Source organism: Pollicipes pollicipes, unplaced genomic scaffold (assembly GCF_011947565.3).
Source record: "Pollicipes pollicipes isolate AB1234 unplaced genomic scaffold, Ppol_2.1 Scaffold_1781;HRSCAF=2082_pilon_pilon_pilon, whole genome shotgun sequence".
Lineage (NCBI taxonomy): Eukaryota > Metazoa > Arthropoda > Thecostraca > Pollicipedomorpha > Pollicipedidae > Pollicipes > Pollicipes pollicipes.
In genome coordinates this window covers 8,625-78,663 of record NW_023595995.1, presented here as the reverse complement: position 1 = coordinate 78,663, position 70,039 = coordinate 8,625, and the positions used below count along the sequence as shown (strand labels likewise).

The window sequence follows — 70,039 nt, the reverse complement described above, 5'->3', positions numbered from 1 at the left end:
CGTAGTGTGGCGGTCCGAGCTCTGCCCACCGCAGTGTGGCGGTCCGAGCTCTGCCCGCCGTAGTGTGGCGGTCCCAGCTCTGCCCGCCGTAGTGTGGCGGTCCGAGCTCTGCCCGCGGCAGTGTGGCGGTCCGAGCTCTGCCCGCCGTAGTGTGGCGGTCCGAGCTCTGCCCACCGCAGTGTGGCGGTCCGAGCTCTGCCCGCCGTAGTGTGGCGGTCCGAGCTCTGCCCGCCGTAGTGTGGTGCAGAATCTGTTAATGCTGAACAAAGCCGGGCCAGTGCCGGTCTGTCCACCTGGTGCGTATGCGCTCGCTTCCGTTGCATCTACAAGTGAGCATGTATTTGCTGCTGACCGTGATCACAATGGGTCCTGTCTCTCCTGACCGTGATCACAATGGGTCCTGTCTCTCCTGACCGTGATCACAATGGGTCCTGTCTCTCCTGATCGTGCTCACAATGGGCCCTGTCTCTGCTGATCGTGATCGTGATGGGTCCTGTCTCTGCTGATCGTAATCGTGATGGGTCCTGTCTCTGCCGATCATGATCACAATGGGCCCTGTCTCTGCTGATCGTCATCGTGATGGACCCTATCTCTGCCGATCATTATCGTGATGGACCCTGTCTCTGCTGATCGTAATCGTGATGGGTCCTGTCTCTGCCGATCATGATCGCAATGGGCCCTGTCTCTGCTGATCGTGATCACAATGGGCCCTGTCTCTGCTGATCGTGATCACAATGGGCCCTGTCTCTGCTGATCGTGATCGTGATGGGCCGTGTTGTTTTTATCGTGATCACAATGGGCCCTGTCTCTGCTGATCGTGATCACAATGGGCCCTGTCTCTGCTGATCGTGATCGTGATGGGCCCTGTTGTTTTTATCGTGATCACAATGGGCCCTGTCTCTGCTGATCGTCATCGTGATGGACCCTATCTCTGCCGATCATTATCGTGATGGACCCTGTCTCTGCCGATCATTATCGCGATGGGCCCTGTCTCTGCTGATCGTGATCGTGATGGGTCTTGTCTCCGTGCGCTGAGTGGCGTGCGTGGCCGCCCGGCAGGTGGTGCACTGTCGGCGGCAGAGGGCGCTGTTCCCGCCGCTGCGTTACCTGCTGCTGGGCCTGCTGCCGGGCGCCACCATCGCTGGCGCCGGCCTCGTCTGCTACACACTGCTGGAGACCGAGGAGAACTACAAGTACACGCACTCGGCCTGGCACTGCTGCGTCGCGCTCTCAGTTCTGTTCCTGCTGCCGGCACGCCGGCGCCCTGATGGCTTGTTCAGCCTGGAGGGCGCCTCGCCTGCCGGCAAGGTGCTGCGCGTCGGCATTGGCGGCGGCGGCGGCGGCGATGGCAATGGGCGAGAGCTCAGCCAGCAGACGGTCAACACCAGCGCCGACTGCGAGTCGCGCCGCTAGGGGCGCTGCAGTGGCGTGAGGCCGCTGCCACTCCGCTGACCTGGGCTGGGGCTGATCTCCCGGCGGCCAGCCATCCGCTCGCGCCGCCACCTTCCAGTGCCCTACAGCGCAGAGAAAGACAGCCGGTCACATGTGGCCGCCTGTGCGGCGGAGCCACTCACCAGGGCATCGATCGGACTTAGGCGCAGGCTAGGCTAGTCTCGACGAGGCTTCAGTGGATAATCGGTATCAGTTGTGCCACTGATCTCTAGCTGAGGAGCTCTGACTCACGTGCCGTCGCGTCCAGCTCGGAGCGGCCACGCTGCCAGGTGCCATGATGTTCAGGTATGAACGGCGGCTGCCGTTCTTTGAATCACCTATGCTTCGTTGTGACAATCGGTCGTTCGTAGGGTAGGCTTCGTTCACGTACCATTCAGTCCACTTGGGCTCGGTAGCGGCGGCTCGCTTGCCATCCCGTTTTGTGTGATTGTGACCCGCAGTGGGTCGTAATCTGTAGTGCATGATACGGCGCGAGTGCTAGGATCGGCATGATACCGGCGCGGCGCGCTCCTCAATCAGGTGAGCGGCGATCGGGACGGCCGCATACAGGCCGTGGAGGCCGGCGCCCGGCTCCGTACTGTCCAAAGCCACGTCACACGCAGGCCACGGTCCAGGAAGGCCCTGGTTATTGGAGGCCGGGAAAGGCCTCTCGTGCCTGGTTATTGGGGGCGGGGAAGGCCTCTCGTGCCTGGTTATTGGGGTCTGGGTGTCTTTTAGTGTCACTCCCTGAGCTTCATTCCATTTGATACCAGGTCGATGATGGAATCAAGTATTTTCCGTAAGTCGCACTGTTGTGGGCTGTATTGTCGTCGCCATTATGTTTTTCCCCTGATCTTGGACTACAATCCTATTGTATAGCTGTTCAGTCTGAGGTGAGGCAGAGGGACTGTTTTAATAGATGTTACTTGTTTTGGTGCCCGTTAATGTACCGCTTTTTGCTCATTCTTGAAAGCAGGCATCTGCACACGGCTTCTTTTCGTCCCTGTATCTCGCATAGCGGGTCGTGTTTTCAGTCCTTGTACCGTCATGGCTTCTTTTCGTCCCTGTATCTCGTATAGCGGGTCGTGTTTTCAGTCCTCGTACCGTGCAGGGCGTCCTCTGGTGACGGCAAGGGTGGATGGGCTAGTCCCGAGCAAGGCGTCGAGTCGCCTGTGGTCGGCCCGACGCGCCAGTGGCGCCGCCTGTCGCTGAGCCTGTCGTGGTAGGCGGGCCGACACGCGCTCGGGCAGCCCCTGGCCAGTCGTGCCGGCCGATCCCGCCCGGTCGGTCGCCCTCCCGCCGCGCCTGTCTCCGCCATGTTGGCGACCCTGGGTCGTCGGGTCCGCCCCGGAGCCGGCCAGCGCCGGCTGTGTTGTCATTATTGTGCGGTACGCCACGGACTGCCAGTCAGATGATACCACTTGTTTTTCAGGGCACCGTAGAGGTGGAGGTCGTTTATGGCATGTGTAACCGTCCTGTTTTTGTTTTTTTATCGGACTGTTTGGCAGCCCGTCGTAGGGGGTTCGCCGCCCGCCGTCCGTCTGCACGGCGGCATCAACGCCAGAGCGATCCGTGCGAGCTTCCACGGTAACTATGGACATTTGTCGACGCGCTTCATGCCGCCGTTCCCTGGAAGAAAAGTAAACGTGACGTCTTGGGCAAACAAAGATAGCCAGGCGGTATTAAATTCGCACGGTGAAGCGTTTTCATGCCAAATTCTCAACCGCAGTGACCGGTACCCGTGAACGACTCGAAACGACAGACGCGACATGTGCTTGTCTTCTGTGCGGCGACACAGTTGTGGGCGCATTTTGAGGTCATCCTTTGTCCCCACTTCTGAAATTCTCAGCCGAACGTTCCAGCTGCCTGTAATAGGGCCGGTTGTTGGTCCGTACCGCCGGCGTGCCGCATGTCTGAGTAGGCCGGCTGGAGCCTTCCGGCGGGCCGGCGCCGCCGGCCAGGGCGGCGGCGACTGCCGGCCGGAGCGGCGTCCGAGCTGGTGAGGCTGTGCTGCTGGGCCGACCTCGCCAGCCCAGCCGGTCCGTGTCCAGGGGACTCGCCCACTCTGTGAATAGTCGTGCTCCTCGGCAGTGCTGTCCTCTAACGGGCTTATCATTGTGTGGTGTGGCTGGTGAGCAGCTGGGCTCTTCGCCTGGTTCACTCTGTTGATTGCTGTTAGATTGGCCTCGTCGCCTGAATGTGTGCGGTGGGCGGCTGCAGCGACAGCGGCGGTGTGTGGCTGCAGCCCGCCGCCAGCGCGCCCTCGCGTGACCTAGTCAGAACAGAGCCGCGCGTGGCGTGGACGTCCGAAACACTAGTCTTTCGGCCTCTCATTAGCGGCGTCCGGCCGTCGGCGGCGTGTGTAGCACATCGAGTGGTGGTCCGTGCCCGGGCCCGGGTCCCTGCTGCCGTCCTAATCTCGCCCGCTCGCGCCGGCGGCGCGCTGCCACGGCTGGCGGCCAGCCCGGCCGGTGTGGTCTGCGACGGAGGTCGGGTCACGGCCAGGTGCGGGGTGCGTGCCCGACCCTCGGAGGAGACGGAGGTCGGGCCACGGCCAGGTGCGGGGTGCGTGGCCCGACCCTCGGAGGAGACGGAGGTCGGGCCGCGGCCAGGTGCGGGGTGCGTGCCCGACCCTCGGAGGAGACGGAGGTCGGGTCACGGCCAGGTGCGGGGTGCGTGCCCGACCCTCGGAGGAGACGGAGGTCGGGCCACGGCCAGGTGCGGGGTGCGTGCCCGACCCTCGGAGGAGACGGAGGTCGGGCCACGGCCAGGTGCGGGGGTGCGTGCCCGACCCTCGGAAGAGAACCCACCACTCCGTCGCGACATCGGCCGACTTCGAAGCCGTCGCCTGGGCGGTTGCAGTCTGGGTCTCCGTGGTCGGAGGCACGCGTTGGCGGGGAGTCATCTGATGGTGACAGTCGGCGGCACACCGCCCATCTGAGACGTCATCAGCCACCACCTCGTGACTCTTTGGCCACGCTCGTGCTTCAGCTAACTGGCCAGATCATCCGGAACTAGCGGGAACGTTCGACCTTTTACGGAGCCTCGGACGGGCACGGCTGGCAGACATCTGTGAAGACGTTGTTGTCACGGAGCTCCCGCCGCCACCACTGTGTTACCGTTTGGTCGCTTGTCTTCAGACACGCGCGTCTCTAAGTGTTCAGGGGGCCCGGCGTGACGGCGGTCAATCGAGCCGTCCTCCCGGTCGGTCAGCCTGTTCCGTGCGAAAACACCAACGCTGTACTCGTGTTCGTAATGTACGATTTTTGTGTGCCATGAATCAAGCTCTGGCGTGGCCATTGTCCATAGCAGGTATTTTGATAATATTTTACTCGATTCGTCGCGTGGCATTTGCGATAATTAGTTTTGATCATCAGCCGCTAACAGGCACGAATGCTATTCCGACCTTTGCCATCATTGTTCTTTGACGTTGCGCGGTTTGCCATGGTGCGTGTTGAGGAAGGTGCGATGGCCGGTCGGGCGGTGTTCGGTGGCCGGTGTTTGTGTCGCGCGGTCAGACGCGCCGCCGGACCTCGTTGTCAGGTTAGCCGACACTGACGTCACTCCACGTCACGTGACCCGGTGGGTGTGTCCTGTGCGGGCGGACGCGGCGCCGGCGTGCCGAAGCTCAAGTGGCGCGCTCGTCCATTAGGCGTAGATCTCCTCGTGCCGCCAGGGCGGAATACACACTAACCAGGCCGGCCGGTGTTGAGCACCGCTGACGACGTATGCGCCGTACAGCGCGGCGCCGAGTGCCCCCCGCACACAGCGGTCCGCTGGCCGGCTTTCGTGGTGTTACGTCGTTACTGACGCCAGATCGTATCAAAATGTAGAAAAACTCGGGACGAAGAACAGCCGGCCAGCGTGCTGATGGTCCAGCTTCGGCCAATGCCTTGCTTCCCAAACGATCTTTTGTTGCTTAGTGGTGTTTTCGGGCACGCCGACTGCAGACCATTTGGCGCCTATAACGAGCCATCATACATTAATAATGAACCGTGTGAATAGCCCCGAAGTTGAAATACTTCAAGAACAAAGAAGGTCTGGTTATATTCAAGAAAGTGCGAGTTGTCCTCTAGTATGTCACTAATGTATGTCACTAGTATGAGCGGCAGGGGCAGGACACGCTGTCCAAAGTGACGCAGACGTTCTTTTACGATGCGCAGACACGATCTAATCGCATAGCAAGCGGTGAGAACAACAACACAGGCAGAGAGGCCTACCCGCTCCCTCAACAGAAAGCCGTGGGTTGCATAAGTGTGAGCAATACGTAGTCTGCAGAGGATCACCTCATCTCGCGTCACCTTGCGAGAACAAGGCAACCGCTGACCCAGCTGGGGTTTATCACTCTGAGCCAATTGTCATCGGTACCATGCCAACAGGTGCCAGGCGATCTAGGGAGCAGCTCGGGTGGTGCGCACGCCCTTTGATGGCCGTCCTTAACCGCCCTTGCTGGTGCGCGTCAGCGTTGCTTAGCAACGGTACGCGACGCGTTGCCAATGGGTTGGGCCGGGTGGGCCGAGTCAATGGGACAAATGAGTGTAGACGCAGTGTAGCTACAACTGGTGTAAATGAACAACAACGGGGAGCATGTCGCGTTTAACTTTGACATTTTATGTCAGGATGTGCCCAATGCTGCTCGTTTTATTAAATTTTCGTTTTAGCCAGCGTTAAGTGTGCCAGTACAGAACAGTGGCGCGGGTGGGGAGGTACAGGACGCGTGCTCCCACCCAGGCCCCGAGGGCTGAAGAGCCGTTCGGGGCCTATGATTAAGGGCTCGGTTGGAGTGTGCGGAGGGCTGGTCGGTGTCATATTAAGGGCCGGGCTCTCACATGCCAGAGGGCCTTTTGCGCCAACTGGGGGGTCCCCGTGTCGATAAGGGCTTCTATCGGTCATGCACCATCAGTACCGGACAATCTGTGCCGTATCGGCCTTGGCCCGAGGGTCTATTTCCCAAGCAGGGACAAGGGGCCGGGCCTGTGCTTTATATTGGCAGGGGCGCTTGAGTCAATGAGAGGCCCTCTGTGTTGGTCGTAGGCCCACAGCGCTTAACGGGGCCAAGGTATTGGCAAGGGGCCCGAGTAGGCGAGAAGAACATTTGCTTATCACGGACAGGGACGGGACCCCGAATGGCAGGAGATCTCTTGCGTTGGTCGGGGCCCTTTGACAGTGCAAGGATATGTGAAAACTCATGCTGAGAGCCCACAAGGAGGCAACAAAGGGGCCTTGTGTCAGTCAGGGCCCCTAATACCGAACGAGGAGCCCTGTGCGCCATTTCAGCCAAGGGCCGAACTGGAACCTGCGCTACCGCCTTCGGCGATAAGAAATTATGTTGTGTCAATGAGTTCTGCGTCGATTCGGGGCCAACTGCCTGGCTCAGAGGGCTCCGTGTCAGGGAGGAGGCCAACATTTCACGCATCTCTCTAAGGGTCTCCGGACCGACCAAGCGGCATCGCCTCCGTGTCGCCAGAATGGCGGTAGGCACCCGCGTAAGAACGGAATGACAGCCTTTGACCGGGAACGTTGATGTGCCCCCAGTGTTCTACCCGGGGACCCCTTGCGCGGTAAAGGTGTGGGATCTCATTGGTCTTCGCAGTTCAATCTGATGGACCGAAATAAGCTCAGTAATGAAAGAGCTTAACCCATGCTGGCCTGAGAACGTCCATCTGGTTTTACAGAACGGAGTGGTGGAAGATTGCACGAAGAGTTTTCAGCCTGCGCACTTCCAATCATAGCAACAAAAACGGCGATGGCCGGAGTTGCAAATCCCTGGAAAAACCCGCCGGTATCGGCCCGCTGTGGAGAATGCCAGGCGGCTTCCGAAAGTCTCTGAAAATCAATTTGTACCGTTCAAAGACAGCACTGGGCGTGAATTTCGCGTAGTTTCGAGGATGTCCTCTGGACAGATTAATAGCCGCAGCGACACGAAAAATATATATTTTTCTTGCGCTCTCCCAGTTCCGCCACCAGATTCCAGTACCAGTTCGCAGTGACAGGCGCAGGAACGTTTCAAAAAGTGTGGGGGACCAAGCTCAGGGTGCACTTCAGGAACTCTTTCTGGAAAGCAAGCCAGATGACGGGGAGGGGGGGGGGAGTAAGAGATGGAGGTTGTTATCACTCTTCATTCAAATGTCACGGCTGCTATGGTAGATATGAATCTAGGGCTATTTCTCATTGGTGCGCAATGTTGCCTATTCGACACATCTATGTCATGCGGCAAATAAGGCTATCCACCTTCCCAGGATTATTCGTCCATTTCAACATAGCCCTTCCTGGAGACGCGAAATTCCATGGACGGGTGGGCATTTTGGGTCATTAAGGAGGCATCTGCCCTCACAGGGTAGATGGCAAAATAGGCCTGGACATAGGCTGGTGATGATTTTTAATGTGAATCGAAGGCTCACAGTGCGACAGACTTTTGATGCGCCCTTATTTCGCCGGCTGCTTTTCAAGACATAAGGCTTGCCGCAGCATTTTAGGTGGAAACGGATTCAGAAGCTTGAAACCGCCAAAAACAACATAACAAAGGCCATAACACGAAATTCTCCTACAACAACCAAGCCAAAGAATGAAGGCCTTTCTGACCTATATTCCTGATCTGAGCCCTGCTCCCGTCTGCCGTCGGCGGCCACTGTGCAGGCCCGGCTGCCTCCTGCATGACTGATTGCGGATCAATCGTATGGCTGCTTTGTCGTATATTTCTTGATCAGTATTACTACTAACTGGTGTGTGAAACACATGTTGGTCGCCTGCAACAGTATCGTGTTCCAAATTATCTTCCCTTACACCACACCACCGCAGAAAAAAACTCCAGCAGGCTGCCTGCCTTAGGTATGAATTGGCCCAACGGACATTTAGTTGCCCATGACTCAACGAGTCCGTATCGGGTCCATATCATATTGTCCAAGGTACAGAATGTCCAAAGTACAGAATGTCCAATGTACGTAGTGTCCAAGGTACAGAATGTCCAAAGACCAAAGCTTCCAAACTAGTTCCTACAGCGGCCGCCAGGGTATGAATAATCACCCTTATTGGCAGGCAGCGTTGCCGCGTCGAGCGCCGGCCGCGCGCATACAGTCGACACCATTACGAAGACCACGCGTGTGAGGCTGGCCGGCCGGATTACTAGCTAAGTAACAGATCCATGTTCGTTCCACGACGCAATGGAGCCGGCTGGTGGCGCCTGACCGAGCATTAGTCGCTGATTGTCAAAGTTGAGGCCCGGTAAGCTTTGCCTGCATTTTGGGCTGCTAAAGAATATTGAAAGCAGGCGTAATATGAAATGGAATTATAGCCGCGCTGTGCCCGAAAATCTAATTGTCGAAATCGACAGCAGCAGTGTACAATTCAGGGATGCCCATCTTGACTGCTCAACTGTCAGCATAATGCAGACATCATAAGTTCAGTTTACTAAATTCAAACAAGTTCAAATAACAAATATCTTCAAGTTAACAACCATTTCCGGCATCATACACCAGCATCGTGGTTACTATGGGATGGGTTTTCAGCAATAGCAAGCTATCATCAAAAAATTTTCGTGGTCAGCAGTGAATATCGTTGAATGAGAGTGAATATTATTTAATATAGTGCTATAGAAACACCCCATATCCAGCACGTGCGGAAAGCTTATCGAAACACAAGGTTGAATTGGAAGCAATAAATGACCAGTACCAATAATTAGGTCAAGGTGTTCAATTGCAATGACTAAGGCGTCATTTCTAGATGCACTTGACATGAAAAACGCTGCTCATGTGACGTCCCAAGATGATGCATGCTTACTTGCCTCGAACAAAGTTGACGATTGCGCGCAACAATTTCAATATATTGATACTTGGCGTCTCTTGGCGTTAAAATGTCTTCGTTACAGCTAGTGTTTCTTGTGCACTGCTGCATCTATGAAGCTACCCGCGCGATGCGATTACTTAATTCGACATAAGGTATACTTGACGTGTCTACGTGTCATGTTTTTCCTCGCAACGATGTGCGCACCTTCTGTATACGTGCGCCACTGAGGTGTCCAATGAACCGGCCTGAAATCTTACGCTTCCATTATCCCACCTGAACCGTCTCTGTACTTAAGTTCCTGGAGATTTGATTGTCTTACCCATTTTTCGTTTCATTTTCAATCCTTTGGCGCAATACATGAGGAATTTTTACCCCCAACGGGACACTAGGGTTTCCTGGAGCGGTCAGCCAAATGAAATTAGGATGAGGACTGCTAGTCATGCTACCCTACAGTCGTGCATATTGTTTGCGTGGGGTCCCGTATTTACTATTACGTATATACATAGAAAATGTATGTGTGTATATAGATGCATATACATGCACATTTATGCATAAAATAAAGGAGTTAAGTATTGGAACCCATGTCATGCTGCGCAGCCCTTAGAAAACGAGGGCAAAAAAGAGCAAAAAAAATGAAGGTTAAAAGCTAGCACTACTTTGGCTAAAAAGCTGGGGATGTAATGTACATGTCATTTTTATCTTGAAATTTAATGACAGAATTTGCTTGGAGGGGACCCCAAACTCTAGGGGGGCACCACAATGTTGCGTGCTCCCCCCCCCCCTTCACGACATGCTGGGCCCGTCCCCCTTTGCAATCATTTCGCTGTGCAGTGGTAGCGCGGTATGTCCCTGTTGTCACATTACGTCATCTATGAAGACGTGCTCCACATAAGAAGAATGCGTTTATTTCCCTTTTTGCGGCTTCTTTTTGGACGTGATGAGGGATTACATCGAGGGGCCGCAATACAAGCGGCGCCGGGCACTCGTTTTTACGGGTATACGTGGTCATGGAAAACGAGGAGCACTTACCATTTAACTTACACGAACACACCAGTCACGTTAAACACGTTATGCTCAACAACTGAAGGCCAGAAGAGGCGCGCAACGCTCTTAATATTTGAGATTTCATGCCTGCTTGTTGTTTAGTCATGGACGGGCCGACGCGAAGCGTAGTATAATCGGGGCACCATGGGCTTGAAGCGTATTACTGTGGTTTAGGTCCCGTCTAGCGGTACTGCAAATAAGGTGTCGGGGAAGCAATCAACTTTATTGAGTGCTCTGTGCCGGTATGACAGACATGTTGGGGTAGCTAGCCAGTCAGTCTCGTAGGCTCCAATGTAACAAATTTCGTCAATATATCCGATGTACAACCTTGATTTAAGCCCCATTTCGAAAGACAGATGAATGAAAACAAATACTAGAGCTAGGGGTGGTGCACGGCTATTACCTATAGTTATACGTTCAAGTTGTGCACTGAGTTTGCGAAGAGCACCAGGCTACTGTCAAATCTGTGAGATGGTTCTTGGAAACAGTCAGGAAATAGTCAGTGCGATACCGAAGAATGATATGCTATCAAGTTTTCCTCGATTATGCTCACTATACCGACCCTATTCATTCGGTAAACGGAATATTCCCACAAGTTGTTGCATTCTTTGTCGCGTTCAGTGTTTTCACGTGCAGTGAGAGTATCTGAACTATCATCCTGGTAAACTTTATTACCTATGCTATGTCTGGATTCATCCTTTCTTCCAGCTATATGATATATAAGGCTATGGTCGCACATGCAACACGCCGATGACACTTGCACGTTTTGGTTCATGGAACTAGCTCATGCCAGGCTTCTTTGCCGAAATCGAAATAAAAAGGGCTGTCACAAAAGCGTCATTAAACTTGTCATACATGTCTCAATCAAAGGCGTAGGAACGTTTCACAAGGTGGACGGCCAAGCTCAGGGTGTACTTCAGGAACTTTTTTCTGGAAAACGAGCCCGATGACCGGCGGGAGGGGTTAGAGATGGAGGTTGTTATCGCCCTCTATTCAAATGTGATGGCTGCTATGCTAGATATGCATCTAGAGTAATTTTGAGCATGCGCACTAAAAAATCATAGAAACACAAGCCCCGACACCAAGCGTTGAAGGCTCCATGGGCTGCGCAACGTCGGCCTAGCAGCTGATACTAAGCTGTGGCCAACGGGTGGACGAAAATGACGGCGCTCCTGAAAGGTATTCTAAAATATTGTAAAGCATAGTAAAAGTATTGAGCGCAAATTTCACGTGTGCAATTTTTGACTGATGAAAGTAACGGATTTGCCCCTAAAGCACCGTGAAGTGGGGCTGGAATCTGGTGATTGAACTGGAAGAGTGAAGGTAGGATCTCTGTTTTTCGTGTTTTTTGCCAGTAGTTATCTATCCAGAAGACGGATTAACGCGGCACCCGCCGTCTGGTGGCACTTGAAGTGACCGAGACTTTTTGGTTTTACGGAAGCTGCAACCCAGACCATCCTTGTCCTTGCTCTCGAGGTTGTGGGCGGGTATGCTCAAGCCTTTTGATGTAATTTGCTTCACTGGTGCATTCTGAAAAAATAACGTTCTCAGGCGAACATGGCATAGACTTGCTCGTTTTCAAGCTGATTTCGACCCATCCTATTCAACAATAATGAAATCCCACTCTACTCAACAACAATGAGACTCCTTTTCGTTCCGCGTGAGAGCCTCTTGAGTAGAACATCAGGGGTACATTACCATTTCCGGTCAAGGGCTGAAGGTCCATTCCGTTCCATCACAAAGTGTCTTCTGGCTATAATTCTGGCGACACGGGGTGGGATCGCCTGGTCGATCCGGAGGCCATTAGAAGGATATCTCATACCGCATTGTTCCCATTCCTGACACGGGAGGCCTTCTGACCCGCACAGTTAGCCCCGGGTCAGCACAGGAACCCTCATTGGCGCAACAACATCCCTGATCACCGCAGATAGTCCAATAATTGTCACACAGACCCTAGTTCCGTGTTTTTCTGTGTTCTTCAGAGATATGAGTTCTCCCTGATGGTAGATTGTAGATGAAATGGGGTTTCTAATTTCCATTAACATGGCTAACCCATGTTCGTCTTAATATGCTCAAGATGTTGTCATAACTGAAAACTGATAAGAAAACTACGTAATATGATCTTAAACATGCACGCTCCCAAGTCATAGCAACAACAGCCTCCACGCCCGGCGTTTCAGTCTCCATCCCGTGCGGCGTCGGCCTTGCGGCTGTAACACTAAGCGATGGCCAATGAGCAAACGAAAAAGATGCCGCATCTTAAGGGCAATGTCTGGTGATCTAGGTAAATCTGCATGCATGTTATATGTAGTGCAAAAGTAAGCCAAATGCAACCTTAAGCTGAAAAGTTGAGGGGGGGGGGCAGTTAACATTGCAAGCCCCCCACCTTGAAAAGTGGGGGTCCATGGAACCCTGGCCCCCTGTTCCTATACCGATGGTCTCAATGAACCGAAAGTAAAATGTGCAGAATGGAGCAGAATACACAATATATGGTATATGGTTCTGTACGCACAGGATGCACACAAAATGTCTTGTAATCTTTTTCCAGTAAAATTGTATGTGAGAAGAATAATGCATGGCGCTCAGGCTTGTTTGATGAACACCTGGGGACACATATCTGCGGAGTGCGCACGCTCACATTTAGGGGAGGAAGTAGTCGACATACGTACACCAATGGCACACATCATAACATACTTAAACTTTAGGTGCACATTTCAGCAACGGCATAAGACAATGCGGACCAAAGATATAAGAATCGCTGCGTGTAGGTAAACGTTGGCAGAGGATAAACTCGCAAACACCATCGCGAAATACTGATTGCTAGCGCCGTTGTTCAGGTAAGGTACGTTCAGCAGTACTTGTCTGCTGATTGATTTTGACACTGATTTCCTGTAGCGAATTGCCTTCTGATCTGCGATACAGTCCATCGAAACCTTCCGGCCTAGACATTGATGTCTGTGCAAGCCTTATCATAGTGCCGTGCGTCTTACATTATGATATAGAAGCTTGCATGCTTGATTATTGTAATACTTTTTCTTGTCAGGATCTGCACAGATTTGCAACAATTACGATCATTCACAGGCCTTTTGAATTGCGCGTTATGTTCTTGTTAACTTGCTCACAGGTGACCACGTGTACTACCTGGAATCGTTGATTTGTCATAATATTTTGGACATATTGGCATGGAGTCTTGGCGTTTCCACGGGTCTCCCGGTATACTGACGTACCTACGTTTTGGCATGGATTTCATAATTGTGAGAAAGCATCGCGCGTTCGTGCGTGCATGTGTGTGTGCGCGCGTGTGCGTGTTACGGCACTGTTTTAAACATTAACGGCTAGCACCACGTGTAAGCGTTGCCTTTTTCTTTCAACGAGTGATAGATTTCTGAGTTTGCTCTCATGCGATAAACAGAGGCAGTGTCACCGACTTGCCTTGTAGGGAGATCATATCTAAAAAACCGAAGTTGTCCTCAGATTTCGCCCATTTTACAGACTAACTTCCAAGATACATGAAACTAAGCACGGCCACCTCTCAGGCCAGCGGGATCTCATGGCTTGTTAATCAGTGCCTCCTATTGGACTGGTGGGACTTTCAGTGGCAGAAAACGCCGCCATAGCTCAATCAGTTAGTGCGTGCTACCCAGCCCACGTGTGACGGTGTGGGTAGGTTTGAGTCCCCCTGTTATTCGCCCTCAGCGCTCCACATTCGCTGTTTGCCCCATTTCCTCTTAGAGTTTCATCTGGGGGAGTAGATGGTTCTTCCGAAGTCTCCTGAGCGTGAGCAATCCGAGTGTGGGTATTCCACGCATAGATTTCCCGGGCATTGAGCCTTCCGAACATAGTTTTTTTGACCCTCATCTTTCCCAGCTCGGGAGATAAGCTCACCGTTGCTGCTTCGTCAACGGCGACATTGTTTCGTTGCTTTATGAGTTACTGGCTCGGGGGAGTGAATAGACAGCCGTAGAGGACAACAGCCATGTTTTGACAATTTGCACGTATTTTTATGCGTTTGGGCCCCCATTCAGGGTTACTAGTTCACGACTTGTTCGGTGTCACGTCTCTGCACTGAAACCAGACTTCGACACAGCTTGACATTTACGCACTCCCCTATTCTGTTCTTCTTCTTGCCGACATTGATTTACATGAATATTAATGCATGATCCAGTTCAATGGGGACTCACATGTCACTTGCCTCGGTGCCCGCTTCAAAAGGACCAGGCCTGGAAGCCCCCCCCCCCCCCCCCCTCTGAAAGGAGACCTCATGTTGTTCAGGAAGTCCTCTGGAAAAGCCTTTCCTCAACCTATATCTCCTGGCACGGCCCCTGACAGACCCAATAAATTGATGTGGGGAATCCACATCAATGAAAAGTCTCCACCAATCTGTTGATGCACCAGCTAATTGTTCTAAATGGTACCATGTCCAGTATCTTGACCATAAATGGCTATTCATTGAACCATATCTTATGGTTTGTAATGCAGCGTACTTTGTAATATGTTACATCTTTGACCTAATCCTAGTGATAAATGATCAGAAACAGGCTATTAACCCGATAGCAAGCATAAATTATTGATACCCATACTTTTCCATTTTTTGCAAGGCTTACTCCTCCGGACGCTGTAGGCTAATTGTGGTGAAAACGTGACAGCGATCGCTAAAAAATAAAAAGCAGTTGCAGCAAGAGGTTCTAGTTGCATAAAGCTATGGCCAAACAGCGAACACGCCCCCGGTCAACCACAGAACAAGTTCCATGCACAATAAGGGCAATGCTGCGACACTTTCACAGCAGCTCCGCGCGTGTCCAACGCCCCACTCCACAGTACTTGTCTCGTACTCAACGATCACTTGCAAGTCGAGCGCGGCCTCGCCGACCAACAGCATCCGACACCATCTCTGCACCGGCGTGGGAAATGAATCCGTTGCTATGCGACCCCCCCGACCGCATGCTTGTGGTGTTCGCACTGGCATCGACTGTATGCGCTCGGCCGACGCTGGGCGGAGCAACACTGCCTACCAATAATGGCGATTATTCACACCCTGGTGGCCGCTCCAAGAACTATTTTGGGAGTTCTGGTTCTTGGACATTCTGTTCCTTGGACAATACGTACATTGGACATTCTGTACTTTGGACATTCTGTACCTTGGACATTCTGTACATTGGGCATTATGAAACGGACCCCTTCCACCCTGCGCCATTCTGGAAGTTTTTTCTCATCTCGGACATTGTGTACTTTGGACATTCTGTGCCTTGGACATTCTGCAATTTGGACATTGTGTACTTCGGACATTCTGTACGTTTGGACATTCTTGTACCTTGGCCAATATGAACGCTTCACACACAAGAACATAGTGTCATCCATTAAAATAAGAAATACTAAGGACGAAATATGTAGGCCTCCCAACGATCGAGTGTGCCCGAGCAGGTCGAAACAAAGGGTCCCAGTCAAGAGCGTAGGGCCCTCCATTTAAACAGGAAGCACCCAAGATCCGACGAAGAGAGCCCCCGAATAATCGGATGTGCCAGAGCAGGTTAACAGATAGGGCTCCCAACAAGAGCGGAAGGCCCTCCATTCAAACGGAAAGCACCCAAGACCCTGTATAAATGGTCCATCGAACGATGGAATGTGCCCGAGCAGGTTATTAGAAGGGGCCCAACAAAAGCGCGGGGCCTCTCATTCAAATACGAAGTACCCAAAACCTAGCGCGGAGGTCCCCCGAAAGATGGAGGGTACCCGAGTAGGTTATCAGATGACCCGAAAGGGAGTGTAGTGCCTTAAATTCAAACGCCAATACCCAATAAACAGGGGCCCCGGACAATCCAGTGTAGCCGAGGAATCAAACAGATGGGCCCCCAGACAAGTGCGTAGGGCCCTCCATTCAGATAAGTACCCAAGACACAATGTGGAGGGCCCCCGGATATTCAAGCGTGCCCGAGCAGGTTTACAGATGGGGGTCCCGGCAAGAGCGTAGGGCCTTCCGCTCAAATATGGAATACCCACGACACGAGGCAGAGGGCAGCGAATAATTGAGTGCGCCAGAGGGCCCTCGAACGATCGAATGTGCCCGAGCAGTTTATCAGATAGACCTCCCCACAAAAGTGTAGGGCCCACCATTCAGAAAGAAGTGTCCAATACCCAGTGTGGAGGGTCCTCGAACGGACTGAGTGCGCCCAAGCAGGCCATCAGATGGGCCCTCGACAAAAGTGCAGGGCCCTAAGCATGTGACGGAAAACTGGAAACGCCTTAGACCAATGTATGGGCAATCGCGCATGTCGGTAGGTTAACCGGGATCCACGTAAAGGGGCCCCCGAGCAACTGAGAATACCCCGGCTGTAGCTCACAGAGCCTTTCTGGCGAATGGAAAGAATCCGTGGAAGGGCCCGTGATCGACAAGAGTGCCCCGTCACGCTAACAGAAAGGGCCCCAACAACAGCGCAGGGTCCTCCTAGCAAATGCAAAGAAATTAAGGGCAACATAGAATGCTCCTTAACGATCGAAATGATCCTGCAAGTGGGCATATAGGTCCCCGGAAACAGCATGGGGCCCCTAGATGGTGTAATGGGGCCTCAAGTTTCAATTTCACAGCTTTTCCAATCATTAAATGATTTTTTCTATTTATCATAGGCCCTTTGCTCTCGTTCACAACTGTTTCGGTCACCTGAAAGTCCAGGTGGTCCAATAACTGTCACATATACTCCAGTTCCATGTTTTTTTTTTTGCGTTCTTCAGAGATATTGAAGACCCCCTGAACGTAGATTGTAGATGAAATTGGGCCCCAAATTTGTCCTAACATTGCTAATTCCTGTTCGTCTTAAAATGTTTAAGTTTCAGTCGGAAACCGATTGCTGATAAAAAACAACTATGCAATATGGTTTTGACCATGCGCGCTCGCATGTCATAGCAACAACAGCCTTGACGCCCGGCGTTGCAGTCCCCATAGGCCGCGGGGCGTAAGCCCGTGGTTGTGACGCTAAGCGACGGTCAATAAACAGACGAAAAGATAACGCATCTTGAAGAAGACGGCTGGTGAGCGAAGCAAATCGGCATGTATGTTAATGTGGTGCAAAATTAAGCTATTCGCAATCTTAATCTGAAAGTGCGGGGGAGGCAGTAAACACTGCTCGCCCCCACCCTAAAGTGTGTGTGTGTGGGGGGGGGGGGGGGGGGTCAGCCACCAAGCGCTGTCGTCGGGTCGAGACCGCGCGACCAACGAAGACTGTAGTCTACCTACGCCAGACGCTAAGGTTTTGTTTTGAACTTATGAGCGCGCACGTTTAAACCTTCGCTGTGACTTTTCGCTAATTGATTATGGATGAAGGTTCAACACTCGCGGACAACCATGCGCTGGTTAGCCACCTTAAAACACGTTGCTTATCCCATATTGGCCTACAATCACGATGTCGATTTTTTTTCACGATTCACGATGTCCCCAATATCTGCAGAATCCATAAAATCATGTCGAAGTCAGGAACGTGCGAACTATGCTCAGTTTGGGAGTGGGGGGGGGGGGAGGGAGCAAATCCGAAATGCCAGAAAAACCCCGAAGACTAGATAGTGAGATCTCTATAAACCAGAATGGGCCCAATACAGGTTAGAATGGGCCGTAAACAGGCCGGAACTTGTCCTCTACACCTTTAGAACAGACCGTTTAGGTCAATATTGGATCCTCTAAAGGTCAGAATGGTACTCGAATGGGCCCTGCAAATGCCAAAATGAACGCTTCGCAGTCGGTAATAGGCCTTCTGCAGGTCAAAATGGGCTATCTGCAAGCTAGATTGGGTCCTGCATAGGTCAAAATTGGTCCTCCTCAGTCAATTCTGGATCTCCGACGGGTTGTAATGGGCCCTCTTTAGGTCATACGTAAACAGGCCCTCTACAGACCATACGTCATCCGCAGCGAATCCATCCGTCCACATCCACAGGCTCCCCTACAGGCCATAATGGCTCCCCTTCAGGTCAGTATGGGCTCTCTGGGTCAATAATGGACCGTCTATAGATCAGAATGGGCCTCCACAGGCCGGAACGGACTCTCCGCGGTCAGTAACTGGCCTTCTGCAGGTGAAAATGGTTCCTCTGTTGGTCAGAATGGAGCCTCAACGGGCCAGAAGGAGCCCTCGACAAGTGACAATGCACCCTTACAGGCTTGCATAATCCCTTTACCGTTCGGAATGGGACCTGAACATACCAGGACCGATCCTCCACAGGCCCTCAAGTTGGGGGAAGGGCGAGCTGCTCCAACTGCCCCCCCCCCCCCCTTCTCACATCCTTAAGCAAGGCCTCCGGGTTCTACCGGTTTAATAAAAATCCACTGAACCATTGCTACATGAATAGCACCGCCAGCTTATTCCACATAGTGACTTAACACCTGGCGTCTTCAGTTTCTAGACTTCAAAATACAGCCACATTTTCCGTACCTTCAGCGAAATAATATACGAACAGCACCGTACCCTGGAAATCAAGTGGCCCCTACGCGGTGTTTTCACGGGGAAGGTTGATCATCAGAGAGCATTTATCAACCCTGTATTCCCCTTATCAAGGCTCTGGCTGCGCCCCTGGCAAGGGGAGATTTCTGCAACACATATCAACGAAATGCAGAGCGCCAGCTGTGAAGTTGCCGTCCGCGCCGCTCCGCCTGCCGATTACTGCGGCTGTTCGGGAGTCACTGAGCGCTCCGGACGGCCTCTGAAACCCGGCTTCAACAGATGCTGGCTGCGCATCGCCGGCGCCGGGCTGCCTGCTGACCCACAGCAGGCGGCGGCCCGCCCCCAGCATCCCGTCCCCCAGGCGACGGCGGTACCCAGCCCCAGGGCGCCGGGCTGCCGGCTAGCCTGCGGCAGGCGGCGGCCCGTCACCAGCATCCCGTTCCCCCAGGCGACGGCGGGTACCAGCCCCAGGGCGCCGGGCTGCCGGCTGATCTGCGGCAGGGCGGCGGCGGTACCAAGCCCCAGGGCGCCGGGCTGTCGGCTGATCTGCGGCAGGCGGCGGCGGTTACCAGCCCCAGGGCGCGGGCTGTCGGCTGATTCTGCGGCAGGCGACGGCGGTACCAGCCCCAGGGCGCCGGGCTGTCGGCTGATCTGCGGCAGGCGGCGGCGGTACCAGCCCCAGGACGCCGGGCTGTCGGCTGATCTGCGGCAGGCGGCGGCGGTACCAGCCCCAGGGCGCCGGGCTGCCGGCTGATCTGCGGCAGGCGGCGGCCCGTCACCAGCATCCGTCCCCCCAGGCGACGGCGGTACCAGCCCCAGGGCGCCGGGCTGCCGGCTGATCTGCGGCAGGCGGCGGCCCGTCACCAGCATCCCGTCCCCCAGGCGACGGCGGTACCAGCCCCAGGGCGCCGGGCTGCCGGCTGATCTGCGGCAGGCGGCGGCCCGTCACCAGCATCCCGTCCCCCCAGGCGACGGCGGTACCAGCCCCAGGGCGCCGGGCTGCCGGCTGATCTGCGGCAGGCGGCGGCCCGTCACCAGCATCCCGTCCCCCAGGCGACGGCGGTACCAGCCCCAGGGCGCCGGGCTGCCGGCTGATCTGCGGGCAGGCGGCGGCCCGTCACCAGCATCCCGTCCCCCAGGCGACGGCGGTACCAGCCCCAGGGCGCCGGGCTGCCGGCTGATCTGCGGCAGGCGGCGGCCCGTCACCAGCATCCCGTCCCCCAGGCGACGGCGGTACCAGCCCCAGGGCGCCGGGCTGCCGGCTGATCTGCGGCAAGCGGCGGCCAGTCCCCCAGCATCCCGTCCCCCAGGCGACGGCGGTACCAGCCCCAGGGCGCCGGGCTGCCGGCTGACCCGCGGCAGGCGGCGGCGGTACCAGCCCCAGCCACCAGGCGAACTCTGCTCTCAAGCGGACTGAAGGCGACGCTGTACACCCCGGTGATGTCTCACGATCGTTTTGCAGCATGATCGAGTTTGAAGGCGGGGCGCAGTTGGTCAGCCAAGGCAGAGGCCGTCGGCGGCACCGGCTAATGTTGGTCCGCCTGGTAGGGCGGCGGGGCACAGGCGACGCCGGATGATGTTGGTCCGCCTGGTAGGGCGGGCGGAGCGCAGGCGACAAACTACATACACTTGACGGTCGGTCATTCGAACATTTATTGCAACGACAACCGAACCGAATCGAGGGAATCGAGCCAGCAGTAGCAGGCGCGCCAGCTCTCGGAGTCCGAGGCGGCCCGCGTCATCGCCTCCCGCAAGCCAGCATGGCGACGGCACGCACTAATTATGAGCCAGTACCAGTGCTGACAGCGACAGTTCTAGCCATTACACTCCGAACCGTCCATATCTGTACACAGTCGCACATCATCGCGGGTGGCAATCACCAAAGCAGCCGCGTTGACCCTGGTCGAGCAAGATTCTTTAATATGCTATAAGACCACCAAATTTGCACTTTCCAGCCTGTGATGCAGCCTGAGTGAGCGGGGGACAGGAAATGATCAAGAGAAGGCGACACGGCGTCAGAGTCGGACGCTGCCGTTATACCGCGTGGGATATATGCAACAGAGTCCTAAGACGGGAAGGCAGGAGAGCGGGCGGGCTCCAAGCGCCGTTCACATCAGCAGATTCGTCGCACGCTGACAAGGCCGCGGGCGCCGAGGTCTCATCACACATTTATCTGCATCCACGAGCGGTACAAACAGTCGTCAGCGCGCGCGCGCGTGCGCCGCTGTGTGCCGGCAGAGCGGCCCGGTCTCCGGCCCGGCCGCGCCGGGGCGGCAGGTCACACGCGGCGGCGCCGGTCTGAAACGGCCACAAGCGACCCGTCCCGCTCCGCCAGCGGCCGGGCAGCTCCAACCAGCCACGAGATCGCACGCCAGCGCTGGCCGGTCGGCCGGCGGGGAACGCTCGGGCTCGGGCTGGTCCCCTGGTTAGTCGGGCCCGCCGCCTGGCTTCACCGACACGCCGGCCAGCCGGCGTCACGCCGTCACCCGCCGACGCACAGGTCAGTCCGACTGACAGCGAGACCAGACTATCTCGCCAGTCCCGGGCTTCCCGCGGGACGCCGCCGGCCCGCCGGCCCGACAGCGGGATAGGACTTACTCGGCTGTGGACCCGGCCGCTGATGGGACTAGACTGACTGACCGGCCGGCCGGGGCCGACAGCCCCACACAGCCACCCAGCAGCCTCGCCGTAGTACGCTAAACCGTATCACAAAGGACTGGATCATCAAAGCGCGCGCGCTTTTGCAAAACAAGTGGTACACAATGTGGGGCGTGGCGTCCCGGCCCGACCGGCAGACGGCGCCTACGAGCTGGACGGCGCCGCCGGCTCGTCGGACGTCGACGAGGGCTCGTCCGGGGCGGACGAGGGTCCGGCGCCGCCCTCCTCTTCCGCCGCCTCCTCCTCCTCCTCCTCGTCCTTCTCCATCAGCTGACGCGCCAACTTCACCGCGTAGAACTCGTTGTAGTGCGACTTACGCTTGGCCTCGAACTTCCGTCGTGTTTCTGCCAGCAGTGCGGCGACAGTCAGCGGCCGGGCCCAGTGAGCGACACACAGCCGGCGGGGCGCACATCGTCACAGACGGTAGTCGGCCTCCCCGGCAGCAGTGCGGCGACAGTCAGCGGCCGGGCCCAGTGAGCGACACACAGCCGGCGAAGCGCACATCGTCACAGACGGCAGCCGGCCTCCTCGGCAGCAGTGCGGCGACAGTCAGCGGCCGGGCCCAGTGAGCGACACACAGCCGGCGGGACGCACATCGTCACAGACGGTAGTCGGCCTCCCCGGCAGCAGTGCGGCGACAGTCAGCGGCCGGGCCCAGTGAGCGACACACAGCCGGCGGGACGCACATCGTCACAGGACGATAGTCGGCCTCCCCGGCAGCCACTCCGTCCACAGCCTCAGGGATTGAACGGCCACCCAGCGGTGGCTGCGGACGCGCAGCTTCGATTTCCGATAACGGCTCATTCGCAGACCTTAGGAAATTTAGCCAATCACTAAACTTCAGTCCACCGCCACCGACGTCGTCGTCGTCGTCACTGGGGCTCTACGACACACTCAGCTGCTGAGGCGTCTGCTGTGTCGTCCACCTCTCACCTTGGAAAGTATGGGGAGGGGGAGAGGGGGGGGGGGGGCACGGCGGGGAATCGAATCTCCGATTTTCCAGACGCGAAGCATAACCGCAACACTATCGGTACCCGCAGTGGGTCCACTCTGAGTAAAAGGCACCAAACACGCTGGGGCGCGCGGTCACCACGGAGCCGCTCCAGCCACGCAAGCACCACACGGCAGTGACGACGGACGAATCCGTTCATACAACACCGCGCCGACCACTGGCAGCCTGTCACGGCCGGTGGGACATAACGCGTCCACTAAATACTCGCCAGCGCGAGGAGCCGGGAGCGACGCTGGCAGCCGGCGGCTCGCACCAGCCGGCCGGACCAGACCGTGCCGCCGCTCGACGCCGCAGGGCGGCGGCGAGGTGGGCCGTCGTCATGGCCGGCCTCGGCGACAGGCAGCCAGACCCAGCTAATCCGGCCGGCCGATACGGAGCTGGCAGCGTCGATAATGCAGACGGAGATAAGATAGTCGTGTCACCAGCTCACCACGGGCGGTAACCCGAGCCGTCCTGTCTATTAGCCCGAACTCCTTCCGCGGCGACGAGGAGCGCTTAGCAGGCAAGCCGTAGTCACCGTCCCCACACTAAGCTCAGCTGCCTTCCCGTACAAAAGGCGTCTTAAAACTACTCAGTGCGTTCGCTTGACTAAGCAACGCATCAGCAATACGCAGGGCGGTCGGCTTGATGCCTGTCCGATAAAGTGAAGGCTTCCGCGCCGCCAGCCTCGTATCATGGTGCTGACGTGCAGCGAATGGGCCGGGGCATGCGCCATGTGCGGCGTGCGTGTCGGCATCGCCCAGAGACGGATGCTACCGCCCTGCGACGGGCCCACCTGCCGGGCCCCGCACAGCCGCTCGCACCCGGCCGGCGACGGGCCCACCTCACGAGCCCGGCACGGCCGCCCACACCCGCCCTGCGACGGGCCCACCTGCCGGGCCCCGCACAGCCGCTCGCACCCGCCCGGCGACGGGCCTACCTCACGAGCCCGGCACGGCCGCTCACACCCGGCCGGCGACGGGCCCACCTGCCGGGCCCCGCACAGCCGCTCGCACCCGGCCGGCGACGGGCCCACCTCACGAGCCCGGCACGGCCGCCCGCATCCGCCCTGCGACGGGCCCACCTGCCGGGCCCCGCACAGCCGCTCGCACCCGGCCTGCAGCGTCGAGGCGCACCAGCAGCTCGATGCGCCCTCCCGTTTTTAAGCGCCAACAGCACGAGATGGACGGGCCAGAGATGGCTCGGATCCCCCGGGTGAGATGAAGCTGGGGGCGTGCCCGGGCCGAGACGGCCCAACGTCACACCAACACGCCCATTAACAGCCACAGCGACAGTGAAGGAGCTTCCGAATGACTCCACAAGTCTGGGACCCAGCACTCCCCCGGCTCTAGAGGGAAGTCGTTTGATCCTGTACGCCGGCCACTGTCGACTCCCAGAGCCGGGGGAGAACCACAATTCTGAGACCCAGCGCTGCCCCGGCTCTAGAGGGAAGTCGTCTGATCCTGTACGCCGGCCACTGTCGACTCCCAGAGCCGGGGAGAGCCACAAGTCTGGGACCCAGCACTACCCCGGCTCTAGAGGGAAGTCGTCTGATCCTGCACGCCGGCCACTGTCGACTCCCAGAGCCGGGGAGAGCCTGCCGCACCGTTCCGCACAGCGAGGCAGGGCCGGGACAGCCTGAGTCCGCCATTGCATCTCACCAAGCGGCCCAGCAGCCGTCTGGAGCTCGCTAATGATGTGACTGCGTGGAAACCTGCACTGGTCATGATCTATCCCAGAACTGACTGGACAAAGAGCGCAGATTCCAGATGTGCGGAGACCTGTGCAGCAACCGGGGAGTGATGAGAACAACAACAAGGTCGGTCGGTCGGTCGCCCCTGTTTTACTCTGCCCTGGTGCGCACACACAATGTGGCATTGGTTTGCGCTGGCTCATGCTCGGGCGCCGCGCGGGTAACAGACTGTCAAAGCATCGGTGCACAGGCCGCTCCCGGCCACCCGCGCGACAACTGTCTGACGTGAGCTGGCGCGCGCCGCGCGTGCTGTTGGGTGTGGTGTTGCGTGTATGCGTGTCGTATTCCATATGTTCTCTGCATCCATCTGCAACATCTACGGCTCGGTGGAGCGTGAATGGAGGCCGACAATACCACCTAACACGTGGGGGCGACAGTGCTGTCCGAAATGACGGCGATAAAATCCTGCAGCATACGCCGCTGCTGCAATGGCATGCCCCGCCATGATCCGCGCCATGCATGTCTTTTCAATAATAACGGCTCCTCCCACCAATGCTGTCTCACTCTACACTTATCACCGCCACACACCATGAAACAGATCAGTGTAGCAACACAACAGCAGGACGCCGCTCCGCCGGATCAGGTCAAAAGAGACGCCGCTCCGCCGGATCAGGTCAAAAGCAGACGCCGCTCCGACGGATCAAGTCGTCCGCACACACCGGATAACATCCAATAAGACATAACCAGCATGCGCTTCAAGACCACAAGCACACCGATCAAACGCCCCAAAAAGCCTGTCAATTGTAAGCTGGGCGTTTCGTGCCTTCTCAGAATTTGTCCTGCAGTCCGACAGGCCACGTTTTGCGCGGTGCGAGCACGTTACAGGCCGTGCGGTGGCTGCGAGGCCTTCAAAGGCCCTTCAGTCGATGACATCTTCGATTTAGCCCAGCTGCAGATAAGCGAGAGACGCAGGCAGCTCGTCCAAACCCATACCCACAGCTGTTGCATGCCGTTCCGTCTTCTGGCACGCTTCGGGCCCCTCCAGACAGCCCTCGGACGGCGCCACCCTTAGCAGGGCCGTGCCGCCGGCGCCAGCGGTGCAGCACGCTGCGGCCAATATCGCCTGGCCACATCTGCCGGCGCCGCCACGGAGCGGAGGGGGGGGAGGGGGAGCGGCGGTCCGCCAGCCGGCGGCCACCGGCGCCACTTTGGACCTTACGGCGGGCGGCGGCGGCGGCCAGGATCGATTTCGACGGCCGGTCTCTAGCTCCGGAGAGGCCGGCGCGGCGGGGCCGTAACCGCCGGCTCACGGACGCCACCCACAGGCCGCTCCGATCGAGCCAGACACGCTCGCGTGACAGACCCGGCCGGCCGTGCACAGTGGCCTGCCGTCGACAGGCGCAGCTTGTAATTACGTCGGCTTGGAAGGGGCGCAGAAGCGCCAGCAGACCGTCCCGGCTACGACAGGTGTGGCAGCGAAATAAGCCGGCGGTGCGCAGATGAAAACCAGCGGGAGATAATAAGAATCTGTCCAAAGGAAGAAGCCACGTATCTGAATCATACACGGCATCATGAGAGCACATGCTCTATACAACACCCAGCACGGCTGGAGCGGCACTTCTGCCGCACGAGTGGCTGCTTACCTCTCTCCTCTTCCGTGAGCGACTCCAGATCTTCGTCACTCTCCTCCTCCACCTGCTCCATGGCCTTGGGTAGCTGGTCAGCGCCCAGTCGTATCCTGCAGCCAGAGCCAGCGGCAGTCAAAGGCCAAGCCAGCGGCAGTCGACGAGGCCCAAATATCCGGCCAGTGTCAACAATGGATCAGTGACTGAACAATGCCGCCGGCCGGCAGCAGGCGTCCGTTGATCGAGCCCGGCCGCCCCCGTCAACAGACGCCGGCCGGCCATGGCTGGCGCGCCGGGCTCGGCTCGGCAGAGCGGCCGCTTGCACCAACGGCGGCACGTGACCTCTGCACGGTGATGAGGCCCGGTGCCGCGCCACCTTGTCACAAGCCCGGCGCTCGTGCACGGCACGTCAGCACGAGCCGGCGGCGGGCGGCGGCCTGACGCCCCCTCACCGGCGACACGCGGCCGCCGCTCGTTGTTGTGTTTGGACCCCGGCCGGCCGCGCGGCATGTGGCGGCCAGCGCGGCGCGACACGGCCAGCTTCGGGCTGGGTCGGACGCGTCAGTGCGCCCGCTGGACACGGAGCCGCGCGGCGCCTGCCCCTCCCGCGTCCCCACGCGAGCCCCGCCAGCGCCGGCGGCGGTGCGGCGTCCCACCACGGAGTGGGGGCTAGCGCGGCCGCGATCAGTGACGCGACGCCGGCACATCGTCAGCCAAACGTGCCATAACATGGCCACAAGCGGCCAGTACCGTCGGCGCTCACGCAGCCCACGACACGGCGCAGCTTAGGCAATGGTAGCACCACTTCCCAACATTGCAGCAGTCCGCGATCAGCGAAAGCGTGGCGCATGCACTGCAGTGCAGACAAGCGACGGCACTGTCTCTAGTCAGCCGGTCGAATCTCAGGCTGTAATTCACGCATAAAAGCGTCTGCCTAATCGGTATAAAGTCGGCCCAATTTTGCCCGATCGGCAACAAGAAAAGGTGCGGCTGCCCAATCGGCATGAGTTAATGGTGCTGCCACGTTAACGCTCCCGCATTTGGTAGTCCTGCTGCTGCTGCCTTGCTAAGGGACATAGTCTGGATAACGTGCACACAGACGATTAGTTTAGAATGATACCTGCATACGTGGTCATGCCGCTCAGGTACAACTCTGCTTCTGGCTGCCGATCCGCATGTCGTTCAGAATCGCCAACTATGGTGGATGGGGCCCGTCAAATGTGTGTACGAAACGATCAGCCAAAGCCACGCCTTCTAACGTTATGGCTGATTGCACCAGCCCAGGCACTTAGACGAGGGACTTTATTATGGACCACGTGGCATGCCCATAAAATAGTCAGCTCAACGTGGCGTTGCCTCATTGACGATGCCTTGTAAGCCGTCTGGCAATATTTGCCATGCGCCTAAACAGCCGAGCAGAGCTTGGACGGTCGGCGGAGCGACCCTTGAAAGCTGCTGCTGCTGCCGCTGTTAGCGGGGCTGCGTAGGTGTTGCGGCGTCGCTGCTCCGCGCCGGCAGCACAGGAGGGCGCCAGGTCCTGCGGTGAACTTGCACGTACATTGACACGAACCACGGTGCCAATTGGTAATGAGCAATCAGACACTATATCCCAGAGTTCAATTTGATATGACACGTGCGAGGGGATCATGCCGAATAAGCCCGATCCATTGAAACCGGTCGGTGAGAGGGGAGGCACGCCGACCCGCGCTGCTGGTACGCTGCCCGGTAACCCGTCTCCCATACGATCCAGCCTAAAAATAACAATGCACAGAATCGCTACATCGCTAGGATCGCTCTCCATATATATTATGATATATATGACATTATATGGAGATATTTCGTGGTATTCGTGTGAAAACGCAATGTTCCACCGATGGACTAGACGGCATGAGCTTCGCTTACGGCATATATTTGAGTATGTTACCTTGCTGCAGTACTCATTGTCAGAGGCGGCGAAAAAATAGCCAATTTCCTGCACCGACATTCAACAATGCCGTTTCTCCTTCACCCGGTATTCTGGCGATGCGGAGCACAATGCGACCATTGCGTACATTCCATCCCCATGCATTCGCCTGAACGCATGTTTGACATTTTATGTGACACTTTGATGTTGAAACGCAGCATTCAAGCGTGCTTTTTAAATATCCGGAGACGAAACGGAATGCTCAGTCTTAGTTTCGAAAAAATAATGACCCACCCCTGTACTGGAACGGCAAAACCCCACCACGGACAAGTACAAAATAACCTCGGCTACGCCCTCATCTATTTGTGACCTATTCTCATTGCGTTCAGAATGCCTGCCTTTGCCGCAGAGACAATGGAGACATGAATCTTCATCAGCGCAGACATGACCAGGGCAGTGCACAGGGAACGAACAGGCCTTTGGGGCCGCCTGCCAAGCATACTGAGCTCCCGCCGAACGCCTGCCCCGCCGGGCGTGCCAGGCGGGGTGGCGGCGCCGCCAATGTGGCGTCCGATGAGCCGAGGGCGCTGCCCGCCTCACCAGCACCCACTGTCGCCTGCGGGCTGGCGGCCGGCGCTCTGAATGCCCCCGCTAGCAGCTGTGCACTCCCAGGCTCCCCGAACCGTACCGACGCAGCGGTCACCGCCAGCCGGCTCCGGGCCGACGGTCGGCGCCCCGCCTGGCCGTCGCTGACTCACTTCTGCGCGAGCACGTCCGAGTCAACGCCGCCGTCCAACGCGTCCTCCTGGGCACAGACGTAGTTGAACGGCGTCTTGGGCTCCTCGATCTTCATGTGGCCATAGTCCTTGTCGGCCGGGTGGAAGGTGGCGATGATGTTCATCTCGTCCCACTTGGTCTCCTTGAGTGACCTGGCGGCGGCGCCGGGCGAGGGGCGTCACAAGAGGCCGGCGCTCACTGCCCGTCACCCACAGCTTACCGTCACAAGAGGCCGGCGCTCACTGCCCGTCCCCCACAGCTTACCGTCACAAGAGGCCGGCGCTCACTGCCCGTCACCCACAGCATACCGTCACAAGAGGCCGGTGCTCACTGCCCGTCACCCACAGCTTACCGTCACAAGAGGCCGGCGCTCAGCGCTCACTGCCCGTCACCCACAGCTTACCGTCACAAGAGGCCGGCGCTCCCTGCCCGTCACCCACAGCTTACCGTCACAAGAGGCCGGCGCTCACCGCCCGTCACCCACAACGTACCGTCCAGCCAGACGCCACTTCAGATCCACAGTCTCAAGTATGGACGCCAGGCAGACGACGAGAGGAGTAAACACGCCACAAACGTGAACAAAACGATATCTCAAGCACAAGAGAACGGATTATATGTGTCAGCCTTCCTGAATACGTCACGGGCATGACTATGATCAACGTCTCAGTAAGTTGGCCAAAACGTTATCTCCCGACAGGCCAGGCTGCTGTGATCTGGAAGAAGTAGTGGTATCCCATTGCTGAACCACTTGCCGTATTCATCGATGCGTGCTAATGTGTCGGTCCCAACCGCAATGATGTCGCACGATGCGGCAGTTACGTCATCCCCCCACACCCTGTACCCACTGTCGCGCTAACCGGTGACGCACAGACGCCGTGTCAGCCCGGTGACAGAGGGGAGAAGGCGAGGAGGGGGAGGAAAGGGGGTGACGGCTCACCACCAGATAGTCTGTCCGGCGGTATTTATTGGCCCGATTCGCCGAACGCACGCTCTCGAGCGTCCGGCGGGGCGCGACGTCGGGGCGCCGAGGCCGGCCGCGGTCCGTCGACACGGATGTAGGGCGCGCCGCGTCCGATCAACCGGTCGATCGCAAGTCTGGGCGGAGAGGCCCACGGCGCCGGGGAGGTCCACGGCGCCGGGAAAGGTCTACGGCACCGGGGGAGGTCCACGGCGTCGGGAGAGGTCCACGGCGCCGGGAGAGGTCCGTGGCGCCGGGGGAGGTCCACGGCGCCGGGGGAGGTCCACGGCGCCGGGGGAGGTCCACGGCGCCGGGAGAGGTCCATGGCGCCGGGAAAGGTCTACAAACACCGGGAGAGGTCCATGGCGCCGGGGGAGGTCCACGGCGCCGGGAGACCAGAAGATAGAGAGCACCGAGCGGCAGCACGCCGTCACTGACGCGGGATAAATACTGGGGAGGGCCAGCGCCTGCTCCGAGGGGGAAGGCCACCAAATTACCGCCACTCGTACATGCCTTAGGGTGACTTACTGACAGTCGTCGTCGGGTAGTAAGGCCAGGTGCGCTGTGCGATCGACATGACCGATCAAAACGTGTACTGTGTGATGGAAACATGTGCGGTCAAAAGGTGCGCTGTGTGATCAACAGATGACGATCAAATGTGTCCTGTGTGATGGACGGATGACCGATCAGAAGGTGTGCTGTGTGATGGACGGATGACCGATCAGAAGGTGTGCTGTGTGATGGACGGATGGCCGATCAGAAGGTGTGCTGTGTGATGGACGGATGGCCGATCAGAAGGTGTGCTGTGTGATGGACGGATGGCCCGATCAGAAGGTGTGCTGTGTGATGGACGGATGACCGATCAGAAGGTGTGCTGTGTGATGGACGGATGGCCGATCAGAAGGTGTGCTGTGTGATGGACGGATGACCGATCAGAAGGTGTGCTGTGTGATGGACGGATGGCCGATCAGAAGGTGTGCTGTGTGATGGACGGATGACCGATCAGAAGGTGTGCTGTGTGATGGACGGATGACCGATCAGAAGGTGTGCTGTGTGATGGACGGATGACCGATCAGAAGGTGTGCTGTGTGATGGACGGATGACCGATCAGAAGGCGTGCTGTGTGATGGACGGATGACCGATCAGAAGGTGTGCTGTGTGATCGAGAGATGGCTGATTAAAAGCACTCAACCCGTGCATCAAGATCAGTGGGATCAAACTTCTCCAACTAGCCCAGTAGAATAGTCATCGGTTGGTTGCTGAAAGGCAAACCTCCCAAGGAAAGACTTAACGCATTGTGTGTGTCATGTCATTGGGGCTTTGCGACGCACTCAGCTGCTGAGACTATGTGGCGTCGCCTGCCTCTCACCCTGGCAGGAAGGGCGGGCACCGCGGGAAATCGAACCCCGTACCTCTGGTTTCCCAGACGTAGACTTAACGTATTAATCAAAGATCTGATGCTGCAGTTGACTTCAAGGCTCAAGCCCTATTCCCAGTTTGGAGCGGGCCATACCCTCCGCCGCTGTACCCGACATCGCCGCTTCCGCGGTCTGCTGCGGCAGACCAAGCGCGGCGGCACACGTCAGCACGGACAGCGCACGTCTCCTCACTCACCCGCGCAGCAAAAAACCGACAATCAGTCAAAACACAAATATTGCGTCCTTCTCATAACAAAACCCCCTGTGACGGTATTAGCGAAGGCAAGGACCGCTCCTGCGACTTGAAGGCCGCCACACACTGGTCACTTGACACTGCGTGGCGTAGCGCCGCAAGGCGAGGCGAAACGCCGCTGACGACGAGTGTAGCAGCCATCATCACGCAATACAAAATATCGCCGGGACCAAAAGCAACTAGTCGAGACCACAGGCAATAGGGTGTTCCAGAGAGTTCCCTGCGATGAGCCGAAAACGTCGATTGAAATGACTGTTTTTCGTCTGCCGCGAATGAATTCCACCTGCACCCTACCGCCTCGAAGGTAGGCTACGGTGTGGGGCGCGCTGGAGAATCTCATTCGTTCCAGCGTTACGCTCAGTTCCATTCCGCCGCGCACCGTACCGCAACGCTACCCGATGAAAAGTGGCGGGTGTGGAGCGGCCGTATATGAGTCGGTCCGCACAGCGCCAGCGCCCCGGCCGTTGGCTTGCACGCTCCCAGTTCCAGCTGAGCTGCCTGACGGGGAAGCCCGCCGTAACAGCGACCACCTAGCCGATTACGCGCCATTGGACGGGCTTCCGGTTCATGGGGAGAGTGTCGGACAACGCGATTACAGCGGCCTACGCCCGACGCGTGCAGAAACGCCCGCAACCGCCCACGCCTCAGTGAAATGGACTGATTCGACCCGCCCTGACAAGTGCATCTTCCAATGGGGCACAAACAAACCGTACTAAGATTGCCTAGAGTCATTATTATCAGCCAAAATGTTATCGGTGAGCACTGTTCTCACGTTTCGCCGCGGCACACGTCATATATATATATATATATATATATATATATATATATATATATATATATATATATGTGCTATTCTCCAACGTATGATTTTCACGCAAACTGGAAAACCGCCGTGCATGGCAGAGTCACCCTTGAGCCCAGATGAAGTCGTCAGACTAAGCAAAAACACAACCGACACCAAGTGCCGACCAGCTTTCCGCATGCCGAGCCGGTGAGTGTTCGGCGACGGCTGGCTGGGGCCGAGCAGGCCTCCCAGCTGGCTTCGGAGCGGCTCCTGCAGCCCCAGCTGCGGCCAGGCCACGCCGAGAGATAAGTGACGCGCAGACGCCGGGCCGCCGTCCGCTGCAAGAAGCGACCGCCGTCCGGCCAGAGGCGGATACGGCGGCCGTCCGGCCAGAGGCGGATACGGCGGCCGTCCGACCAGAGGCGGCTACGGTGGCCGTCCGACCAGAGGCGGCTACAGCAGCCGTCCGGCCAAAGACGGCTACAGCAGCCGTCCGACCAGAGGCGGCTACAGCAGCCGTCCGGCCAAAGACGGCTACAGCAGCCGTCCGGCCAAAGACGGCTACAGCAGCCGTCCAGCCAAAGACGGCTACAGTAGCCGTCCGGCACAGGCGGCTACGGCAGCCGTCCGGCCAAAGACGGCTACAGCAGCCGTCCGGCACAGGCGGCTACGTCCGGCGCCGAGCTCAACAGGCCACCCGTCAGCCGCACACGGACAGAGACCTGACAGAGGCCTTATCAGCCTCCGGTGAGCCGACACAGGCAGCTGCGACGCCGAGACCGCGTCGCTGCAGCGGGCCCCACACCGGCGGCCAGAGTGCAACAGAGGCCCCAGACTGGCGGCGGCGTCAGTGTAGGGACACAGACCCGCTTCAGCCTGGTACATGTCGGCAGCGTGTGATACAGGGACACCGCCCGCTTGCACTGAACGCCAGAGAAGGCGCCCACTTCCGCCGGGCAAACACCGGCAGTGTGAGCTGCACGGATCCTGTCAGTCTCAGCCCAGGGCACAAAGACAACATCTGACACCACGGGCGTAACCACTTCAGCTGGGCACACACACACAGAGCCGGTGCGTGACATCCCGAACCCGCCCACCCAAAGTGAACAGGGACAGCGTGCGACAGAGGCCACGCCCGCTGGAGACGGACAGACATAGTGTGTGACGATGCGAGCCAGGCCCATATGATGCGGTCGCAATGCCCCACCATCGCCGTCTTGGTCTGCTGGAGACAGACGTCGACTGCCGTCGAGAAGCCGCTCGCTCTATGTGACAGCAGCACCCGATGACGGTGTTGGTCGGAGCGGGCGCTGGACGATGGGCGAGCGTGACGTAAGCTGGCCCATCTATAAATAACACCAAACAACGACCCACGGGGATAAACAGGACTGCCGCAATTAGAGAAAGCTTACAGACAGCGCCGGCGCTGGAGCACGCGTCATCAGAGCCGGCCGCCTCGGCGCAGGCGGCCGGCTCTTCACGGCCGCTGGCAGCTGGTCCACGCGCCGCCCCACAGACGACTCACAGCAGCATCATCAGGTGACGTCACCACTACGGAGAACGTGAGCGGAGAGTCCGGAGCCGTCCCGGCCTGGCGGCCCGGCCACAACCAGGCGCCAGAGGGGCCGCCACGCGCCGCGTCCCGACCCGGCGTCCCGGCCACTACCAGGCGCCAGGGGGGGGGGGGGGGGGGGGGGCGCCACGCGCCGCCTCCCGACCCGGCGGCGGCCGAGCGGCCGTATCCGACACAGTGGCCGGCGAGGGAAGGCCAACGGCCCGGCCCACCGCCCGCTCGTGTCCGGCTCGTCCTCAGCACTGACCAGACTCGACACAACTCGCCAAAAGACGACGTACAAATGGCAGCGTGTGCGCATACGACAGGACGCTGGGACGCGTCGCTGATACCCTCCAGCCATCTGCCCATAGTAGTGCGGCTATGCCAGTGCCATCATGTCGAGTTCAATGTCATGGAGCGGCCGACGACACGCGAAGCAACCGTGAGGATAACGATTTTGCCAACCGGACATTGCGAATGTAACCGGAGCTGGTGCAAAACTACCAGACCTTCCCATAATGGTGAGATTCCCGGTACCTCGTGACTAGTCGCCCACCAGCCACAGGCGCCCAAAACGCTCTGGAAGGGACGTAGGGGGGGGGGAGGGGAGGGCTCCGGACTGATCCTGCTTGATAGCCACTTCACAGGAAAGGTCTGCAGGTCTGCCGGCGATTGGCGCGGCAATATGGCCGGGACATCAATCAAAGCCGCAGACCCTGGCGCCGCCATAACAGGGCAGCCGATCCGTGGCCGGCCGGCAGCCGATCGGTGGCCGGCCTGCAGCCGGTCCGCTGCTTTCACTCCACAAAGCTAGTCGTCGTCATTGGGGCTTTACGACACATCGGGGCTTTACGGAAGGTCGGGCGCCGCGAGCAATCGCACCCCGTACCTCTGGCGTCCCAGACGCACAGTGGTTGACGCAGACGCGCTCACCGCTACACTATCGGCAGCCCTAGTTCACAGAAATCAACAGACAAGTCACAAAACAGTGATACATCTTACCTCAACATCCTGGCTATTTGGACAAACTGTCTCCCCAATCAGAATTGGCCAGGGAATATGACTGCCATGAGCAGGGGCACTGCGTTTGTAGTGGTAGGTAGGTCCCACTGAGCCGAGCTCTGGTCTGTACACCCTCTTGTACCCCGCCGCCCGGCGCCAGCACCAGTGTCGCGCCGCCTCATGTCCTACACGGAGCCGGCCCGGACTTATGGTAATGCAGGCCTTCGCGTGCTAGACAGCAATCTCTGACAGGAGTAACACTGAACGGCACTGCGGTGTCGGCAGTCGATGCAAACGTCAGCACTCCGAAGCGATGTTCAGATACGCGTCACTGAACTTGTTTGAAGGTCACACGCGACCATGGCCAGCCCGGAGTGTTTCAGTGCCAACATACAATATGTCATATTATTAAACACAGCAGTGCAGTCTGTCAGCTTCACAAGCCAGACTGTCGGGCTCAACGCAGACAGTATGCATGGAGAATGGAGTAATATGGTGTATAGGCAGTGCCACTGTCAGGTGGTGCAGTGGGTACAATGCCCACACTGCCAAAATGCGCCCACAAGATCTACATCAATGTCTGAAAGAGGAACAACAGGTGATTATCACCACAAAAAACTGCGGTAAGTGGAGTCAGGAATCAGCTGTCATGTGGCTGCAGTCACTATTGGCTTTACTCCCCATCCTGTTCATAAAAGGAAACATCACAAATTACACCATGGTGTAACCATTAATTGTCCAGGGCACTAGCCACCCACCCATTACAACCTCCCCCCTCCCTGTCACCAGCCCACTCAGCCATTACAACCCCCCCCCCCCCCCCCCTCTCCTTGTCACTAACCACTCAGTCATTGTGACCTCCCCTTTCCCTGCCACTAACCTCTCAGCCATTATGACCTCCCCCCTCTCCCTGTCACTAACCACTCAGCCATTACAACCCCCCCCCCCCCCCTCTCCTTGTCACTAACCACTCAGTTCATTGTGACCTCCCCCTTTCCCTGCCACTAACCTCTCAGCCATTATGACCTCCCCCCCTCTCCCTGTCACTAACCACTCAGCCATTACAACCTCCCCCCTCCCTGTCACCAGCCACTCAGCCATTACAACCCCCCCCCCCCTCTCCTTGTCACTAACCACTCAGTCATTGTGACCTCCCCCTTTCCCTGCCACTAACCACTCAGCCATTATGACCTCCCCCCTTTCCCTGTCACTAACCACTCAGCCATTACAACCTCCCCCTCTCCCTGTCACTAACCACTCAGCCATTACAACCTCCCCCTCTCCCTGTCACCACATGACCATGTACACTAGGAGACACCAAAGCTCAACTTTCCATCTATTTATCACATTCACTCAATTCAGCCTTTCACTTACAGGCAGAGGGCAAAGAGCAAAGTAACAAAAACTTACGACTTCCTTTCATTTTTGTCAAAGCTGGTAGAATTCTTTAAGATTCCTTTCTTTGGTGCTTTCTGAAGCTGTTCTGCCATCATACACTTATTGGATTTCACCTTCTGACCAACTGCGATTTGAAGATCTTCCACTACTTCACCTAAGGTCTGAAAACACACAAAACATATGACTGAACAATAGTGTGAATGTACACTTATCCTTTCTCAGCAACTCACAATAAAGCAGATGTTTCCACACACACACACGCATGCACGCACGCACGCACGCACGCACGCACGCACGCACGCACGCACGCACGCACGCACGCACGCACGCACGCACGCACGCACGCACGCACGCCACACACACACACACACACACACACACACACACACACACACACACACACACAGAAGAAACTGTTTATGATTCCCAGGCATTGATCTTGCAGAATTTCACCACTGTGTCACTGAACATGTGGAACAGCACGGGACCCCCGTCTGGAAAACTGCTGTAGCCAGCACCTCACAAATGCAGCATGGTTGTAACACACCCTGTGCTTTCTATCAGGCATGGCCACTGATGAGTAAAATCTGAGATAGTAAACTAACTGCTTGCCAGTGTGTTGTATGCAAGCACATACTGCATCTAATTGTTTGATGAAAATAATCAAATGTTTAGCTGCCAGTGCATTTGGTGGGCATGTTTCAGTGATCAGCTATATTTGCTGTTAGCATGGCTGCTTTCATAGACTATCTACTCTTCTTTATTTTCTATAATATATATATATATATATATACATATATATATATATATATATATATATATATATATATATAGACCACAGTCAAGTTTCACTCAGTCAAGTTGTTTATATCTTAATGTGCTTTCTCAGGATAAAAAATACCTGACACTGCTTAAATATTCTGGTCATCTTTTATCTCCAAACCCATTTCTAAAGTAAATATTCAATAGACCTGACCAGCTCATTCCCATACTGACATGTGTGCCAACTAGTAAAAGGCCAGGGGCAGTAAGTAACTGTTGAAATATAAGCTGAAAGCTTTCAAAGTACAATGATACACAAGGGACAACCAGCAATTTATAAATCACTGTATTATTAAAATGCTAAAATGCATCTAAAACATTCTAATTATTTTCATAAAGGGAAAAAGGCTACTAAAAAACTGAGTATAGAAACAGCTTGTGGTGTTTATCAGTGTCATATGTACCTGACCTGCACATAGCCTTGTCATCAAAATAACTTGGAAACAATGAGGAACATAGCTCAAGGTACATGCAATGATGAACTTATAGGATTTTTTCATTCCACTTGAATAGCTGCAGCAGCATCATAGCAGAAACATCTAAAAACATGGTAGCATGGCATATTTTGGTAAGCAATTAACTGGCACCAGACCTACCATGAGAAAAACACATGAGGTTAATTGTAAAGAAAGTTTTAATCCTTCACTTCTTTGGTACAGTTGCATCAGCTAGAGTTTATGCTATCACAGTTCTGCAAAGCTGTATTTTTACCAATGACTGAAAGAAATGTGGCCACCACATGGTGGCCAATTGAGAGAATATCCATTTACTGACCAGATCTCTCAGTTCCAACTGTCTTGTTTGCAAAATATTTTAAGGGATAATTTTATCTGGAATTACTATTTATACATACACATTCCTGGAGCATTTTATTTGCCTTTAATCAGTTAAATTAGCAGTGTCCATTGGATGTCTACTAAACACAGGACACCTCCCTTTAGAATACATGCACCAAAATTGTTCCTGCAATGTAATAAGCTATGTCAGCCATGTTTAGTGCTTGGCGTAGCATGTGTTTTTTGTAGGCTGGTCTGGTGGTATTGTTATTAAGGCAGCATTTTGGTCCTGGATATTTGTGTTGACATCGATGGGGAAAAACGTAGTTTGAAAACAGCAAAAAGCCAACTTAAATTCAAAACGCCCCCATTCGTTCCATGAGAACTAAATACTACGTGTCTTCCGCAGTCACAAACCACGAGAACGGATTCAGATCCTGGTCCGCCAGTATGACAATGCCGAAATACACCAGAATTGGCACTTACCCCGGACGACACTACTCCCAAGTGATTCTTATTGATAGCGATATCACTCTCATAATCTAATTTGCATCAATAATGCCTCGGCACATCCTCCTAGTTACATCCCGGACAACCACACCATCGAGGTCGCACCAGACATACACCCGACACCACCCACTAACGCAAACTGCACACAAGGTACCGAAAAATACGATAGCATGTTTCCGAAAAACATCGGCAGGGTATGTTTTTGTAGTAAAGTTGTGATTGGCTCATCTTTTATGACGTCGTTAAAAACTTTACACTACAATTTTCAAGTTTAAGGCTACTCATGCAGAATTGAGTATATAGTTAATTTTTAAAAGATATTTCATCGATAGAAACAGGCATCAGAAAAATATTCCGAAGTTTGACGACTCTCTAAAAATATATCTCTATCTATATCTCTATTTGGCTTCAAAGGCGACGCTATGTCTGCTGGTCAAATCGGCGGTCCGGCCCCAAATATTGCGCACCATTGTAGGTAACAAGGTACAGATGAGCCGAATGAATTATAGCGCCGGATTGCAATCATCTCGCTGACTCTACATGGTGTCACTGGATTTATGTCGGTAAATGAGTAAGGTCGCATTGCATTCAAGCCAAGCTGTCGGTGGCCTCCAGCTATTTATCACCAGTATTTTGTGTCCCTTCCCATCTTTTGTGATCTGCTCACACAGCTGAGGTAGATAGACTTCATTTGCTGTTTAGTACTTTCTTGCTAGGCTGCGTGGTAAGGATCGAACCGCTGCATAGCTGTATGTTCAGCGCAGAGAAACCAATCTTTTTTACCACGCCTGCCACACTGTATCTCTCTCCAGACTAGGGTCCCTCCTCTTCTCAGCCCTAAGCAGAGATATAATTGGACTATTCCCACTTGTACCAAAATTCCCCCTTCAGTTTAAACTTCTTCATTCCCTAGCATGATTCCCTTTACACTTACCATATTTTTTGGAGGGGGAAGTGGTTGGTATTGTGACAGGCACCATTTATGATTGTGTTATCTTTGCTGGTTGGTCTCATCTGACCCATATTTCTAAAAATATTTCATCTGAACCTTTTGAACAGATGGATTTCTAGGATCAGGGCTTGTGCTACATGCAGTATTTACACCTTTGCAAACTTTGAATGTGAGCTTTTACCTATGGCTTTTTCATGATAATTATTTCATCATAATTGCAACTTTACTCATAAAAAGTGGTATTTTCTGTTCTGCCACCTCAGTATATCACACAACTGTTAAAGGGTGCAAAACATGTATGGCTGAAAGCTGAAACCAGTCATCTGTTCTCAAAGCCAATTAACATGGCAATGGCCAGAGGCATTACTGTCTGAAATATTGCATTTGCACAAAGACATGGCAAGGATGGTATTTCAAAATATTTCATCCTGTATCTTAACCCTTTAATCACACTAGGAAAGTGGTATGATGTTTATGATGTTTGATTACAGATGGATGAGTTGTTTCTGGTTTGACATTTCTTAAGTTCGGGGCTGTTCAGAGCAGAGCAGAGCTCAAGTTCATGTGTTCATGTTCAGGGCCACTGCCTTTGGATTCAGCTTTGCAGTTCTGACCTCCAAAACCAGCAGTTTTGGCTTCAACTTGGGCTTATTTTAAGCAACAGTTGGTCAAGTCAGTTACTGACTTGACTTTGGATATGGCTTTGAAGTGAGGAGCCAGCCTGGTATGCTTTGAAGTCAGAAGCTCTGCCAGTATCGGGCCCTTCAAGCTGCATGGTGGTAGCTTGGTCTGAAGAATGCTTGTCTGGCTGTGCCACCTATGAGTGGTACCCAGGCTTGAGTTGGCTGCTGAATGCCTGCTCAACTATAGATGGATGACACTCTTAAGCTTTACATGATACCCAGTGACCTTGTGAACACTGCCACGGCACCGTTGTTGAATTCCATAGGCCCGTCCATCTGAAGAGACTCCCCAAAGTGATTCTGAAAGTCCATGACAGTGTGCAAGCTTATCCAGTGCCATGCATCCAGTTTGTCTTGTTGGGAGTTGTTGCAAACTCAGTGCTCTTTGTCATCAAGCTCAAGGCCACAAGGCCGTGCCGACTTCTCCGACCCATCGGCGTTGGGCGAGGTATTCCATCAGGCCGATGATGATAAGTTGCCACAGGGCTGCTGACCCAGACGTCACTGCCGTTGATTTGTACTGGCGACAACCGAACAGCGCGGCAGTAGTTAGTAGTTCAGTAGTTGGGTAGTAAGTCCTGCCCGCACCGAAATTACCGCAATTTTCATGCTTGTGTCGAAGAAACCAAGAAGTGAGTCGTTGCAGAACCAACAGATGCTTGCCTGATCGCTCCCACCTTGTGGGGATCCAGCTGCAGTCCCAAGACTGATACTGGAGCTGGGCAAATCTGCCCGAAATGGTATTGGACACCGATGTGAGACCAGCCTAGAGTCCTTCCTCTTCTGGGTGCCTTCTCTGGAACACAGTCTGTGGTAGCGATAAGTGTTCCTCCAGCATCTGGTCCCTCATCCCAGTGCACTGCCACTCTGCCAGTGTCTGGCCCCTCATCCCCAAACACTGCCACTCCACCAGTGTCTGGCCCCTCATTCCCATACACTGCCACTCCGACAGTGTTTGGCCCCTCATCCCAGTACACTGCCACTCTGCCAGTGTCTGGCCCCTCATCCCCATACACTGCCACTCTGCCAGTGTTTGGCCCCTCATCCCCATACACTGCCACTCTGCCAGTGTCTGACCCTTCATCCCAGTACACTGCCATTCTGCCAGTGTCTGGCCCTCATCCTGGCACGCTGCCACTCCGTGAGGTGGTGGTCCGCTGAGCACATCGGTGCCGTGGAAGGATCAGCCCGGCGTGTTCTCTGCCCCAACCGCATAACGCGAAGCTCCTCATTTGTTATTCCTGGCGGTGCACGTGGCTCCCGACGGTCCCCTGTGGCTGCTGGAACCTGCCAGCATGTTAAGTTCAGGTCGAACGTCGTAGAGAGCCATAAGCCACTCTTACTGTGCAGGACGCCCTTTGACTGACGACGGGAACGTGGCTGCCCCACTGTGAAGTGATCGAGCTCTCTAAAGATGATTGTGAAAAATACTGTTCCTTTGTCTTTTATTTGTGCAGGTACCAAGTTAGGTGGAGGTGCTCCTGGTATTTCTGACATTTACACAAAATTGGTGACCAATATGTCTGACTGCCCATGATTTGTTTGATATTTAGTTTTGATCATCATTGTCTTTGTGTATCAAGTTTAATGGTGTTATTCTCCAAGCACAATGCGCCCCTTGTACTCTGTTCTTTTTGCTACTATTTCGGAGACCCAAGACAGGGGGTAGCAAGCTTCTCCGCACCTTACATGAACTAATTACGGCTTATAGCCTTCCACAAATAGCTGGTGAATCATTGCATCCATTTAAGTTGCTGAAAATGAAACTACTGAATTAGGAACATCAGTCAGGGGCGGGACAAAATTACTGTGAAGTCAGCTGTTGGAAGGTCATTTGCAAGCTGAGCTCGTCTTACACATGTATGGCGCTCAACTGTGTGGTGCTTCACATATTTGCAACTAACATGAAGTATCTGTGTGGACAATAATTTTGACAAAATGGTTCTGTTTGGAAATAAAGGTTGAGAAATGTTTTGTTCAAAGGAAATGTTCAAATGAAGCAGAGTGTTAAAACCGTGCCAGTGCAGGCTGTGCAAACTTGTGTGAGCAGATTTGCTCTTCCCACTGCAGTGTGTTGTGTCCGGCAGATATCCGCAAGTCATGAAGGTCCAGTTTACAAAAGAACCCCTGCAGCCTTATCTGTGTGCCACCAAAAAGTGGAAGAGGCTCTTTGTGTGGCTTTTGTCAGTAGTTATATCATCATCAATGGTAGGAGTGCTGTTGAGTTGTAGTTTATTCTTGCATGCTATGGTATCAAGCCAAAGTGAGCACTATGCATCAAACTCTCAACATGCTGGACTACCATCAAGTGAGTTCAACTCTACATGTGGGTGATTGTGCCTGCATTTGTTGCAGGTGTCCAATACATGGAATGCTTGTAGGCCATCAGGTTTGCTTGCCTATTGTCATGCTGAGACTGTATAAACATCTTGTTTGTTCACACTCATTGAGCCAAAGCGCATTTTTACAAACAAAAATGGTCAAAGTTCTCAGTGGCCGAGTTTCACCGTCTGTCACCGACTGGCAGTGGGTCGAGCCGCACGCCCGTCACCACCGGGAGCCTTAGTGGTAACCCTGCCGTCACCACCGGGCGCCTGAGTGGTGATCCTGCCGTCACCACCCGGAGCCTGAGTGGTGACCCTGCCGTCACCACCGGGCGCCTGAGTGATGACCCTGCTGTCACCAGCGGGAGCCTGAGTGGTGACCCTGCCGTCACCACCCGGAGCCTGAGTGATGACCCTGCTGTCACCAGCGGGAGCCTGAGTGGTGACCCTGCCGGCAGGTCCGGTCGAGCTGTCTCGGCCGCCGCCGCCGACGGCCCTCACCATGACGGGCCACTGTCAGCTGGAGCGGCCGGCGGCCGCCTGGCCGGCCGGCGCGCTCGGCGACTTCCCTCACAACGCCTCGGCGCCGGAGACGGCCGCCTGCCTGGCGCGGCTGGGGCGCGCGCTCGGGCGCCGGCTGCACCTGGCGCTGGTGGGCGACTCGCGCAGCCGCGGCCTCTACAGCCACCTGCGCCGGCGCTGGCGGCTGCCCGCCCACACACGCAACGGCACCGACTGCCTCACACACTTCGTGTACAAGAACCGCACCGACTGGTGCCACTACCGCGCCAGCTCGCCTCTCGTTGACCTGGTGCGTGCTGGTGGGAGACGTGGACTGGCCGCGCGTGCCGGATGGCTCGGCCGAGACTAAGGACTCCCGGGCGTCTCCGTGTGTCACGTGCCATCGAGGGCAACGTTTACCAGCTCTGGTCCCGTCGACGTCACCCCTGGTGTTCAGTGTGGTCGTTTGTGCCCACACGATAGTCTAAAGTACTCTTGCAGGGCTCCAGAGCTCTTCATTCTAGTGATGCCGTTACCGTACTTTCGATCGGAAATCTGGTGCAAATGCCAGTGCATTTCAACAGTAAGTTCCGCTAGCGACTGACTGGCCATTGGTTGGCATATACTCGTCATCCATAGGATAGCCCATTTACCAACGTTTTTCCTTTTTAGTGCGGCGCTCGCGGAAGTGTACGAGATGTTCCATGGCTTTCACCGAGACTGTTGGGGGGGGGGGGGGGGGGAGGCGTCATACCGAAATACTGCCGACCCCAGTGCGGACCACGCGTCAACGTCGCAGTGGCCGCAACAGTGGTGCATTATTCGAGTGAAGAACCAGGGGCAACGCGGGCCGAGGCGCGGGCAGTACCGTGGGCGCTTCACCAGCTCGATGCCGTCGTCAGCTACACTCCGTCCCAACAGCGGCGTGATGGGGTGGAGCATTGTCGCGGTGATGATTCGGCCGCCCGTCTTCCGTGGACGGTTTTTGGTGATGGCCGCCTGGAGATGCTTGCTCGGGGTGGTTACGCACGACTGGCCTGTGGCAGCGGGATCTGGGGCAGCTGGGAGAGCTAATGTCACGTCCCTCGTGTGGTTCCAAGGTATGGCGTGAGTACTGTTGTTCGCAGGGTGCCGCCACGTGACCGTTTAGTGAGGTGGTGTGGCTGCGTGCTTCGCCGCATCGACGGCCACTTAGTCTCTGGATTTAACAGCGCAAATCAGCGCGTCTACGACAGCAATTCATTCAACAAATCGATCTCCCTCTTGTTGGTAACTTTGTAGGCCTTGCCGCGCCAAATGGAGCCTCTTCTCCTGGTGCTCATGCGCTAGCCGTTTTGGTATCCGCATTGAGGTAATTGTGGGAATGTTTGGGCGTCATGACGTATGCGATCGGCTGTTTGGTCTGTCACGCCGAGATTGTGAGCCACCGACGGGTCGGAACGTCTCACCCCGCGGTCTCACATTATCAAAGCCTTTACTGGCGTGATGTGGACGAGGTCAGCCTGCGCTGTCTCCCAGAGCGTGCAAAGTTCCCCGCGCTTGGCACCTTTGACTTGGAAAAGGCGTTATCGTTTTACGCATTGGAAAGCTTTTTGTGAACCTTACATGCCTTCTGCAGCGTCATGCATGTGCTGACCGAACGCTGGTGTTTTCTGGTGTCACTCTCAATCTGCAAAGCAGCACAGAGAAGAAAGCAAATGTCGGGCAGTGTAAAGTAGACCTCCGGGATGGTGTCGTACTTCACAAACGAAGCAAGACATGATGCTAAAATGTCCTGTGTGTGACGGCAAGTGGGTTGAAAAATTAACCGTGTTACGGACTTGGTGTATGACCGCTGTCACAGCTGTGCCGCGCTATGATCCCTGCGCGTTTGACCTGTCCTGAGTGTGAGCAGCGGCGCCAGCTTCGGCCTTGGCTGATCAGCGCTGCTGTCGCCCCGCCACCGGCCTCCTGACCGCCGGCCGTGCGTGTCCGGCAGCGCTTCTTTCTGGAGTCGGCTGGCGGACGATGCGCTGCTGGACGTGCTGCGGACGATGCTGACGGAGTGCCGGGCCCGACCGGCCTCCTGTCCCCACGTGCTGGTGCTCAGCCTGGGCACGCACGTGCTCACCACACCCCAGCCGTCGTTCGACGCCTGCCTGCTGGCCGAGGTGGCCGGCATCGAGCGGGTATGCGGCGGCGCTCAGCCACAGAAGGGGGCTGCTCTGGCTGGTCTTTGTAACGCAATGCCTGGCTGCTCTGTCACGCCATCTGTTGTTTTCATTACTGTTTTTTCAAGGCAGGCAATGTGCTTTCGAAATCGTTATGTTCTGAACAACATCACTGGCATCCGCAGCTGTTCTTGGCGGGCTCCTGACACGCGTGGCTGTGGGTGTGCCGGAGGAGCAGGCTGGATCGCCGGCATCGGCCGCTGCCGGCCGTGTGACATCCGTGCTGTGGCCACCAGGCGGCGGCCGTGCTGCAGCAGCTGGCGGCCGTGGGCGTGCGCGTCTTCTGGAAGCTCAGCGAGCCGGAGAACTACGAGCACATGATGGACATCGCCTCTTCCGTCAACTTCGCCCACCTCATTTACAACGCGCTCATCACCGACCGGCTGTGTGAGTGTCGCCGGCCGGCCGGCCGAGCGGCCCAGTGGCGAACAGGGCGGCTGGGGCCGGTCCGCCTCCGGCGTTCGTCTGACCTGGCGCAACGGTCACGACGGCGGCGGTGCACGTGATGTCGGCTCGAGCTGGAAGCGGTCGGGGCACGGGACTTAGGTGTGAAAAGCGGTCAGTGCATGCACTTGCGTGCGCTTTGTGCACAGCTGCGTGTTCCGTGTTAAGAACAGGAGTTACCTTAATGTGTCCCAGTGTGCACTTTGTCCATGGCTGGCGACGTGGGGTTCGATTTCCACCAGTCGGTCACCACCACCACTTATGTCCCTTGTGCCCTGCCGCAGGGAGCAGGTGGCGCCCTCCGTGCGCCTGTGGTCGTCGGTGCTGCCACCTGTCGCCAACTACATCGTGAGGTGTCGGCTGGACGAGGCGTGGCGCCGGCAACCAAAGGAATCGCCTCTCTGGAATTGCCGCGACCACCTCCACTACGGAGATGTGGTCCAAGACCAGTACAGGAACGTGCTGCAACGCTATTTATGCGCGCAAATGTAACCTTCGGCCAGTATCATGGGGGCCAGTAAGTATGCAGTTGTACGCGGGAGTGTGTGTTTTGACGCTTTCGCGAATTGATGATCGCTTTTATCCGGTTCTACGCGAAGGCTTGCCGCGGCCACAGGTCTCGCTCGTCCCCGTACTGTGCTGGGGTGACGAATGTTGTGACGCGGCACCCGCCGCCAGAGCGTCTTGCTCCTGTGGTCTGCTACAGTGCGATACGATGTTAAGGTTATGCTGTCATGCCTGTTATGTCTCCGCGCAGTCAGATGCGCAGCCTAGCACACTGGGCCAGGCTGTTGTGCATGGGTGCGCGTTTCGTGGGACGGAAAGCAGGGAGTACGAATGAGAACAATTTGTAGGTCATTGTTCTGTTAACAGCGTTACATTCGCGAAACATACAAACAGGTCGTTTTCGAGGCTGTACGCCAGACAGAACTGACCGAACCGACCGGGCGTAATATCTCTACGCGATCTTTTTTACTGGAGTGTTTCAGCTACTTAACACTGTGGTAAAAATGTTCCACTCATTATTAGTTGTTAACGCTTAAAATATTTTTTTATGAAGCGAGCTATATGTATATATGTTCTACACAGTCGTTATGTGCCATGCGATGCGCATGTGCCATGTTTGTTACATCCACTGGGGCCAGCAACGTGCAGGTCGTGGGGCAGAACGCTTCATATCGGTTTCCAAGATGCGGTGGCTGAAACGTTCTTCCCGATTGCAATGCGGATTGTGTTGCCGTGTGCCTGATTGCTTGAGCTACGGAAGCCGTCGGCGAACCTCTTTGTTGGCCCTGGTTTATGGGAGGCCAGCGCTGTTTTTGTGTCACGGATAGTTATCTGAGTGTTGATCTCTTCGGCAATGCGTACTTGGTAACTGCTCGTTCCGCCGCAGCGCCGTTGCACCAACTCATAGTTTTTGTTACTGCGAGTTCCCAGACACCGCTGTTTTATTTTGTCTAGTTGAACGCTTCCCATTATCATCTGATCCTATGGGATGTTGGGCGCCTAATTTGGATAGCGTGTTGATATCTGCTCGGGTGACGTCATGTGAACATTGACATGATTTCAGCACGAAGTGAACCGAGAAAAGTTGTTACGGACGTGATTTTCATACAAATTTCATACAATCATGAAAAGTCAAGTTCTCCGGCTGAAGCTGCGTTTAGCTATCCCTGCACCACGTTTTTGGGCACAGGCGTTTAGGGTGGCCTTGTGAGGCTGGAGCTTGTGTGACCACCAGCAGGACAGCCGAGCGGTCACGTCCGCTACCTTCACGGTCGTCCGGTACCGGTGGCCGTCCGCCCGCTACCCCAGCTCAGGGCAGACTGGCGCCCGGCGGAGGCGCGGAGAGCCGAGCCGGCCTCCCCTCGTCCGCCGGCGCGCTTGAAGCCCGTCAGGGCGGCCGGTCTCGCGCGAACAGGCCTGTCCTCATCGTCCCCGTCCTGGGTCGGCGGGCGCGCGCTATTTTTGCGCGCGCCGACCGGGCCGTCGCGTCCCCGTGGCGCTATCTGCGACGCCGCTGCCAGGCATGCGGCCGGCCCGGCGCCGTGCTGCCGGCGGGCCGGTCGCAGAGCCGGTGCGCCGCGGGCCGAGGACAAGACGCGCTCAGGTCGGCCCGGAGTTTATTGGAGCGCCGCGAGGACATCACGACTGTCGCTCGGACCAGCAGAGACGCCAGCGGGCGCCGGCACAGGGATGAGAGACGCGCGCCCCCTTCGCGGCGCACGGAACTTGTGTTCGCGCCGCGCGCGGGCCAAAGGCAGGGGACGGGGCGCGGCGGCGGCAGGGCCCGCGGGCGCCCGAGCACCTGGTTCCCGCGGTTCCCGCGCCGCGGCGCCACTATTCGACCCGGTCGAGTCCCAGGTCCCGGAACAGCTGTGTTCGGGTCAGTGGGTTGCTTGGAAAGATGAAAGGTCACGGTGACGATCCTGTAACCAGTCAGCCCTAGGTCAAGACCACTGTACGTGGGATGGAACGCGATTCACTTTAGTCTTCAAAGGGCCGAGGTGGTCAGCGCAACACGGCCAAGAGTCACGTGGACACGTAATACTCGGGCCAACGCATCGCGCAGCGCATAGAAGGTCATAGGCCTGCTGAGCGCGCCAGCCATAGGAAGGTCACAAGCCTGCTGAGCGCGCCAGCCATAGGTCACAGGCCTGCTGAGCGCGCCAGCCATAGGTCACAGGCCTGCTGAGCGCGCCAGCCATAGGTCACAGGCCTGCTGAGCGCGCCAGCCAGCCATTCGCGTGCCCAGTTAGGTATGCGGCTTGAATAGTCAGGTTTACGGGTCACACATGAGTAGCGGATGGGATGACTGGACGCGTGAGACAGACATACCGAAAGAGACGGACGCGTCAGGTGCAGGTCCGACGTGCCGGATGAAGGACTGACATACCGAGTAAAGGACTGACATACCGGGTGAAGGACTGACGTACCGGGTGATGGGCAGAACTACCGGATGGAGGGCCGACGTACCGGGTGAAGGACTGACATACCGGGTGAGGGACTAACACACCGGGTGAAGGACTGACGTACCAGGTGAGGGACTGGCATACCGGGTGAAAGGCTGTCGTATCGGGTGAAGGACTGACGTACCGGGTGAAGGATTGGCATACCGAGTGAAGGACTGACGCACCGGGTGAAGGACTGACGTACCGGGTGAAGGACTGACATACCGGGTGAGGGGCTAACACACCGGGTGAGGGACGACGTACCAGGTGAGGGACTGGCCATACCGGGTGAAAGCTGACGTACGGGTGAAGGACTGACATACCGGGTGAAGGGGCCTATGTATCGGGGGTAAAGGACTGGCACCGGGTGAAGATTGACGTACCGGGTTGAAGGGCCGACGTACCGGGGGTAAAGACGTGACATACCGGGTGAAGGGTTGACGATCCGGGTGCCGATAGTGAGGGGCCGACGTACCGGGTTCTACTCGGCGGGCGCCTCGCCCTGTCCCTCGGCGTTCTTTCCTCCGTCTTGCCGACTATCATCTCAATCAGCGGGTCCGCTCGATGTTATTCTCCTCGTCGAACTCCATCTCCGCCAATGACGTCGTCGACCTCCTTCCCTTTCATCTTGTCGCCAAAGGACATGAGCTGGCCGCGGAACGGCTCTGAATCTATCTTACCGTCGCCCCTGTCGAAGGCCTTGAAAGCCTTAATGATGACCTCGTCTTCGTCAGTGGGCCCTGACTGCCGCTCGGCAAACATGTGACGAACATGGTGAAGCTGATGGGACCAGGAGCATCGTTAAGCATCTCGTCCAGTTCCTTTTTCTGAGATGATCTTGCCGATGATGTCAAATGAGTTTCTGATGTCTGCTTTGTTGAGGATGCCGTCGCGGTCGGCATCCATGATGGCGAAACCCTCCTTGAACTCTGACACTTGCTGCTGAGTAAACGAGGAGAAGAGCGCTGCTTCCCGCCTTCTTCGAGGACTCTTGGACTAGAAATGAAGACAGAAGTATTGTCACAGGTCTGGTGCACAATCGTCGCGTATATTCAAATTTGGCTTGTTTGGCACTGAGTCCTAAATTTAGGGCTGATCTTAATGAGGACACCCCACATGCTCGTATACGGACATTGCCGCCGAAAGAAACGGCTTTTACGAGCTGCTCACTGCGGTTGTCCTGATCACACCTTTCTGCGTTGAGTCAATGCAGTGAGGGTAGGCACCGGCCGTAGGCTACGGTGCAATATTTTGCCCCCAAAATTCATAACCATAGCGGCAATGATCAATATAGCCCTCGCCACTTGGAATCGTAGCGCACAGTGTTTGCAGCTTGCAGTAAATCCGACCACACAGGACTGGTATCCCCAGTCACATCGGGGACCTGCAACGTCATAGCATCAACGATTAAACTGTCAAGAAAGCCATGAAGTAATTGCCTGCTCTCACAAACAAAAATGTACTTTGGTTTTGAATAGGAAATAATATTGCACATTCAAACCGGACAGCAAGCCAAAAACCTCCTGCCCTAAGGAAGAGAGCATGCCTTACAGCAAAAGCAGGGCTTGTAGTGAGTGGAGCCGTGCGCGACTCTATTTGCTTTAAGGAAGAGAGCATGCGTTTAAAGCAGTGGCATGGCTTCAGTGAGTGGGCGCCGTGCGCGACTCTAGCTGCCCTAAGGAATAGAGCATGCCTTACAGCAGTGGCATGGCTTTAGTGAGTGGCGCCGTGCGCGACTCTAGCCCGGCTCGCCAGACAGATGTGCTGGTGGGCGTGGCGAGGCGCGTGCCAGGCGACCCTCGAGTGCCTCACATCGCTGGCGCCGGCTCCATCATAATGGCAGAGCATTGTGCAGTATCGATCACAACCGGCCGGCCGGCCGTCAGTGTGACGGCCTGTGGGCTGAAGCTCCGTCCCCGGCCGGCCTCGGGTGCCGCCCAGGCCAGAGGACGTGAGCAGGCAGCGGTGGACGCACAAAATTAGGAGCACAATGTGCTGTTTAACTGTCTCAAGGACAGTTTTCCCATGGCCGTCCGTCGAGCACTGGCGCCAGATACATTTTCGCCAGCCGCCTCACCACTGAGAAGTGACGGCTGTTGGCGATCCAGCCACCGAGGACGTGTTGAGACTGCAGCAAGTCGCAACAGGAGCCACCGGATGCTGCTCAGACAAATGGTAAGTGACACTTTGGCCATCAGCGGGACGCCTATGTGACGGCTGGGCCGGCCCGGTGGAGACTGGGAGCATCAAGCCGGTTTGTATTTTTCGTTCCCTGTATGTCTGACTCGACACAACGCACACGTGATCAGTCGAAGCTTATCCGAGAGGTCCAATTCAGCGTCACGAGCTGGAAAATAATTATTCTGACCAAGATCCCCCTTCCATCTACCAGTAGGTGCTGTCATACGACATAAGCAAGCAGGCAGGGCGCACGCACCAAAAACAGCCCCCCCCCCCCCTCCCTCCCGGGCACGTGTTCGCCCCTTTAGCAAAGTTATGTCATGTGTAAATATCCACGTGGGTTAATATGTTGACCGTCGCAACTTCCCGTCAGACGCGCACAATTAAGAAGACTGAGGACACGTAATGTCGCTTTTACGGACACGCCCAAAATGTCCGCGCAGCTGCGGCGCGCTATTATCGGTTTTCAACATGATTTTTGTAACCTCTTCTCCGCATTTGGCACTGGGAGCTCATGCGCACGCTCCACATTAGGTGTATTCACAAAATTCAACGTTTCAGGCACATTGTCATGAATCATGGTAGCCATGTGCTCGGGGCAGAGTGACTGTGACCGAGCATTTGCGACCATGTACTCGCGACCGAGTACATTACCGACCACTCGTGACCATGTACTCGCGACCGAGTACATTACCGACCACTCGTGACCATGTACTCGCGACCGAGTACATTACCGACCACTCGTGACCATGTACTCGCGACCGAGTACATTACCGACCACTCGTGACCATGTACTCGCGACCGAGTACATCACCGACCACTCGTGACCATGTACTCGCGACCGAGTACATTACTGACCACTCGTGACCATGCACTCGCGACCGAGTACATTACCGACCACTCGTGACCATGTACTCGCGACCGAGTACATTACTGACCACTCATGACCGTGTACTCGCGACCGAGTACATTGCCGACCACTCGTGACCATGTACTCGCGACCGAGTACATTACTTAGTACCCGTGGCCAAAACCACGTCTTGATGCGTCGAATTTTGTCAAGGTGGGTAATGCTCTATTAATAACATCGTTTAACCAGGTGTAATGATGGCAGATTATTGTCAGAATGAAACTCGCTACTGATAATTCCGAAAAACCAGAGGCACAAGGTCTGTCTAGCTTTTATCAAATTAAACTTGGTAGGCGTGATTGGTGCGCGCATTTCCCCCCCGAAATCATAAAAATAACATGGTGAAAAGTTATATACATACATATATATATATATATATATATATATACGTATAGGTATATACAAAAAAGACTGCATAGGTTCCATGCCATCAATAAATTGACAGTGCCTGTATCTGGGGTTTAGGCTGCTAACCATAGCATTTGGATAAGTTCTTTTAGAGAGACTAGGTCGCCATAAAGAAGGAAACACAGCCTGACATTAGGCAGGTCACTGACAAAGCTAGCCATGTGGTTTAGAAATGAGCGGGAAGGGGGAGGGGGTCAAGCTGTACTGCGCAATGTCGCATCATATACCTCAAGAGTCATGTTTTTTCTCGAAGCTGATGGAGATATTTAACGTGCAAATAAGGCATGCAAAATCAATTTCAGAGAAGGACGGCACTGACGATGTTGACTTAGGCCACTGCCTCTTGCGATGATCTGTGAGCATGCGTGAGCAGCACTACAGCTGATCGAACGCCACGCGTTAAAATAATATATGCGTGCTGATTGTCTATGCCAAATTGTTTTACTCTACTTTGCTGTCGGGTGGACCTCCCTACACGAGACCCTTCTTATTGCTGTAAGAACGAACGTAACGCGAAGCCGATTTCAATACGTATAACTAATGTTTGATCTCCAGTGTTACTTAGATGCAATGTTTCTCTCTGGCGGTCTTCTGAAAGAAGCGGCATGAAGTCGCCAGCCTTTTCTCCTCAACGCAGACCCCTCCCCGCCTGCTGGCGTCCGTTCGAAACGAACCTCCGGAGTGGTCCCTGTGAGATAAATCGTATTCGGCACATACCGAAATATAACTGACCATACGGACCAAAAGCAGGTCAAGGAATATTATGGGTACCCCCCAAAAAAGAAGAAGAAGAAGAAGAGAAGAAGAAGAAATAAAACATTCGGGGTATGTCCAGAATGTTCCATCGCTGTCTCCACCAGTGAGCCTGACGCGGAAGTGTCTGGTCGCAAATGAATCAATTTTCATGGGAAGCATCCGAACCTAAATTATTTGCGGACACAGGACGCCAGGGATGCTCCGTGGATCGCTGCCAATGGATCGACGGCCCAAGTAGCTTTGGAAAATATTTGAAGCCATCATGACTGTACAGTTCCGTCAATGCTGCTCCCAATGTGCCATGCCCATGGTGCCACGTCGCTCCTGTAGGTGCTGCATGTTGGCTCCATTCCGAGAGCATTTGTGCCGAGGCAGCACTGTCGGCCCCAGACACCTACAGCGAGCCTGCGTCAGCCCACACCTCCCACCGCTCAAAGCCTGTCAGCCGTCACGGTCGTCGGAATGCGCTGTTATTTAGAGCCCTGAGTCGGTGTAATGAGCCCCAGCTTCAGCCCGGTGAGCAATAATGAGACATCAAGATCGAGCGCGCTGACAAAAATGGCTCAATGTTCTCGGAAAGAGACAAAAATGGCTCAATGTTCCCGGAAAGAGACAAAAATGGCTCAATGTTCTCAGAAAGGGACACAATGGCCCACTGTTCTCGGAAGGGGACAAAATGACTTAATGTTCTCAGAAGGGGACAAAAATGGCCCAATGTTCTCGGAAGGAGACACAAGTTTGCTCAATGTTCTCAGAATGGGGCACCGGTGAGTGCGCATCCATTTCCACGCTTTCCGAAAATCGATACCTGGACGTCAGTCACCAGCGTCCACCAGCGGGGCCAAACAAATGTGAAGGATCCTTGGCAGCAGCAAGCCTCGGGGGCTACAGGATAGACAAACTGGGTAGTTTATCATATATCATATCGCATATCATATTACATGTCACCACATATCATATATGATATCACAAACAAACTAGATAGACAACTAGTCCTAAGGACCTCCGGAAACAGACCAGAATTATTTGGCAGCCGAAGAGCACAGCAGACCTTTCTCAGATTGTCGCTTGATCATCGAAACAAGAGTGTGCCACTGGATGGAATAGCCATCGGTCGTTAAAAATGGCCTCTCCGGATCTTTTTAAGGAGTTGTGAGTGGAATGAGAGGGGAACCGGACAAAATGACCAGCGCCAGATGTAGATCAGCTAGCAGTCACTCGCTTCCGATTTATTTTCACAAATTTTGTGCACTTTGTTCCTTGCTTCGGATAAAAGGCGACAGAAAGTTTTACCATGCAACTCGGTCATGTGGCGTTGGCGAGGACGGGGCCAGAATGGGGCCAGAAACGCCACTGACACAGCGGGAGTGGGGCCATGCCTGATCAGCGAGGTAAGTGTGGCCCAGTGCTTGGAGACTTCTTCCACGACTTGCTAGGGGAAATCCCTTGGAAGAGTCAATATCGGTATATGAATGTATGGACCCAGGCGCCTTACGTTACATCAGACATAGTTCTGATGGTGAAACGAGACATCTCTACCGATCTGATCTACTCTAAGGTGGCTCGGTGGATGGATCTACCTATCGGAGGATGGATCTACTCTACCATCTAAGGTGGCTCGCACTCCCGTTGAGTTGTGCCAATCTGACGTTTCAGGCGGTCCGCCCCCGAGAGGCCCGCCCCCAAGACGAAGTCGTTCTGAAGACGGATACATATCTGATGTTTCAGGCGGTCCGCCCCCGAGAGGCCCGCCCCCAAGACGAAGTCGTTCTGAAGACGGTCAGCAAAGACGCAGCGAGCAGAATGGTCGTGATCTTTGAAGACCATGACCCACGACGCCAGGTGTGTTGTTTCTTATTCAACTGAGAGGCTCAAGCCCCCCCCCCCTCCCCTCCCTAACCGGTCCCCAGGTATTTTGGAGAATACGTGCCACAGCCGTGAAGGAGCTATCTGTTGGCGTATTTTGGAGAGTGATCGGATATTTCATTTATCAGCCTCCCCACTCATTTTGGAAAATCATGACCCAGCCAAGACCGCCAGATATATGGCGATATGCCCCACACCTACTCATGACAGTGCCATGTCAGGCCGGTCGCGGTCCGCAAGCACCGTCAGGAGGCGCGGCATGGTGCCACAGCTGGCCACGCACGCGCACTCACCCCTTTCTTGGTGGACGGCATGGCTGCTGTTTTTCTGGAATCCTGGGAACAGGTGCAATGAGGTAAGCTTCAGATGATAATGTTCATGTTTTGGCGAAGACATTTCACAGGGTGGTTTAATTTACTGTAAGACATTCTGCTATCCGCTATCTCACAGATGATATTTCATATGCGTAAAAATCCTTTGATAAAAAACCTCCCGGTACATCTCCACCATCGCAAAGAACTACACCGATGCGAAACAAGTGAGGCAAAATGAAAATAATCAGGTGTGAAAACCGCATAAGAAGACTTGAAAGTAACGTTAGGTTAACAGAACACCTGAAGCTCCGAGGAGCTGCATTGCTTCGATTATCACCGTGGTACTCCGCACTGTTGCATACAAAAGGTCATCTCTACAGTCCTTGCACTGTATCCAGTATAGTTTACATTGCAGGTGGCAGCTAACTCCTGCTCTGTCACATGTTTTGTCAAGAGGCTTGCATGGTCATACACGAATGGATGTTCGATGAACAGCCTCAGCCACACCGGCTAATGATTGATGGCTGCTGGGCGGCACGGTCCGTTCAGTCTGTTCCGATGAACAACCTCAGCCACACCGGCTAATGATTGATGGCTGCTGGGCGGCACGGTCCGTTCAGTCTGTTCCGATGAACAGCCTCAGCCACACCGGTTAATGATTGATGGCTGCTGGGCGGCGCGGTCCGTTCAGTCTGTTCCGATGAACAACCTCAGCCACACCGGCTAATGATTGATGGCTGCTGGGCGGCGCGGTCCGTTCAGTCTGTTCCGATGAACAACCTCAGCCACACCGGCTAATGATTGATGGCTGCTGGGCGGCGCAGTCCGTTCGGAAGCAGAGGCACAGGCACGCCCCGCTCACTACAGTGTCCACCGTAGACCGATATTCCTAACATGACGTGAAGTGTCCGAGTCCAATTATTATGCAAACACAAATGGTTTGATGTTGTTCGCATTTCGCCATTGTTTTGCGATTTGTTGCAAACAACGGGGGGCCTAATTGAACGTTCGGGGAATGGGTCTATGCCCCTCCAGAGGGAAACCAAACCCCATCTACGATGCCAGTCACGAGTGGAGGCTGATAGCCTGTGGCTTGAAATTAAATCACATTGCAGGCTATTGATATGCGTCGAATGAATGTGACAAACTGTTCTCCGCGCATATAGCTAATTAAGAAGCGTAAACGTGCGCTCTTTGATGAAATAGCATGTGATGTGTTTACCAGCCCGACGTCTATACGCCGGTGAGATGTCTGTGCCCAAGTGGCGTCCTTCATCCCGAGTCCGCAGTCTGTTACATTCACACGTCACGTCAAGACAAAACCGGCATGAAGGCCCCTCAAACCGATGTCGTAGCGTGCAGTCTGACACATAACACTAGCTTGGCTCCTGGAACAGCAATGTCCCTCCTCAGAGACGCATAATGTAAAACGAAAGCACCCATGGCTCGGCAGTGGTGTCCTGGACCCCTCATCGCTCCGCCAGCAAGACTCGCTCCTCACGCCGGATCCTCGTGTCCTTGCTCGCCTGCTTGTCACCTCCGCAATGGAGTCGGCCGCCCTCGGTGCTTACGTCTGCGGTGGAGGGAGCCGGACCCGCTGCTGCCCCCACTGCCCCCAGCCACAACTGACGGGCCCACCCAAAGAACAAAGCCATTACCGGTATGCGGGCCGACCCTCATTGAAAGGGCGTTCTTCACCGACCGAGGAATGCCTTATGTTCTGCGGAATACTGGCGCTCTGGCGCGGCGCCAGACGTCTCGGCGCTTCACGGTGTCGCCCGTGGCACGCCGCTTGTCACCATCAATACAGCGCGTGACCATTGGAGCGAGACTCAGGTGCGGCCCGAGCGGCGGTCGCATAGCAGAGGCCACCCGGGCAGCGTCAGCTGCCAGCCGGCGCCGCTGGCACAGCCGCCCACCGACAGCGCTGAAGGATGAACACAGGTACAGCCGCGACGGAAAACGTCCGGCGGCCGCAGCTGAAGCGACACACGCGGCTCGTGTCGGAGGATACCGGGCAGCCGCAGCTGAAGCGACACACGCGGCTCGTGTCGGAGGACACCGGGCAGCCGCAGCTGAAGCGACACACGCGGCTCGTGTCGGAGGACACCGGGCAGCCGCAGCTGAATCGAGACACGTGGTTCGTGCCGGAGGACATCTGACCAACCAAAGAGAGCCCGTTGGGGACGTTATATAGCAGTAAATAGCGAACAGATTGCAGCATAGCGCAAAGAGGCCGTGACAGAGAACCTCTGAATAGTCGCAAAGAGCCCGTGAAGACCCTTGAGTGACCATCAAGAACGCGCGGGGAAGTGCCTCTAGACGATTGCGCAAATCTCGTGAACGAGAAACCGAGAGCGGCCACTCAGAGTTTGTGAAGGAGAGCATCTGATCAGTCTCAGGGACACCATGGAGGAAACCCATGAACGGCCACACAGAGATGAATGATGAAAGCCTCCGGACAGTCACAGAATCTGTGGAGGGGACTCTGAACCATCATACAGAGCCCATGACGGGGAGGCCCTGGACTGGTGCACAGAGTCCGTGATGTAGAACCTCCGAGCAATCACACCACCTGTGGCTGAGCATCCCTGGATGATTGCACGGGGACAGCGGAGGAAGAGGCCAATTGGCCATGACATCCTATGGAAGGAAGCCTCTAAAAGACATTTCTGGGCGGCTACAAAAGGCATGTGTTTGTGGGTGATAACCGAACGGCCACAAATCATCGCATGTGGCGGTGAGAGTAGCGACAGACGATTGCACCTTTACTTTCTTGCATGCAGCCGAGATGCCATGTTACGGAGGGATATAAAAGCCGTGTATGGAGGTCAAAAAGGATCTGCATGTCACACTTCTGGCAAGCATAAACATCTAGTTGACGAGAATGCTTCAAAATGCACCCTCTATCATATTCTTTCACCTAATCTGTTGTAATCTATTGTATTCTTAAAGCAAATTTGGTAGCTTAAGGTTGGTCAGTTTATGAAGTTGATGAGTATCTATTACACAAGAAAGCATGCAGGCTGACGCTTTATAGATAAAAACTGTTCACAGTGACGTGGAGAACACGTCATCACATCAGGAGAACATAACGAGACAGTACCTCCGCATCATGCTATGACGGAACATGACTAGCTATTTGTTCCCAGATGCAAGGTTTGTTTTTTTATTGAGCCTCTATGCAGTGTGTTTCACTTGATATGCTAATTTTAAAAGCGCAAGTAAAGATACTAAAAATAACCCAAGAACGCCCTATCTCGCAATCATTGTTGAAAACTGCCTGCCGTTTAGATTGACGTCTTTCACGCATGCATTGTAGCCTGGAAGCTGGTCATACAGGACTCCGTCGGCACGCAGAGCGGCCGGACACGCCATTTGCAAGACACCAGCAGCCGTGTGGGCTAGACCTTACACCACACCAGCAGCTGTGAGGGTTAGACCTTACACCACACCAGCGGCCGTGTGGGTTAGACCTTACACCACACCAGCAGCCGTGTGGACTAGACCTTACACCACACCGTATATATACATACATATATATATATATATATATATATATATATATATATATATATATATATATATATGTATATGGTGATAAAGTCAAGTCCATGACTGCCGTATTTTCTCCCCGGCATTAATTTTGATTTGTCAGGCTCTCTCCCACCCTGCCCGCCCCCATCGCTCCTCCCTATGCTGGCCATTTTTCATCCTCCCCGTCTCTCCCCTCCCCTCTATTTCATCGCCCATTTATCTAGTCACTTGTCACGGCTCGTGCATCTCGTTCGACACGTGAAATTCTCGTTCATTTCTGCTGTCGCCAGATGCCGCCCCGTCAGCAGTGCGGTCGGAAGTGGACCGCCCCGATAAGAGCCGTCTGGCGACAGCGCGCGGATGTCAGGTGGGGGGGGGGGGGGCGCTGGTCAACGCCCAACAGCGCAGAAACCTTTCCGAAAAGCGGCCAGCACGGTGAAGGCTGGCCTTGACTAGTGTACGGTGATTGCAAGAGGCACTTCTGCTTGGAGGGGGCCTGGAGGATCAAGCTGATTGCTGGAATGCAAAAACAATATGGATTTCGATGTGCACGTCATTTTGTTGCTCCACCTGATTGTCTTTCCTCCAATGTTGCCTGTCGTCAGCAGTGCAATGTGGCGGCATTGTCAAATTAGTCCGCATAAATAGTCGCTTGGCACCATATGATTTATGGAGCCCGTTCGGATGTTATTTTCAACAACACAAAAACAAAATAAAAAAACAGTATGCCAGCAACAGTCCGTGCTGTCAATGATGGTAAATACATGGGCATCGATGTGTACCCACGCGAAAGTTAACTGATTGGTTCTAGTTGGGCTGTAGGAAAATCACACAGTTTATCAGTCGGAGTTGTCTTTTTATTGGTGGCAGTGACTAGAACTCGAGACACAGTGTGCACCTGCAAATGCACCTACAACTAATGCATTTTTGTTTTTTGTTCTCGTACTACAGACATGAAACTGACGCGCATGCAAACCATCACACCCTGTGTCGCGATGTTAACTGTTGCAGGCTACACGATACGTGTCATCGATTTCTCGGAAGTGTTTTAGAAAAAAAGATGACTGTTTCGCGTGTAAAGTTCCCTGCTTTCGATCCCGGGTCCCGTCCCGAATAGGGTTCTTCGCCGCTACCTCCGGCGGCTGGGTGAGGCCCGCGCCGGGAAGCTTGCCTGCCATGTTTGAAACCAGGGCAGAGGAGTAAGGCATAAGGTAAGGGGAGAGGAATGGAGAAGGCAATATATATATATATATATATATATATAATATATATATGTGTGTGTGTGTGTGTGTGTGTGTGCATGATTACAACGGTAGATGTTGAGGTCTTGCTAGCATGAGGGAATGAAATCTTAATGTCTTGCTAGCATGAGGGAGTGAAATGTTGAGGTCTTGCTGGCATGAGGGAGTGACATTGGAAAATCAAAACGGAATCAGCTTTGGCCATCGGAGCTGTCATACACATGCACGGTGGCATGACACTTAACAAGTGTTTACAAAACAAACAAGCTTTTGTTTTATTCGTATGTTTTTCCGCGCTGGTTGCTCCTGCGGGGTCGGTGGGTTGTTTGGCCGCTGGAGCCCCGCGGAAGGTGACCCGGAGGCGCTGGTTGCCTCTTGCAGAGTCGGTGGGTTGTTTGGCCGCTGGAGCCCCGCGGAAGGTGACCCGGAGGCGCTGGTTCCCCCTGCGGGGTCGGTGGGTTGTTTGGCCGCTGGAGCCCCGCGGAAGGTGACCCACCGGCGCGCTGACGTTGTCGTCGGCCCCGATACGGTTCTCGGATCGCCGCCGGCCGCTGCAGGACGCCCTGCCACCGGCCCACCTGTCCGCCGGCCTATTTCTGCCGGCTATTTCTGCGCGACTGAGGCGTGTGGCGGCGCGACTGAGACGTGAGATGGCGCGATGACTCGCGGCGACCGGCCGGCCCTGCCAACGCCGCTGATCGGTGGCTGGCTGGGACACGAGGGAGTCTAGCAGAGCGGCCTCAAACGCTCCGGTAGGGATGAAAACAGAGCTGCGGACAAACAGGCCGTACATGAAGGGGGTGCTGCATGGGTCAGTGCCCTTCCAATAGCGAATGTGAGCTTCAGGCACCGGGGATAGCGTAGGACGCAATGGTTCACCCGAAAAACACCTTGTTTATCATTTCCTACAACCACACATCAAAACGTTTCGTTGAGATGGCCGAAGGCAAGAGAACACAAGGAAGGTTTTCGGAGGACCTCCAACATACGGAAGCCCAATGGCGGTTACGCCCGCCTCATTAGAATGGTGCGGTCCTCAATAGAATGGTACGGTCCCTTGCATGACAGCACAGGTTTTAGACAACTGTTGTTGAGATTACGAAGGGCCTTTGCTTCTGGCTAGTCGGCGTTGACGGCGACACACGACAACGGCTAACTCTCAATTTTTAGGACGGACTTGTAAAGTAAACAATGTCGGAATCGTGTTGTCCTATGACATGCAACAGTTTTACGGTAGCACCCTGGCAGCCCAAAGATCACTCAAATGAATATTTTGTCAAATAAAAGAGAACTCAAGGCCTGGGATATTCATAAGTGATGACCTCGCATCAAAACGCTCGAGTAGGAGCATTTGGTATCAAGCATTTTCGATGGGTGATTTGCACTAGTCAGCAAATCATATATATATATATATATATATATATATATATATATATTATATACATCGCACTGGTTGTCGGTAGCTCGATTATAAACACCGGCCGTGATTTTAAACCTCAATTTGTGTGCTCAACTTGGGATTTAATATTTGAGTTTGCTGATGGGAAATGCCATTGGAGATCTCTCCCAAAGATGTTTAAATTGAAGGAAAACGCGAGTTGCTTTGGTGTGGAACCTTTATTTTGCGCAATGACAGTGGCACATAGTATTCATGAACCCATGCATGGAATAGAGCCCATGCACGGGCTCAGTGAAAAATGTTGACCGTTAAAGACGTAACAGCTTTAATCTTGGCTTCCATTGTATTCTTGGCAATATCGTTGGAATAACTTCACGACCGTGAGGTAAACAGTGTCGAAAAGCTCAACAAATAGTTGAAGATCCACAGCATTGATTGGGGCTCTTTTTCCCGACGGTGGTCTGATGTCTCTTACATCCCCGTCATCATAGTGCTACGGATATAGGAGACACGCACTTTAAAAAAAAACAGTAAATTCATGCTTGTTGCTTTTGCGCCTCTGGATCCAGACCACTGAGCCGGACTGATGACCTTGCCAACGCCCAAGGTCATCGGTGATACAGACGGGTGAGGCTCCGGCGCGTCGGCCTATTCCAGAGTCGGCGGAGCCCGGCTGACAGCCGGTCGCAGCGCGTCCGTGTGCCATACGGGCAGGGAGGCTGGCACGTCGCCATGGCCCAGATCGCAGGTCGGGCCGCCCCGCCGCGACCGTCCGACGCCGGTGCTGTCACCTGCGGCCGATTCTGTAAACACCGCCGACTCTCCGTCACCCGGCTGGTGACGTCATGGTTGACACCGGCACTTGCGGGCTTGGCCGACGGCCAGAAACATTGATATGGAAAAATACCACGTGATGTTAACCGAAATAGTGGTTCACTGGTGCTGAATACCAGAATGACAGCCAATTTATATCCCCGGCCTTAAATATCACTCAGCGTCGACGAACGCCAACTTGCCAACTCGGACAAATCGAGCAGGAACAGATACTTTTTTTGTTAGATCTGTCTAGTCGGGCCAGTCAGATGGAAATCCCACAGGGTGGTGCTAGGACGAAATTGCTGATAATGCTACAAAATGGAAATAAATCATTTTTTGGCTATCAGCAAGCAGAATGACGCCAGTAAACATATTCATTTGGTAATATAAGCCGTGTAAGTTATCTGACCGGACATTAGATGTCGGTATTCGACAGTTCATCGATGTTGCGTGTCGTGCAGCATGGTCCAGCAAGGAGCATATTGAATATCGTATGTTTTTCAGTGCATTAGCGAGGAACATTAGTCACATATATAATATAGTAATATTAGCCTTGTTCTTCTGATAAAAGCCAGGAGAATGGAGATATAGCTGGGTTGATATTTTGGCAATATGCCTTCATCGAAACAATAGCAGAAGTGAAACAATAGCAATACGTTCTGCTTTTATTTCGATGAGGGCATGTTGCCGAAACGTCAGTCCAACTATATCTCTATTCTCCTGGTTTTTCTCCGAGAAATAATGCTAATACCACTGTCTTAGCATATCAAATGGTTCCATTTTGCTTGGCGCAGCGTACCGGAAATAGTTCTGTTGCTGGGTCTAAGGCAAGCTACCGCCAGCGTCCAGCCCTGTACATCGTTTGCTGAGGGATAATCTACAAAATCATTAGCCGATCGCAATGCTTCAAAGAAACTAACTGTAATAGCCTACCGTCATTCTGAGCAAAGCCCGGGAAAAAAACGGATAGCTAGCATTGATTATGTATCACATGACGTCACCTCTGAATGCAATTTATCCGACTTGACCTGGTGAGAGGCTACCGCTAGGTCGGTCGGTCAACTATCCGGGCGGCTGTACGCTTTGGCCCGCCCCCAGCCAGGATTCGGCCCTGAGCCGGGTCAGTCTGAGACCGGTACGGCCCTGAGCCGGGTCAGTCTGAGACCGGTGCAGCCCTGAGCCGGGTCAGTCTGAGACCGGTGCAGCCCTGAGCCGGGTCAGTCTGAGACCGGTGCAGCCCTGAGCCGGGTCAGTCTGAGACCGGTGCGGCCCTGAGCCGGGTCAGTCTGAGACCGGTACGGCCCTGAGCCGGGTCAGTCTGAGACCGGTGCAGCCCTGAGCCGGGTCAGTCTGAGACCGGTGCAGCCCTGAGCCGGGTCAGTCTGAGACCGGTGCAGCCCTGAGCCGCGTTGGTCTGAGACCGGTGCGGCCCTGAGCTGGGTCAGTCTGAGACCGGTGCGGCCCTGAGCCCGGTCAGTCTGAGACCGGTGCGGCCCTGAGCCCGGTCAGTCTGAGACCGGTGCGGCCCTGAGCCGGGTCAGTCTGAGACCGGTGCGGCCCTGAGCCGGGTCAGTCTGAGACCGGTGCGGCCCTGAGCCGGGTGTCTGAGACCGGTGCGGCCCTGAGCCGGGTCAGTCTGAGACCGGTGCAGCCCTGAGCCGGGTCAGTCTGAGACCGGTGCAGCCCTGAGCCGGGTCGGTCTGAGACCGGCGAGGCCCCGAGCCGGGTCAGTCTGAGACCGGTGCGGCCCTGAGCTGGGTCAGTCTGAGACCGGTGCGGCCCTGAGCCGGGTCAGTCTGAGACCGGTGCGGCCCTGAGCCGGGTCAGTCTGAGACCGGTGCGGCCCTGAGCCGGGTCAGTCTGAGACCGGTGCGGCCCTGAGCTGGGTCAGTCTGAGACCGGTGCGGCCCTGAGCCCGGTCAGTCTGAGACCGGCGCCGCCCTGAGCCGGGTCAGTCTGAGACCGGCGCGGCCCTGAGCCAGGTCAGTCTGAGACCGGTGCGGCCCTGAGCCGGGTCAGTCTGAGACCGGCGCCGCCCTGAGCCGGGTCATTCTGCTTTTCAAAGCTGCAATGTTCAATGTGAGTAGCCTCGTGGTTCTTTGTAAACGATTTCCTTGTGACTGTGTGCCTGCCAGTCTATCAGTCTGTTTGTCTGTCAGTCTGTCTGTCAGTCTTTCTATCTTTCTGCCTGTCAGTCTGTCTGCCTGCCCGTCTATCTGTCCGTCTGTCAGTCCGTTTGTTTGTCTGTCTGTCCCATTTAGCGTTGCGTCATGCCCGGGCCGGATGTCGGGTCGCTAGATAGTGAAGCTTAGTAGGCACACGTGCGCACGGGGCAACGCGCAGCGTTGAGCTTCACCCGGAGAAGCTGACGGGCAGCGCGTGGCATGTGCTGCAAGATACAAATTGTCGCGTTGGATGGCCTTGGGCAAATGTGTACAGCGCGAAACAGTCGAGCAGCCATTGGAAACCGTGCCCATATCTTGTTAGTGGGATTGGAGCGACAGGCCATTGGCCCACCTCGGCGGAGGATTGAACAGGCAACGTTGTGGTGCTCGGCCTGCAGTCACACGTGCCACTGTTCGTGTGCACAGAAGCGGTCAAGATGAATCCGTCCTATTTTGAAATCTTTTCACGTTTCATACCAAATTCGTGCAGCCGAAGGGAGCGGAATTGTAAATCTAAAGCATCGACCAACGCACCGTCTGCAATTCATGTGGCCAGCATGGGTTTGTGCGACCGGTGCAGTTGTCCCAGAATCGCTGGGCAAGAGGGGAATTTTGGTATTTCGGAAAACGGTGCCGAATGTAACACGCTGCCATCGATACTGTAGGCAGCCCCCCCCCCCCTCCCCCCGGCAAAAGTTACATCATCGCATGCACCGGTTCAGAGCCTGTATTTACCAACAATTTATTGGTCGCTTAGCACTATCCCGTCCAAACATGAGCTTGGGGCACTATTTCCTAAAGTGTTGCTATTTCTCCGTTTTGCCGTCGTTACAATGACGCCAGTTGATCCCTCGGTCACCGCCAGCGAGTGTTTCAAGTAAAACCACCAAACATACATGCGTCGTTTGCTGCCGACTGCCGGCAGGAGTCAATCGTCCCGGATTCATTCACTCGCTGCGGCGAAAAAGGTGAGCTTCGGTAACGATTGCATGCATCGCTCTGACAAATGATGGAGAAACCACACACCTCGGGCGAGGGAAATCCTGCTAACAGTGAGAAACCACACACCTCAGGCGAGGGAAATCTTGCTAACAGTGAGAAACCACACACCTCGGGCGAGGGAAATCCTGCTAACAGTGAGAAACCACACACCTCGAGCGAGGGAAATCTTGCTAACAGTGTGTTACTCAAAAGACTCGTGCCATTGTAATGAGAATACGTATGATCAACTGCATGTCAATTAGTTCGTGTTGAATATAAAATACAAGCCAAGTGCGCAAGGAGCTTTCTGCCCTAGGCCATGCATGGGTTGTAAGCTTTTTCGTCTTTCCTCAAAGCACAGTTCCAAAATGCACACAACCTTACACTCACCTCAACACTGCTGGTCACTGTCTTCGAGAGACATGGTTTAATCACAAACATCCTACGAAAGCGAGAGACTTTGACGTGGTGACAAGCTTAGTTGAGGCAGATCTGGCTAGAATTAGGTTATTTGGCACTTTGTTCAGTGGCTTACGCACCCTCTTAATCCATGTCCTGACTCGCCATCATGTCTGTTTCGGTTTAGACATTCACAGACAAATTTCCTGAGTTGCATGGGGTAAAAGGTTAACCCCACCTGCGACTGTAACATTCATGCATGGATTGAAAACGGAATTTAAATGGAATCTGAAATTAATATCTCACTCCCTCGTTCTGTTCATTGATGATATTCTGGGGTATGGAAACATGGCATAGAAAAGCCAACACATGTCCTGAACAGGATAAATTCCCACCGAATCCCGCCGTCCGACTGACCATCGACCACACGCATGGGACAGGACGCGTATCGTTTCTTGATACTTTGATCACTGAACACCCTCAGGACGGAACATCACTGAACTTTTAGCTGTCCCCCATTCAGAGATAGCACGTTCGGTCCAGCTGTCGTCAGACAAGCCGGCCACTGACAGCAGCCTCGGACGCGTGACCGATTGATTAAAAGGCGTGAATCTCGTCGTCATCAAGTCCAAATATTTCTTAAAAACATCCAGAACGTTCGGGTGTTCTCCTTCACTTCACCAACTGGTGTATATGCCTCCCATGTGTTAATAAAACGGCCATTATGCGGGCAAGCGGAATAATCAGGAGGGCTAAAGCACGTATCATAGTGGCTTGAGTCAAACCCTCAAACAAGCCCAGGTCTGGCCAGTTTAACAAAGCCGCCCTGACAATCCAACCGTCAACACTGTCATACTTGCGGCTGTGGTCTAGCTGGTAAATTCTGTCAAAAATACGTATTGTACAAAATCACATGAGGCTTTACGAAACGAAAGGGTGAGTCATGTTCTACGTTGGTGAGAGCAAGGGGCCAGTCAAGATTCGTCTCAACGACCATCTTGAAGGCGCCACTTACCTAGGCTTGACACGCCCTCGGGCGGACATGTGTGGAAGTGGCACGGCAGCGCCATAAATTCTGAATTAAACACTGTCTTTCGGACTGAGCTTCTTTTAACAAGCCGAGATGTGCCGAGACCCCACATCGGTAAGTGGTTTAGATCAGAAATTTAAAGCCAGCACTAAACACAACCACTGGTTCCTAGCCTTTAGTGTCAATCGTTGCGTAAGCGTCGCGGCGTTTTTTTCACCATCACAGCATAATTTTGTGGCGTCCGCTAGCTTTAACTGAATGTCAGCCCTTAGTCATGCTGTTTATCAACGTCCTGGTCGGTTTCATGGCAAAAGGTGTCTTCATGTCATATTTTAAAAAGACGTTTGATATGCCATGCTATCCCTCGGATGACAGTGACCAGCAATGCTGGGGTGGGTGTAAGGTTACGTGCATTTGAAGCTGTGTTTGGAGAAAAGGGACAACATCTGATAGCCCATAGATGGTTTGAGGCCGAGCGTCCGCTGCATATGTTGGCTTGTTTCTTATGTTTAAAATAAAATTTGGCATGCAGTTGACCATACGTGCTCTCATTGCAATGTTTTCAGTCAGGCCAGAGATCCTCCGCATGCTTAAGGATTATACAATTAATCTATAATGAGCAGACTCGCAATCGGTAAGCGTTGTGACAGCGTTTATCTCAGGTTCTAGATATCGTCGTCTCCACAGACTTAGGACTGCTTCTTTAAACATAAAAAATAGAGTTCTTCAGAGATCTGCAACAGCCCCTTCCCGCACTTACAAGCATGTAAAGGGGGGGGGGAGGGAGGGGCGAGGGATGGCCCACCGATTTTCGTCAAGGTTGTTACCAATTTACAGTTTGTTCTTGTCAAAAAAAGCTGGCCCGAAGACGGCGAATTTGATGATGTTTCTCCTGGCCCACACCCCTGCTGGTCAGCACGTCATACCTGGTTCTCTTCAGACGGCTCGGCAGTCAGAGATCGGATCGGCCAGGAAATCCAAGCAGTGATGTGAAACGCATCCAGAAATGCACCCATGAATGCATGAATACATGAAATGCATCCAGAACGCCAACACAGTTCGTCCATACAGCTTAGGATGGTTCGTCCATACAGCTTCAATTCGTCCACACAGCTTGGGAATGGGACTTTCCATGCGCTTACAAGAAGTCCTTAGCGAAGCCAGCCTGCATGTGCTTGTAACGGATTATTGGATAAATGTTATATAGGACTGAAATTAGAAACCACCCTTCAAGAAGTTACAGGGCGTAAATCCGTAGACAAACACATATCATGAAGTGAACTTGGTTCCCGGACCCTCAGATCTACTCCCGGAGCATTTGCATTAGTTGGTGGCCCTTCTAAGTCTTTAACTTTAAGGGAGTACGCAAGCTATCCGTGCTTTCCGCTCATTTCATTTGTTATAATTGTGATTGCGATTGGGATTTTTTGGTTGAGTCGCCTAGGGTACGACGAAATCAATACCAAACATAAGCAGAGCATCATAATCAGTGGGGCTCATCATGAAAGGAACTGGTGATACCTGGTTTTTTGTGCCAGCTGCGCAAAGAGCTATCCTCTAGCGCTGAAAAAATCCGCACTCGCTGGTGCTTCACAGAAAATAACGAAATATGATCATAAACAATATGTTTTTGTTAGAAAGACTTGAAAGAAGAAGAAAGATAAAAAGGGTCTTCTCGCAGTGAAGCGTTTGCCATTCAATTTCATATGAGTGCAATGCGCATGTTGCAACGGAATAATCTCCAATCGGCTCAAGGGTCATGGAAACTAACAAAAAGATGGACAGTGTCAAAGCGGGTAGCTCAATGTTCTGAGCGTATGTGACAGGCATTCATAGAGATGTTGAAGTTGAAAACTAAGATATGTTGGAAATGAATATATGCTTAAGTGAGTTGGGACGGTTCAAGGTAAAAATCGGATCGTGGTAAAAAATGTTGAATTTACTACCGCAGGCGGCCTGGACGGCGTCCCGCATGGCCTTGGAGTGCTGCGGCACAGTATCTCATTTGGTGTATTGCGGCACAGCGACGCGATGCGGCGGTGCGACAGCGTAAAGAAAGCGGAGTTCGAGAGGACACAAATCCCTTACTCTTTGCTAAGAAGGCAGCGCTTTCGGTAGTTATCGATGTGCTGCAACTGTCGATGTAAAGATGAGTTTAAAACCACAATGGGCCACCGTTCAAGTCCCAAGTCATATTGACCCTGCTGTCCATGTCTTTGAGATGGTAGAATTACCGCATTGGGTATTTGTTATTGTAAATCTTTTCACAACTCTAAAGGGTCTGCGAGCTGTTGTTTTTTTTCAAATTTGACCAGCTTTGAGAGTACCGCAAAAGTGCACTTTGCTGGATTATGAATAGCGACCCGTTTGTTCCTAAATGTTGAGAGTAAACCTGCAGACAGGTGCTGGCAGGCCTGCCTTCTGGCCCACATTTCACGGACCTCCTGTCATCGGAGTCCGAATTCCCAGGCGACTCGTCTGACCGGCAGCGTTCCCGGCATTGTTCGCGGCTGGGAGCGAGGCTGGAGAATTCGCGCACGGTCGGCGGGCCGGCCGGCGAGCCGCTCCGGTCCGCCGTCACCACTCGTCCGTCCGGACCGTCCGACACGCCAGGCCCTCCAACAATGCCGCACACAAACGGCTGTCACCGCAGCGAGCGGCTCTCAGCGGCCGCCCTGGGGTCAACCCGGGCCGGAACGGCCGGCCGGCAGCTGGACGCTCGCCGGCCCCCCTCACCATCAACACGCATGCATACAAGGGCGCGGCGTGTATGACGGACGCGCGCCGTAATTGGGCGGCGGGGTCGGTCGGGGGCGTGATTGGCGACCGACCGGCGCCGCCCCGCGCCGGCGAGTCGAGCTGCTGGAGCCGGCCCGGCCTCCGCGCCAGTGGGCTCGGCAGTGTGCTCCGCTCCAGACCTCACGCAGCGCCCGGCATCAGGCATCGCCATGGTAAGTGGCACCCGGTGCCTGTCCGCCGGTGGTCCGGTGGTGGTCCTCTAGTGTCCGGTGGTGGTCCTCTGGTGGCTCGGTGGTGGTCCTCGGTGGCTCGGTGGTGGTCCTCTAGTGGGTGGCGTGGCTTTGAAGTGTCGCAGCCCGCTGCAGGCCGCCGGGAGAGACGGCGACCCCCGCGTGTCGCCGTACCGTCTGGGCTCTGACGCCCGGGCAGCCTTCCCACTGCCCAGACCACTGGACATGCACAACAGATTCAGACAGCCCATAGCCTGTTTTCCAGTGCGATGCTGCGGGAAGATCCGCCACCCTGAAGATCACCCTGTGAGGCGAACCGATCAGTGGTGTCACGGGGTGGGCACTGATGATGGGTGGTCGCCTGGACGGCACGGGCAGTGGCTCAGGAGTACGCCCTCATCAGTGATGTCACGCGGTGGGCACTGATGAGTGGTGGCGCCTGGACGGCACGGCAGTGGCTCAGGGGTACGCCCTCATCAGCGATCTCCCCAGTCCTGCTCTGGTGTGAGCCTACAAACTACGACAGGGTAGAGCACTCAGATACATATATGTTTTTTTGGGTATTAGTGTTATTAGGAGGAAGCAACAAGACTGATAAAATTCAACAGTTATATTACATAAAGACATGGCCTGCTAGTCACAGGTCACCAAATATTTAAAGCTCAATCTGGGAATTTTCTAGTTTTCCTGTTTCCATGCCTGGAGCTTTCCCGACAAAGTCCTGAACAACAACGCTGAGCATGCGTAAATAGCTCATGGCAAACCATGCACCCTTAAACGAATTCCAAACCTCCCCATATTGCCAGAAGCCGAAACACAACAAACAAATCCAACTTGTGACATGTTCCCAACGATGAGATACGATGAACATCACAACAAATCGACAGAAAAGAGCGAATAAACTGTTCTGGTATGCAACAGTGTGACGGAACAAGTGTAAAAACCATCACAATGTACCTAGTCCATGACATGAGCTTGCTGTGCCATGACACGGAGATGACTTGGAGCGGAAGCCCCTTTTTTACGTTAATGAGTTTCCTTTTCTGGCTCGGGAGACCACCATTATGAACTAAGATTCCCGTTTTCTGGATAAGAAGACACCCTCTACACGTAAAGAGGCCTTGTTCCAGACCAGGATGTCCCTCTTATGTGTCAGGAGGCAGTTGCTCCCTATCGGGATGACTTTTTAGTATGAGGCCCTC

General features: G+C 54.7%; 4 protein-coding genes and 1 pseudogene across 7 annotated transcripts in view; 3 read left to right on the top strand and 2 right to left on the bottom strand.

The window, feature by feature from the left end:
* LOC119095772 (transmembrane protein 8B) overlaps window positions 1-3,891 on the top strand; it is a 15,698-nt gene extending 11,807 nt beyond the window's left edge. For both annotated transcript variants that reach the window (XM_037218638.1, XM_037218630.1), the window contains exon 13: window positions 1,060-3,891. In XM_037218638.1, the coding sequence (XP_037074533.1) occupies window positions 1,060-1,413 (354 nt within the window). In that variant the 3' untranslated portion in view covers window positions 1,414-3,891. The remainder of the gene's footprint in view (window positions 1-1,059) is intronic.
* A 16,427-nt stretch (window positions 3,892-20,318) lies between these two features.
* LOC119095761 (protein phosphatase inhibitor 2) lies at window positions 20,319-37,956 on the bottom strand. Its single transcript, XM_037218619.1, has 5 exons — window positions 37,777-37,956; window positions 35,705-35,853; window positions 28,306-28,476; window positions 25,663-25,757; window positions 20,319-21,679 (listed from the first exon to the last, which is right to left on the bottom strand). The coding sequence occupies exons 2-5, from the start codon at window positions 35,785-35,787 to the stop codon at window positions 21,480-21,482; spliced, it is 549 nt and encodes a 182-aa protein (XP_037074514.1). The 5' UTR covers window positions 35,788-35,853; window positions 37,777-37,956; the 3' UTR covers window positions 20,319-21,479.
* A 265-nt stretch (window positions 37,957-38,221) lies between these two features.
* LOC119095854 (uncharacterized) lies at window positions 38,222-42,901 on the top strand. Of its 3 annotated transcripts, none has more exons than XM_037218726.1 (3): window positions 38,222-38,271; window positions 41,523-41,743; window positions 42,218-42,901. In XM_037218726.1, exons 2-3 carry the CDS (start codon window positions 41,536-41,538, stop codon window positions 42,628-42,630), a joined length of 621 nt encoding a protein of 206 aa, XP_037074621.1. In that variant the 5' UTR covers window positions 38,222-38,271; window positions 41,523-41,535; the 3' UTR covers window positions 42,631-42,901. The 3 variants fall into 3 exon arrangements, with proteins under 3 accessions (XP_037074621.1, XP_037074604.1, XP_037074612.1); XM_037218709.1 differs by lacking the exon at window positions 38,222-38,271 and adding an exon at window positions 38,299-38,363; XM_037218717.1 differs by lacking the exon at window positions 38,222-38,271 and adding an exon at window positions 38,370-38,476.
* A 461-nt stretch (window positions 42,902-43,362) lies between these two features.
* LOC119095789 (uncharacterized) lies at window positions 43,363-45,855 on the top strand. The gene is made up of 4 exons (XM_037218648.1): window positions 43,363-43,367; window positions 44,239-44,428; window positions 44,707-44,855; window positions 45,199-45,855. The coding sequence occupies exons 1-4, from the start codon at window positions 43,363-43,365 to the stop codon at window positions 45,404-45,406; spliced, it is 552 nt and encodes a 183-aa protein (XP_037074543.1). The 3' UTR covers window positions 45,407-45,855.
* Window positions 45,856-48,432: 2,577 nt separating this feature from the next.
* On the bottom strand, window positions 48,433-48,999 carry LOC119095872 (myosin regulatory light chain 2-like; annotated as a pseudogene).
* Between the last annotated feature and the right edge of the window lie 21,040 nt (window positions 49,000-70,039).

Excerpts from the sequence above, each read along its gene's own strand:
- LOC119095761 (XM_037218619.1), bottom strand. The coding sequence starts at position 35,787 with ATGATGGCAGAACAGCTTCAGAAAGCACCAAAGAAAGGAATCTTAAAG. Across the intron at positions 28,477-35,704 it reads GACAAAAATGAAAGGAAGTC|GTCACTCAAGGAGACCAAGT; the intron begins GTAAGTTTTTGT and ends CGCCGCCGCCAG. Across the intron at positions 25,758-28,305 it reads TCGGACGTGCTCGCGCAGAA|GATACGACTGGGCGCTGACC; the intron begins GTGAGTCAGCGA and ends CTCTGGCTGCAG.
- LOC119095854 (XM_037218709.1), top strand. The coding sequence starts at position 38,341 with ATGGTGTCACTGGATTTATGTCG. Across the intron at positions 38,364-41,522 it reads GTGTCACTGGATTTATGTCG|ATATCCGCAAGTCATGAAGG; the intron begins GTAAATGAGTAA and ends TGTGTCCGGCAG. Across the intron at positions 41,744-42,217 it reads ACATGCTGGACTACCATCAA|GTCCGGTCGAGCTGTCTCGG; the intron begins GTGAGTTCAACT and ends CCCTGCCGGCAG.
- LOC119095789 (XM_037218648.1), top strand. Across the intron at positions 44,429-44,706 it reads AGGTGGCCGGCATCGAGCGG|GCGGCGGCCGTGCTGCAGCA; the intron begins GTATGCGGCGGC and ends TGTGGCCACCAG. Across the intron at positions 44,856-45,198 it reads GCGCTCATCACCGACCGGCT|GGAGCAGGTGGCGCCCTCCG; the intron begins GTGTGAGTGTCG and ends GCCCTGCCGCAG.